This window comes from Myxocyprinus asiaticus, chromosome 50 (assembly GCF_019703515.2).
Source record: "Myxocyprinus asiaticus isolate MX2 ecotype Aquarium Trade chromosome 50, UBuf_Myxa_2, whole genome shotgun sequence".
NCBI lineage: Eukaryota > Metazoa > Chordata > Actinopteri > Cypriniformes > Catostomidae > Myxocyprinus > Myxocyprinus asiaticus.
The window spans coordinates 15,585,407-15,657,495 of record NC_059393.1 but is presented as its reverse complement, the minus strand read 5'-3'; the positions used below and the strand labels follow the sequence as shown (position 1 = coordinate 15,657,495).

Sequence of the window (72,089 nt, the reverse complement as noted above, 5' to 3'; positions counted from 1 at the left end):
CTAATTTTCTTCAAATGTGTTCTGGTGAAGAAAGAAAGTCATACACACATGGGATATCATGAGGGTGAGTAAATAATGAGATAATTTTTATTTTTGGGTGAACTATCCTTTTAACCCTGTATTTTAGTAAATGGCATAATGCAGTAAAACCCTGATTTTATCACACTAAAGTCACGTGAACTTGCAAAGGTTTTCGTCTTGTGGCTATACTTTTAAAACTATGTATTTTTTTTTTTTTTTTTAACCCCTTTTCTCCCCAATTTTGTAATGCCCAATTCCCACTATTTACTAGGTCCTCGTGGTGGCACGGTTACTCACCTCAATCCAGGTGGCGGAGGACAAGTCTCAGTTGCTTAGGAGACCTGGCTGGAGTCATTCAGCACACCCTGGATTCGAACTCATGACTCCAGGGGTGGTAGTCAGCGTCAGTACTCGCTGAGCTACCCAGGCCCTAAACGATGTATATTTTAACGTTTATGCAGTGGCCCCATTCACTTCCATTGTAAGTGCTTTTACTGTAATCGCAATTGTTTTATTTTTTTTAATTTTATTTTTTAAAGGGACGAGCCAATAAATAAATAAAATAAATAATAATAATTTGGCAAAATTTTTGTAGTATTCGATATTAAGCCACAAATGCTGTCAAATGAGCTTAATTTGTGATGAACCTGAAACATTCCTTTAACGGCACATAAAAAAAAAAGTTTTTAAAAATTATTGTGTTTGGTTCCTTGGCCAAAATACGCTGTACTGCAAACCAGACTTTATGTCGATAGTTTTTATGCCAATAGAAACCCCCTACTTTTGAAATGCTTGGGGTTTGATTTGGTATGGTGCTGTTTCTCTTGATCAGCATAAAGAAGAAATTCCATTAATATTGCAGAATGTTGCCTAGGTGTGACCTCTGAACCTCTGAGTAGGAAGGAAAGTGGGAGAGAGAGACAGAGCAAGGGATGAAGAAAAGGAATGGGTGACAGAGGAAGGACAACAGACTCGGCTTTTCCTCCATGGATGGAATGATGGCTCAGCAGGATGAGTGGGTGTCAGAGTGGGATCATCCATTTGTTCTCTTTTGTTTTTCTCTCTCCCTTTCTTACCTTCACCCTCTTTATCTCATATGCCTTTGTTCTGCTTTGTCTCTCTTACCGGAGTGTAGAAAGCCAAATAAACCGAAGTCACTGTTTACTTCTGTCTGTGAAATAGATAGCATTCCATTAACCTTGCATTAACATTGTCTTTGCTTGGATTTCTCACTGAAAATTTTTTTAAACCAACCTAAAATGGATTGCTGGTTTAGTGGGTTTAAGGCATGCCCAAAACTTTTCTTAAAATAGCCAACCAGCCTTACCAGGCTGGAAGACCAGCTAAGACCTGCAAACCAGTTTAGGCTAGTTTAAGCTTTTTTTCAGCATGGATAAACAAGATTTCTTCTTGATGTTGAACATGGATTTGTCATATGTCTGCAAATGGAAAATCCAACCCCACGCTAACAGCTCACATATATACACACTCAAAACAGTGTAGGATCAAATGGCTTCAACTGTCACTAATGTTCTTCGTAGGTGTTTCCAAATGGCAAACCTCAGCTATAATTCACCTCATACCATGGACCACAGAGCATTTATGTGGTAAAGGAGGCTGCAATATTATTATAAATGATCTGTTAGGCTGTTCGTTGTTGTTATTGGGGATTATGCAATACAGTCCAGAAAGTTTCCTCATGATTCACAATGAACTTTGCACAGCGTTCCTGACTAAAGATTAGCTAATTGCATTGTAAAACTTGCAAAGTTAAGCCGAAAATTAAGCAAAAAAGACTTCATAATCATATAAATATTAATGTTAATATACAGTATTATGGAAATTCATACTGGTCTTTTCAGTAGGGTATTAAAAATATTTTCTAATTAACCTTGAATTTTCATTACAGTCCTGTTCTGTCATTCTGATGTTTGTGCCAGTCACAGATTCATATCACTTCTGTGTAATGGGTTGAAACTCCATTTTTAGACAGTCTATCATGTGTATCCTCTTGAGTGACTCTGTGAGCATGACAGCTGACAAATAACAAATCACCTATGGGAATACCGACTGTAAGCAAAGAGATTTCCACCACAGCTTATTTAACTGTAGGCTATGTAATGTTGTTCTGCCAGAATCTTGCAAACATACAGTTGAATGTCAACAAAGCTCTTGAACTACTGCATTGAAAGCAACTCCTAGTATAGTGTACTGCTATGAAGTCTCTGGTATTCCAAAACTCAATAGCTGAGTTATGCTCTATCTATGTCACAAATCTGAGATGTCAAACAATTTTAATATAGGCTACATCATGTAAGTATATGATATATATAAATGCTTAAATATATATATTTTTCAAAATACACTTTTGCAAAATTGTAGAATTTGTCACAATGCAAAAAATACGTGATATTTTCAACATGCTTAGTTTTCATAATAAAAAAATTAATTTCTTATATGAAGAAATTATGTTTCATCCTTATATACACCCTTATAATACATCAGACTGATCAAACTGAATATTCGGCAACAGTGGGTCGAAAGCAGCCGTGGGCCATGCATTTAAAGCCTAGGCCTACAGTGCGATTCATGCCATTAAGAAAACACAGTTTCACAATGAATAAGATGCTATGCCTATCATACATTACGAGGCAGTCAACTAGTAATACCAACTGACATTTTAAAAACATATCCACGCACGAACGCCAGAACTTGAAATGACACTTAATGCTCAAGCAAGCATAATTTTAACTGCAGCATGACTGTTTTGTGAAATGAATGTCAAAAATCACAATTTTTCATATGAATCTACCAAGGAGGTCTATAATACCTGGAAAAATCTACCTAATAATATTTGCGATTTAAATGTTGCTTGCAATAAATTTCATTTCTTCAGGGTACACGGTTATGCTGCGTTCCATTCAAGTTGGATGTGGGATATTCCTACTTGATATTTCCGATCTCCAACCATAAATGTATTCCATTCCCCGATATTCGGAACTGCAACGCTCCCGTTAGCTTAGCAGGGGTTTGACTCTCATTAGAGATGTCTCCTAGCAACCCAACTGATAAACAATGCTGCAGCGCTAGCAATTGTGCTTCAGGTGTACGATTATCAAATGAGATTATAATGTTTTATACACCTGTTTCTGTAGGCGTTTGTTAAACAAGCTTTAATATCATGTAATGTGGAAATGAACTCATTTATCGATATTACTTAATAAAGTGAATGTTTATCACTTACTTTGTATATCTCCCTGAGTGTCGACTTGTTTGTGTGACATCATGCCCCTGCATCTCGGCGAAACTGGAGTTGAGAATTTCTGCAAGAGTCTACAAGTTGTAATTCTGACTTCAAGATGCATTCCATTGCACTTTTCCTAGTAGGAACTTGTAAAATCAGACTTACCGAGTTGAATGGAACGCAGCACTACTTTTCAAAAATTGATCCGACACTGAATTCTCAAGCAGCCTAATTTACATTTAGAAAACTCCTGATGTTGCTATAACAATGCAAAAAGCACTTACCAATTTACTCGAAGTGAAAATCAGTCCTCCTTTCCTGATTAATAAATTAAGCAATCACACAGTCATGCAGAACATCTTGTGTTTTTAAATCCATAAGGATCTCTTTCTGAATGGCGACAGTGATGACGATCACGAAATTCACGATCACGCGGATTGCCATTAAGATGATTGTATTTCACACGCTGAATTTGACCGTTAGAAGGTGTGTGACCGCGCCTTAATTGTCAGTGAAGTAAAAATTTTATTTTAGAGTGAAGATGTAAGCTCCAAATCACAGTCATTTATGTTGTGAACTTGATTACATCCTGGTTCCCATGGGGCCATAACTCGTGTCTTAGAAGTTGCTCACACAATGTTCTATCAGTAGCACCACAGATAAAGGTAAATGCATATGAATTGATGCAAAAATGTCTGATGGGAGATGGCGCTCAGTATTTCAGCAGCATGGGGTCGATTTCAGGGTACCGGAAGAGTCAGCAGCAACATGTCGATTTCCTGTGTGATCATGTTGAAGCTCATCATATTCTGGTAATCATCCTATTATTTATACAGTATATTGCTTTCTCTAATATCATTTCTTCTGCCTTTTACTACTCTTCAGTTTTCAGATTCCATCAAACATTTATTCCTGCAGTTCCTTATAGTATACATTTCCCCAGGATCTCCATTGTTTTGCATTCATATTAAGTAACTTGTTCTGTCTCCAGTTGTCGTATTTGTCATCAGTCACCATTGTGGTAATCTAAAATGTATAATAACAGTTTTTGCTTTCCGCTGCTTGTTCTCACACACATTGCCCCTGCATCCCCCTGAGTCTTTGCTCTGAGCACACAATGAGTGAGAAAGCATTGATTTCTTTGCTATCAGTCAGAGAAAAGCTGTTTTCTCGCTGGAAACTAAAACTGAATTATTTATTTCCTCATTCAGTTTTTATTGCACTCTCCTGGTGGAAAAATAATGCTTCCTCAATTAGATAACCTACCCCCCACTCCAACTGTCTTGCTATCATGTCTATTTTTCCTGCGATCTTCAGTTCTTAGCACGGCTGAATGTTGACAGTATGTCTGAGCGTCGCAAGGCATGGAGTGTGACAAAGAGCCACACACGGAGAAGGGAATTAGATCATGTAATCTGAACTGCTGGCACTGGTGTAACTACTGTATAACTAACCGTATTACACACCGACCATCTGTAGCGATTACGTTCTAGTGGTTGACATTGGACTAACGTCTAAAGAGAAGAGGAAAGATGCTTTTGGTAGTGTACCCAGATTCACCCAAAAATTATCTAATTATTTACTCACCCTCATGATATCCCATGTGTGTATGACTTTCTTTCTTCACCAGAACACATTTGAAGAAAATTAGAAAAATATCTTAGCTCAGTAGGTCCTTAAAATGCAAGTGGATGGTGATTCGACTTTTGAAGCTCCAAAAATCACTGACAGTCAGCATAAATGTCATGGATATGACTCCAGCAGTTAAATTAATGTCTTCTAAAGCGATACGATCACTTTTGGTGCAAAAAAGATCAATATTTTAGTACTTCTTAACTCTAAATCATTGCTTCCGATAAGCTTCACGAGAGGGTGGATATCACACGGTCTCTCGTGTGACGTATTACCGTTGCCATGATACGGACGTAATCTCACATTCTCCTCTCGGTTGAGACATCCAGTATAAGCACACAAACAAACCTTTGTAAGTAAAGAAACATTAAATACAAATCTAAACCAAAACCAACCAAGCTACTGTACACCGTTCCTCATTCTCACTTGTAAACAGCGCTGCCCTTCCAGCTGTGACTCACGTGCCTCTATTCTTGCGTGTTTCAAATGCCAGTGCGATGCAGAATGGAAGCATGATTTAGAGTTTAAATAAGTACGTAAATATTTATCTTTTTCACACCAAAAGTGATCGTATCGCTTTAGAAGACATTCATTTAACCGCTAGAGTTGTATTGATGACTTTTATGCTGACTGTCTGTGATTTTTGGAGCTTCAAAAGGGAAATCTCCATTCACTTCCATATTAAGGACCTACTGAGCTGAGATATTTGACTATTTTTCTTCAAATGTGTTTTGGTGAAGAAAGAAAGTCATACACACCTGAGATATCATGAGGGTGAGTAAATAATGAAAGAATTTTCATTTTGGGGTGAACTATCCCTTTAATGCACACTGGCTATTTCATAGGAAGCTAAAGAATTTCTCAATTGTTTGTTTTAACCATCAGCTTTGTCTCAGATTTAAAAACAGAAATAAAACAGAAGAACATAGAAATAAAAGTTGTTGAAATACAGTAAGAACACACTGTTATACAATTATAGTGGCTAGCATAGCTCAGATCATTTAATCTTGGAAGAATCTGATGAGAAATGTTCATAGTTCATATTATGATTGAGTTTTTATTGCAGACTTAAGTATCTTGGCAAATCTGAGCACAGTTTGAGATATGGTTGAGACCTCTTCTGAGATTACTGGGGTGTATATCTTAGGAGACACATTTGAGAAGTAGGCAACCTGATCAAAAATCTTAATTTAATTTCATCAATGACTGGAACAAACTAATGATAGATATTAAAGTCTTCGTGATTTTTCTTTCCTGTGGGTAGGTTTATGGCAATTAGGGATGGGAATCGAAAGAAAATTAACAAATACTGTTCAGATTCTGATTCCCTAACGGTTCCATAAATGATTCTTACTTTTCAGGAATAAATATTTGGAAATAAGAAATGCAATTTTTATTGCATTTACTGCCGTCAGCAGTCTGTTGCCAAATGATGACATCATTTTAGATTTCAACAGATCAGATATACAAAACAAAATAAATTGAATGCAATTCTTGCAAACGGTGTGTTCACATAGACTCTTTAGAGGCATAAATGCTATCTAATTATTGGTCCTTCTGTAACTATATAATAACTAAAAATTCTAAACAAACAAACAATGCTTAATCTAATTTTGTATTAATTTTATTATTACTTTTTTAATTAAAACAAAACTTAGAACGTGTAGGCCTATCTTTAACTACACATTATCATATGAACATCCAGTCAGCACTGCCTGATTTAAGTGTCAGGAGCCTTAAAAACAACAGTACGTAACACTGTAAAAGTTCTTGGTTAATTTCAAGCTCAATATGATGGAAGTCAGATTCACTAAAAAGAACCATCTCATTCGTTGATGAGTCATTGGTTCGGCAATCAGGCTACAGTGCTCGTACAGTAGATTCAAAAGAACCGGCTCATTAATGTGATTTGTTTGGGAATACACCTATACTAGTCGCACTGTGATTTTTATGCTGTAGATTCAAAAGAACTGGGTCATTAGAGTTAATTGTTTGGGAATCAAACTACACTGGTTGTGATGTGTTTCGCGCCATAGATTCAAAAGAACCAGCTCATTAAAGTAATTTGGGTAACACTTTCTATGAAGCCCATATTTATAATGCATTGTAAAGTATTAATGTCTCATAATACACCTTATAATATGTTATAACATCTCATAAATAATTGTAACTACAATTATAATACATTATAATAATTGCCTATTCATAGTTATACCTTAGTGTATAATGCATTATAACACAAGCAACATTTAATTTTATCTGCAGAAGTTATAATGTATTATATATACGTATTTGTAATATATATAATAGGGTTGCTTTAAGTAAAGCGACAAAAGCAATGCCTTTTTATAAACATCCATAAGATATTTTTTAAATGGTTATAAGACATTACAAGTCATGCTGGAGGTTATATACAGTACACATGCACAAAATACAAAATGACACACATTCAATGTACATTTTGAGATTTTACGAAAAACACTTGTAAAGCTACAAGGTTAAAATACAGTATATCAGAAACTCTAAATACAGTATATATGTTGATCACAGATGTAGCCAATCTTCTTGGGTGTAAACACACCTAAGAATTAAAAAAATAAAAGTGATTCTATACTGGACTCATTAATGTTTGTGCATCTTATTTGGAGACTTGTTTTATAAATATCTTCTATAATATAAGTTTGACTTGTAATGTATAGTATGTTATAAGTTTATGTTATGGCTGTTAATAAGACTATATTGCTTTTTTATCTTAACTGAAAGCAGGAAAAGACCACTAATAACATGATCATGTCATAAAGCCTTTTGTCTGTTTACACTATGCTGCTTTTGCATGACAGCACTTATACAATAAAATGTATTTATGAACTACTCCTGCGTTAAAATTGGATGTTGCTTGTGTTATAATGCATTATACTCTAAAGTATAACTATGAATAGGGGAAGATTTATATCTGTATCTATAATTATCTATGCAAAGTTATGAATTATTATAAGTTGTTTTATGAGACATTATTAATGTATTATGCATTTATAATGCCTTTACAATGCATTATAAATATGGACTTCATAGAAAGTGTTACCGTACTGTAATTTATTTCGGGAATACACTACACTAGTCGTGCTGTGTGTTTCTCACTGTAGATTCAAAAGAACCAGCTCATTTGAGTAGTTCTTTTGGGAATTGAACTATACTCGTCACGCTGTGTTTTTCGGGCTGTAGATTCAAAAGAACTGTCTCATTAGATTCATTTGTTCGGGGAATCAAACTGCACTGGTTGCACTGTAGGTTTTGCACTGTAGTTTTAAAAGAACCGGCTCATAAGAGTAATTTGTTTGGAAATCGGACTACCCTGGGCATGCTGTGTGTTTCACGAAGGTCAGGAAAATCATACAGTTTCTGTATTTTTTTTTAATTAAACTGGTTCTGAATAAGAACCAATTCTCTGTTCCCAACCCTAATGGCAATAAACATAAACAAAAACATTTAAACAAGGATGCCAGGTGCCTTGGGGAGGAAGGGTAGAATTAAAACAGAAAAACATCGTGGGTGGAAGGTGAAAGATACGAGAGAGAGAGAGAGAGAGAGAGAGAGAGAGAGAGAGAGAGAGAGAGAGAGAGAGAGAGCGTGTCTTCTCACCCACATTGTTTAGCCAAAGCTCTGCTGTCCCCTGTGTTCAAACCTGGCGAGCGACATTTAGGTAGCCAACTGCTGAGTGATCAGAGCCAAAGAGCCTCCTTTGACAGCTGCAGGTGCTTTGGTGATGTGGACAGTTTGGCAAAACAGCAAGAGTATGAAATGGATGAGGGAGAGAGAGAGAGAGAGAGAGAGAGAGAGAGAGAGAGAGAGAGAGAGAGAGAGCAAGAGAGAAGTAGCAACTGCTGATGGCGACTGAGAAACAGCAGCGGCTCTCCAGGCAAGAGATGAAATATTTGCAATTCTGCCTGGTCCCTGGGCTGCAGGCCTACACTCCATTTATATGGAAATTAGTTTGTCTTTGCTAAGGTGGGGATGGAGAGAGAGTCAGAGAGAGAGCGAGAGGGAGGGGAGAGGGGGAGTAAGATCTGAGTTGGTCACTCTGGTTTATTGTTTACACTTATGTAGTCTTGGACAATTCTAGAATTTCTGCTTAAAGCCGTGGTCACACTTTGCACTTTGAGTGTGCAAAATTATTTCGGACACCTTAACGGTCAGTGATCGGTGTGTTTCCACACTTGAGGACTTCTGGTTTTAATAAATAATATAGGCTATAACAAAAAAATTTTTTTTCAAATTGGTAAAATATTCGCAGCTTTGAAAAATGTATTTGTTAATTAGCCAAGGGGTCAGTGTGACGTTTCCATCTTCTATTGGTCACGTCTTCTCGTAATTCGGGTTCGCAGGTCAGAGTTTGCCAACTTGAAGTTTTGAGCAAAAGTTCTTTGCAAGAACTCCCCTCCTGTCATAGAGACTACTTTTAAGATCAATTCTAAAAGATAAAATCAAGTCCTGCCTTTTTTTCTCATTGAAAATCCTGTTTCACTCAGAAAGGTGTCACATTACAAGCGCATTTGAATGGATGACCATTTACACCATGAGCACAAAGAAGTCATGTGTGTTTTCGACAACCTCCTAATGTGGTTGAAGTGGACAAATCTCAAAACATTTTGGACCCATTTTCAATGCAGTCCCAATTCAAACAAATCGCCCAAAACATATCTTAAGACCAGGTGTAAATGGGGCCTTTCATGTCATGTTGTGTTTAAGAGGATGCCTTCAGTATTAGCACACTTCGCTTGAAACAGCATCTGCCTCTGGTGTGGACATCATCTGGAGTCTCCAGCTTTTACAGTTCTCTTGATGAACCAACCCCCAACATCCCTCACCTCCAGGCCTCAGACCATACAGCCGCACTGCTGTTTCATTAGCAGATGTTCAACAGAGCCTGCTTTCCAGATCAGTCCATTTTCAGTTTGTTCCAGAGCCCAGTCTAATCTCACTAGAGCGTTCATGGCCAGCTGCTCCTCTGCGATGCCCAGGGTAGCATTGCGAGTACCACTGCCAATGCCCACTCTCTTTTCATACGATGAAGCTTTAGCCGGGTGTACATTGTATGATTTTTTTTATTGCTTGTCAGATTGTACGGTATGACCTTAGTGAGATCTTGGGTAAAAGCGAAGGGAAACCATACAACATCAGTCTTTTATGTCAGAATATATGGTAACTATTGACAGGGTTAACTAGTGTTTTAAGTCATAATTCCACATTCCTTATGCCATCAATTGCATTTACATGAGAAATTGAAATGGTATCAGTTGCTGTGCACTCCCATTGGTTCTTCTTTATACACGTGGCCGCGTGCATCTCTCTCTCTCTCTTGAACTGGCGTCTCCGGCTCCCCTTTATCTCGCTCTCCTGCTGATCAGCTGATTCAGCACCGGCCCTCATCCTTGTCACACTCCTCCTCTGCCCTATTCAGGCTGGGGTGCCACCGGTCTGACTAACTCAAACCCCCCCCAACCCCCATATCTGGAGGGGAGATGCTGCCCTTCCGGCCGTTCTGTCAGCTGGTAGTCCACCCCACCTTATGGGAACCTGGGGGAGAGACGAGGGAAGGCATGTGGAGAGGGAAAGGGTGAGCGGAGACACAGAGAGTGAGAGAAGAGAGCGAGAAGAACTTGTTCGCCGGCTCCCGTACGCGCTGTTGCCCGGTCCTCAACTGCTCCTCCACCCTCTGGCAGACGCCAGCTCGCTCCTCCCCTGGTGGATGGCAGCAAGTCCTCCAACCCCTGGCGGACAGGACCGCTCCTCCCCTTCTTCGGCGGATGGCAGCGGTTCCTCCGGCTCTCAGCAGCCGGCAGCGACCCCTACGTCCACAGGCAGGCGGCCACGGCTGCTCCCCTGGCAGATGGCAGCAGCAAGGACTCCACGACAGCGCATCCCTCCTCCCTCCCGGGTTTTGGCACCACTGTAACAGTATAAGGATGGGCAAGGAGGAGGCAGGAACTGGCTGAACAGTCAACATAAAGTTTAATGGTAAACATAAACTTAAACCAACATAAAACATAAGGACACACACACAAAATGTGGCCGCGTGCATCTCTCTCTCGAATTGATGTCTCTGGCTGCCCTTTATCTCACTCTCTCGCTGATCAGCTCATTCAGCACCAGCCGTGCAGCCTCACGGCCCGGCCATGCCCACCTCCTTGTCACACAGTCATACTGCAACCCAAAAAATTTTACTCGCAAAGACAATGAATCTAGCCTGATGTCATGAAAATTTTGTGACTGTGACGTCATTATTGCAAAATGATATTACGTGGTTCCTTACAGGTATTGCGGCAGTTCAGAGGTGAAGTCTCTAATGAGTGGCACAAAAAGAGAGTAAAATTTGTTGCCACACACATTTTAAGGTTAATGCTCTATCGAGATTTACATTAAAATCTATATCCCTACCTTAAACCTTAAACCTAAACCTAACCAATAGGTTCTTTGCATCGCAAGTGCAACACTCTATCAGTTGAGCTACTGCACAACTTGATCATATTTGAATAAGCAAGTCATGCATGTTAATAAGCAAGTCACTATTGTAAAAGTGTTTTGATGTTATAAGATAACATTGTGTAAGGAATAGGGTGAAAAGTAAGTGTTGTAACTGATAACTGATAAAAGTAACTGATAATTTGGCTGTGAAAATGTAATAAAAGTTGTTGTTTTAGTGCTTCTGGTGTTCATTTAACCAGAAACCGATTCAATACATTCAATAAGCCACATAAAAATCAGTTTCCAAAAAACAGGTTTAGTAACGTGATTTCATGAGACCAGGTTGAATTAATCTGGCAAGCATTACATTTCTGCATTTGTCCGATGCTTTTATCCTAAGTGACTTAAAATGCAATATTGAATCGAACCCATGACCTCAGTGTTGCAAGCAACATGTTCGATCAGTTGAGCTTCAGGAACTCAGGAGCTTGTCAAACTAAGCAGTCCAAGACTACGACAACAGAAATATTTTATAATGCCACCAAAATTTTCCCAGAAGGTAAAATCCTGGCAAAAAATAAAAAAGCAAAGTGTGCATCAAGCTTTAGTCACGACACAAAGACCCACAAGACCACAGTGGTGGAGTCACGTGAGGGTTAGTATCAGTCACGCTCGAACCAAGATGCAGAACACGTCACTTAGGAGTCAAACTCATCCAAGGTCGAGTCTCAACGTTCGTGCAAACATGAATAAGGAGCCTCTCCGGGGGGCTTTGTTTGACTTCAGAGTTTAAATGTCCACAGGGTGGTCTCTCAGTTATTATCTATTCATGGAAACACGTCGGTCTTGTCTACTGCCTCATAATCTGTGCCTCAGTGCCTTGTTAAAAGGGTGGGGGTGTTTGTTTTTGCTTTTTGCTAAGAAGGCTCATTTTCGTGCGAAACAAAGCTCCTTCTTTTGCTGATCTGGTTTCCACAGCATCTTTCTCACTGCTGTGAAGATGCATTGGTGGAAGTCTGATCTCAGAATGGTTTTGAGATAATCTTCACAATGGTTCTCATTAAGGTTTGTCTGAAGAGGCTAGTCTCGGATCAGCACAGGAGAGAGGAGTTTTCTGCAGCCATGGAGACAGATGTGATTTTCTGGATTAACAATGAGTAAACACACTCATGCCATGTGTTGAACGAGAATTTGCCAAAGAGACCACACAAGAATTCAGAAAGCCTCCGACTAGCAATAACAAGCATAGATATGATAGAAATTAGGAAATAATGGTTGTATGTGTGTCTTCCTTTGTACTTATGCTCATACTTTATCTATTTATTTGGTTTCATATTCCAACCATATATTGATTGTCAAGGAAGATGATTTGTGTGGTTTTGCCAGGCCATGACATAAACAAAAGGCTACTGGCTCTTTATAATAAGGGGCAAACCCTTCAATATGTCCCTCCCCATCAACAGTAGTATTGAGTAGTATTCAGGAGCATTTGTTCAAGTGAGAATTCTGTGATTGTCCTTAAGCTTGGACCTATATTTCTCCCTGCAGAAATAAATACAATACTTGTTTATCATGTAACATTTGGGGTTAGAATATTTTCAATAGATATCAGAGTTCACTCTGTGTGCATGTTTCAATTTCAGATAGGACTCACCATATAAATGCAATCTTTATTATTGATCAGACAGTCAACATTAAACCATCACCAAAAGAGAGTGCACAATGGCATCAAATACAGTGAAATCAAGCCCTAAAGGTGCTTGACCATCTACTACCATAAATATTTAAAATCAAGCTTTACACATATAACAAATGACTAACTATTCCTGCCTTTTGCCGTCTTTGTAGCAATAACTATCGTGGTTGAGTATTTATCTCGGAGTCAGAGGCACATCTTGAATGTGTGCCTTGCCCATCAAATTGCAGCCATACTCCCTGTAAAAGCTGGATTATCATTTGTTTTCTGGTGAAATTCTCTTGCAGTGGAAGAGCCCGGCTCTGCAGTCACGGAGACCGGCTCAAGCAGCCGTGGTCACATGGCCTGCAAGGATCCAAAAAGAAGGTGGGGGAAGAAGACAAGGATAGGGCTGGGGGAGGGATGGGGAGGGGGTGGGGGTGGGATTTTCAAAATGAAAAAGAAAGGGACAGTCCTTTAGTTGGCATCTGTGTTTTGAAATATGGTAGCTGGTTTCTAGCTGATCTAAGCTGGCCATTAGTTGGTCCAGGCTGGTAGACAATACCATAAACATTGCTGGTCATACCAGCTAAAGGTGGTCAAGCTGGTTTCTGGAACATGGTAGTTGGTTTCTAGCTGGTCTAAGATTATTATATGTTCCAAGCTGGTAGACCATCCTGGACAAGCAACAAACAAACTACCAGCTGGTCATAGCAGCTAAAATTGATCAAGCTGGTTTTTGGAACATGGTATCTAATTTCCAACTTCTCAAAGCTGGTCCAGAGTGTGTAGACCATCTTGGACCAGCAACCAGCTGGTCATACCAGCTAAAGGTCGACAATCTGTTTTTTGAACATTGTAATTGGTTTATAGTTGGTCTAAGCTGCTCTTAATTGTTCATTAGATCATCTGGACCCAGAAACAGACAAGCTACCAGCTGGTCATAGCAGCTAAAATTGGACAAGCTGGTTTTTAGAACATGGTATCTAGTTTCCATCTCCTCTATGCTGGTCCAAGTTGGTAGACCATCTTGGACCAGCAACAGACCAGCTACCAGCTGGTCATAGCAGATAAAGTTAGTCAAGCTTGTTTTTGAAACATGGTTGCTGGTCAACCAGCTAATGACCAGTTTGGACCAGCTAATGACCAGCTTGGACCAGCTTAGACCAGCTAGAAACCACTTCCAGCTGGTCATAACAACTAAAGGTGGTCAAGCTGTTTTTTGGTCCATGATAGCTTGTCAACCAGCTAATGACCAGCTTGGACTAGCTAGAAATCCGCTACCATGTTCCAAAACAGCTAGCAGCTCAAGGGGTGTCAATAAAAGAAAGGGTTAGGTAAAACAAAGACAGATAGCTGAGTAGAAATGGCAGGAGTGAGAGAAAATGAAATACATTCATGTTGGCCCTCGTGGGCAGTGGGGTTTAACTTAAATTGAATGCATTGCATGCTTCGCATGCTAACCTCAAGCTTCTGCTACTGCACCTTTAAGGCCAGAACGTGTGTATTCTGTGATTTTTTTTCCTTCTCTCCCCACCTCTCCTACTTGCTCTCCCCCTCCCTTCTGCTGTCAGGGAGAGAGGTGTGTGGGCAGCATTGTGATAGGAATAGATGTTCCCCTAAGCGAGACCTGCAAAAGCCATTTGAAATGTGCTTGATGGAGAACAGTAGGTAAGAGAGTGGGCTGCTTGCTTTTTTGCTCTCTCTCTCTCCCTCTTTATCTTGCTCTCTCTCCCGCTCTGTCTGTTGTTCCCTCCTGTTCCCCCTCTCCCGCCTCTCCCCTTTCTTTCGCTGTCCTCTTTTTCACCCTTTCTCCTCCATCGAGGCATTCTACCACTTAAAATGTTCCTCTATCTCAGGTGGCAACCCCCCACCCCACTCATTTGCCCTTTCTCTGTCTATCCCTGTCTATCACACACACTCCTATTTTTCTTTCACTTTCTTTTATTTTTTATCTGGGCACGCATTCCTTTCCACCCACACTCGACATACTCTCTAAATGATTCCAAGCGTCTGGGCCCCGAGCCTTTTCGAACAGACGTGCATACACAGTCACAAAGCTTGAAAGAAAAATTGGGTTCTTGAAGCCTTTTCTAGTATTAACCCCATTTACTGCAGTCCTAGGCTTCACAATGTCCCTTCGGTAAAACTGCAGAAACTAAAGACCCAGAATACAGTAATTGAAATTATGCTTCTTAAAGTTCCCATGAACTAGCTTGATAAAAGCAGTTTTCTTTCCTGTGTTGATGTATTCATTATTGAAACCGGAAGTAGGGGTGGAACATATCAAACGGCTCATCACTTTTTTTAATAGCCAATACGCTCTAGTCACCGAACCATGATTAGCTTGTCGGTTGCATGTGGTATAAAGGGGAAGGACCTTCTCATTCTAGAGAGCAATTGATTGAGCAGAAATCTGTGTAGTGCAAGATGAGTCATCAATATTTTTGGTCCGAGTAAGAATGTACATTTTAAATGTGTATATCTGCTATACAAGTGACAATTTATAAACAAAACTGGGCAGAATCAGTATTTTTAAATAGTGTACAAATCAGTATGCATTATGCAACGATAAATGTTTCAAATGTTCTTATGCTATATTGTTGTCACATGACCTCATTACATTCATGTTTAATTCAGAAAGTTGCATCGAGTTATCATTGTGCAGTTTTAATACAGTTAGGTTTATAATACCTTAACTTTTAACAGTCCAAATAATGAGTCAAGAATACGATACATTTTTAAAAAAAATGTGTCTACTTCCAGTTCATTCGTGGAAATGGAATGTCAAGTTGAGGGCATTGCATTGTGCAATATACAGTTTTCCGCATAGTGTGCTCTATTGTATACTGCTGTATACTGCACATTTTGAGAAATGTAATAGGTCATCCAAACATTTGCATACTGCTCAGAGCATACATACTACACACTGCAGGAAAAGTATGAGTAATATAGTAACATGCAATTCCGAACAGAGCCAATGCCTTCTCTTGCTTTGACATTAAGTTTATTGCGTTTTCGCATTTCCCCAATGTTGCATCATTGTTTTTATGCGCTTTCTCACACAGTTCCTTCTTTTTATCTCATTTTATATTTTCTGCTATAATTTAGATTTTGAAGCTGCCATGAATAATGCATAACACATTGCTAAGCATACTATGCACTGAGCCTATAATTTAAACTGCAAAGATCTGTGCTACGAACTATTAAGAGGAGACTGAGTGCCACCCTATTTTATGTAAACAAAAATGCCTCTCAGACCCCTTTTCTTTTCCGTTTCTACTCATGTTTTCATTCCCCTTTGACGTGAAATAAAATGTTTGCTCCTTCTGTCTGTCACTGAGATTACATGCATGTGTGACAGAGTCCTTTCCGTTGAAAGAAACAACAAAAAAACTGGGATAAGCACCAGTGCCTGACAGGGGATTTCACTCAGGATCCCTTTGCTCCACAATGAAGCCCACAATCACAGATGGTAATCCCATCTTCTTAAGAGTCAAAGCATTCTGGGCATTGTGTACATTGTGGCGACATCAGACACACTAAAAAACATGCTATTTTAATCTGATCCATCCAACAAGAGTGTCAAGTCTTTATTTATCTAATAATGGTGTTCAGTAAAGGAGTTAAGTGATAAAAATAATATATATTCTATAATTCTTTTTTTCTGTTTTAATTCTACTCTGACAATTCCGACGGAGTTGACAAAATTGAATATTTTTCCATGTAAACCAAGTGTTTTTTTCCTCTGTTGGAGCTGCTCCTATAACTTAAACTCAAATGCCAAAATTATTCCACAATTCACAGAAATTATCATAATGGGAATGACAGAGTTGACATATTGAAGCTGTGACAACAGAGACTTAAACATTGTTTGTATAAAATATGAAAATATATCAAACTTACCTGAACACGTGTCCTACTGTTGCATCCACCATGAGCATGAAGTGGGAAAGCGGTCCTCAAAATTATAGATTACCATGAAATTGTTGGTTAATTCAGGATTATAAAAAAATCTTGAGTTGATGCAAAGTGAGGACACAACTTTAATAGGCAGTTTTTAAATTTTTTTAAAAAAATTTTTTTTTAATGAAAAATATAAATTAAAGTTTATTTTTTGTGTTGTTTGATATCTTACAGATCCATACCTTTCATTTGATATTAATAAGAATTTGTTGCATTTTTAAACACTTTGTTTGGCAGTTTAACATTGTGACCTCTTACTGAGGACAGGTTAAGTAACGTGCTTTCAAGTATAGAGCATGTATTTTAAAACATTCTAATGAAATTATTTAAAAAATATAAGTAATAAATGCCCTGAGTATACACATTTCCTTTAGATTTAACTTTTCTAGTATTTTTTATTACTATGAATTTCTTGATTTTTAAAATAAAGATTACTTTTGTATGTAAGACATTTATTGTCCCTTATCTCAAGAATCAGTTATATATATTGTATATCAAGCTATATATAGCTGTCAAAATTAGAGCGTAACACATGTAGTTAACTTAAATGTTAAACGCGTTGATTTTTCTTATTTGTGATTACCGCATTTATAAATTTTCACATTCGATTTATACATTTATTCAACTCTGTATGAGTTTAAATACTGGCTGGAATGAGGCAGAACCTTCGTGGTGTGTCCTGGGTCATTATTACACTGACATTCACACCACAAATAAACACACAATGCCGATTCCGCATTAATGATCAAGTGATGGAGAAAGGAACTGTTAAGCAGGATAAGCAATCTATTTACAGGAGTCTGCAGTTGCGTGTAAGTGTGTTTATTTCATTGTTTTACTTTGTTGAAGAGTGGTATTCATTGCTAGACTTGTGCTGTTTGTTTACTGTCTTGAACTCGCATCGCTTATACGAAGGTTGGTGTGTGTGTGTGTGTGTGTGCTATATTGTTTTTGACTTGTCCCAGGTTATTCACTGCTAGATTTAGCGTTGATTGGCCAGTGTGTGTGTAAAACTATCATGGTTTTTAGTGTTTATAAATAGTGCTTCGCTTGTTTTAGGGTATTATTTATTGCTAAAGTGCAGCATAATTTATTTGCGGTGCACGGAAGTCGCACTTGTCACCTCGCGCGACCCTTAGTTTCTGTTGACCACGTGACTAGCTTTGTTGTGCTAAGTAGCTTTAAGGCGTGTCCTGCCTTTTTCATTGAACAGCTCGTTATCATCACGTATATATTTAACTTGAATGCTGACGCGGAAGTGGCAGCGGAAGTGGTAGCCCTCGTGTAAAGCCCTCCTCGTGAAGACCTACTTGTGTAAAGACCAGCGAGTCTACCTGTGCGAGTCCACCGAGCAAGGACACCGACAAGGCGCCACTCAACATAGCACCTAAGTATCTTGTTATTGTATCTCTTATTATTTTCCTTCTACATACTAACATGTCTACTTCACGTATAACACATGCCTTCAAGCACATCCCTGTTATCTGTTACAGACCGTTTACACGATATCGATGCAAGACCAAACGCAACCCACACAACCTACGGCCACTTTGCACTTCAGCACCTGCTCCTTTCTCTTTCTCAGTGGGACTCTGGAACTGCCAATCAGCTGTGAAAAAAGCTGACTTCATTCCAGCCTTTGCCACGCAGTCCACCCTCAGCATCCTGGCACTGACAGAAACATGGATACATCCAGAGGATACAGCAACACCTGCTGCTCTCTCCAACAACTTCTCCTTCTCTCACACCCCTCGACACACCGGTAGGGGTGGGGAAACAGGTTTGCTCATTCATAACAACTGGACATTTTCAACACACTCTTCACTATGTAACAATACTAGTTTTGAATTCCATGCTATTACTACAATGCAACCCACAAAAATACATGTTGTTGTCATCTATCGCCCTCCAGGTCAGCTGACAAACTTTCTTGAGGAGTTGGATGTCCTGCTGTCCTCCTTGCCGGAGGATGCTAGGCCACTTGTGGTTCTTGGTGATTTCAACATACACCAAGACAAGCCCCAGGCCACTGAATTGAATACTCTCCTGGCCTCATTTGAGTTGGAAAAACTACACACCACAGCAACTCACAGATCGGGCAACCAGCTGGACCTCATCTTTACACGTAACTGTACCAACTCAAATATTCTTGTTACTCCTTTACATGTCTCTGATCACTACTTTGTTCAATTCAACATGACACTCCCATCTATATTAAAACAGACTCCACCATTGGTTTCCTTTTGCCGTAACCTCCATTCCCTCTCACCCTCTCGCCTTTCCACTGCTGTTTCTACATCTCTTCCTACACAAAATGTATTTACCACGCTTAATGTAAACACTGCCACAGACACACTAAGCTCTACTTTAACAACCTGTCTAGACAACATCTGTCCTATCTCCTCTAGGCCAGCACGTGCTACACCACCCAGCCCTTGGCTGTCTGACGTCCTTCGTGAACATCGGACTGTCCTCAGGGCAGCTGAGAGGAGGTGGCGGAAATCTAAAGATCCAGCAGATCTAGGTAAATATCAGTCCCTGCTTGCAACTTTTTCAGATAATGTTAAATCTGCAAAAACCTCCTATTACCAGAACAAGATCAACAGCACCACTGACATTCGCAGCTTGTTTAGAACATTCAACACACTTCTCTGCCCTCACCCTCCACCGTCTGACACATCACTGACAGCAGATGTCTTCACCACATTTTTTACTAATAAGGTTACAGCCATCAGCAATACATTCTCAGCACCACACCTTGTCAAACACCTGTCTCCTGTATGCAACTCTTCTGTCTCCATGTTCTCTCCTCTGACTGACACTGAGGTCTCTAAACTCCTCCTCTCCAACCACCTCACCACCTGTTCCCTTGACCCCATTCCTTCTCACCTTCTCCAGGCCATTTCTTCATCCATCCTACCTGCACTCACACACATAATTAACACATCTCTACTTACAGGCACTTTTCCCACTACATTTAAGCAGGCTCGAGTAACCCCGCTGCTGAAGAAACCCGCACTTAACCCCACACAAATAGAACACTACAGACCAGTCTCTCTCATCCCATTCATGGCAAAAACACTTGAAAGGGCAGTTTTCAATCAAATCTCTGCCTATCTCTCACAGAACAAGCTGCTGGATGACAATCAGTCAGGCTTTAAAAGTGGAAACTCCACCGAGACCGCCCTGCTGTCTGTCACCGAGTTACTGAGACGGGCGAAAGCTGAATCAAGATCATCAGTCCTGATTCTGCTGGACCTTTCTGCAGCCTTTGACACAGTCAACCATCAGATCTTACTCTCTATCCTCTCCTCGCTGGGCATCACAGGAACTGTGCTTGACTGGTTTAATTCCTATCTCTCAGGTAGGTCCTTCAAGGTAACCTGGAGAGTATGAGATATCCAAGCCACATCAGCTACTTACTGGGGATCAGTGGGGATCAGTGGATCAGTGCTTGGGCCACTTCTCTTCTCTATATACACAACATCACTGGGACCCATCATTCAGGCACATGGTTTCTCTTACCACTGTTACGCTGATGACACGCAACTCTACTTGTCTTTCCAGCCCAACGACACCACAGTGACTGCTCGAATTTCTGCCTGCCTGGTGGACATCTCGGCCTGGATGAAGGAGCACCACCTGCAACTCAACCCAGCCAAGACTGAACTCCTTGTCTTTCCAGCCAACCCTGATGTTGAACACAACATCACCGCGCAGCTGGGTGCAACTACAGTAATGCCTTCCAAATCGGTCAGAAATCTAGGGGTAACCATCGACAACAGACTAAATTTCACAGACCACATCTCAAAGACTGCAAGATCATGTAGATTTACACTCTACAATATCAGGAAGATAAGACCCTTCCTCTCTGAACATGCCACACAACTGCTTGTCCAGTCACTTGTCATAACTAGACTGGACCACTGTAACGCTCTCATTGCAGGCCTCCCTGCATGTGCAACTAGACCCCTCCAAATGATCCAGAATGCAGCAGCACGTCTGGTCTTTAATGTACCAAAGAGAGCACATGTTACACCACTCCTTGTCTCTCTCCACTGGCTACCGGTTGATGCACGTATCAAATTCAAGGCTCTGATGCTGGCATACAGAACAGTCACTGGGTCTGCTCCAGCATACCTAAAATCATATATGCAGAGCTACGCGCCCACTAGAAGCCTGCGGTCAGCTAAGGAACGTCGCCTTGTTGTACCAACACAAAGAGGCACCAAAACACTTTCCCGGAATTTCAGCTTCATCATACCACGTTGGTGGAACGACCTTCCCAAATCCATCCGTGATGCTGACTCACTCTCTGTCTTCAAAAAACGACTAAAAACACATCTTTTCCATGAGCACTTAACCAGTCATTAAAAAAAAAAAAAAAAAAAAAAAAAAAATTCTGTTGCACTTTATTCTGTTTTGAATACTATTATGATGCTAGTGATACTTTGTAATACAGCACTTTTCATACCACTGTCTCCTAAGATGATTCGCTTATGTTTTCCTCTCTTGTAAGTCGCTTTGGATAAAAGCGTCTGTCAAATGAATAAATGTAAATGTGAATGTTACAAAACAAACCCAAATGGTACTTGTGACAAAAATCAAGTACCTTGGAGCCTCAGCGGGATTAAATTATCACAAAAGCATGTCAAGTCTTAACCGCTGTGGTAGGCTAGCTTGTTGAAGTTCTCCCATTTCAAATAATTTAAACTTTTAACCTGTTGCCACTGATCTTTCGACGCATCTGCTAATAATTACTGAAAAATATGGATGTAGTATCATTGATGCATTGATGCTAATCATGTGCAATCCATATTTAATTGCGACATCCGGCCGGCAGATTATTATTGTGGATGATGAGGGATTAAGAGATTTAAAGTGCATTACTATGAATGCATAACCTATGGGGACTAGTTCTTACAATTAGTCAGCCTCCCACTTAGACTTTGGGAAATGTTTAATGTACTTTAGTTGGTGCTATATAATTGTTTTTCTATTTTTATGCTGAAGAAGGCTTGAGGAAGGTTAATAAAGCATTATTGTTAAAAAAATATATATTTTCTTTTCTAGGAAATAAATGCATTTTGGCAGGAAAAGAAGTAAATATACCGTAGAGTCAAATTTCAGCAATTTAAAAAAACTGCGATTGACATGATTAACTATGAAACATTATGCAATTAATCGCAATTAAATACCGACTGACCAACTGACCTACCTCTCTCTCTCTCTCTCTCTCTCTCTCTCTCTCTCTCTCTATATATATATATATATATATATATATGTATATATGTGTGTGTGTGTGTGTGTGTGTGTGTGTGTGTGAGTGTCTTCTTAAGCCATCCAATAGCTTTGTGTGCATAACAGACCAAAATTTATGTAGCGATGTCTAATTTGTGAATAAATTGTATTTTTGTGTCATTTGATCCAGTTGACAAATTCTGTCTGAATGAATTTGTTAAAAAATCAGACTGATCTGGTTCTTGAGTGAGGTTGAGGAAAGCTTGCCAGACTTTTCATTTTTGAGTGAATGACCCTTTAACAGTCATTTTGATAATTCATATCTTTGAAGAACTGTAACGAGGCAAAGTAATAAAGATCTATTTAATTTAATGTCAATTCATTTTTTATGAATGTTCTCAGGTAATGAGTATTGGTACTGCGCTGGTTTGTGACTGATAATAGCAATTGTCGGACTGTCACAGCAGAAGTGATGTGACATTATTAAGCTATTGAATTTCATGGTTGTGATTAGACATCAACAGTCAGCGTGAAACAATCACGTTTCAGTGACTCAATCAAAATGTAAGTGCTGTTCCAAAGTTTGTACGCATCAGTTGTCTGCGTCTCGCATTTTGTGGAGGACTGATTTTTGGAAAGTCAACCACAACTCCAAGCCTATAAACTCACCTCAGATCTTCATGAAAACCTTTAAATATAACTAACATAATCAAAAATCTGACAAAAAAAAAACAAACAAACAAAAAAAAGTGCAAAAGGTTGGACTTGGAGCAAGAAAATATAAAAATGAGGGTGAGTAAATGATGATATAATTTACATTTTAATACATTTTTACATTTTTTAATACAATCGTTCCCTCCCTTTCTTTTCACTTTACTCTTTTCCCACCTCAGCCGCAGTTTTTAGGTTCACGTCATGTAAGAATTTACCGCAACCCTCCCTGGAGGATAAGTCTGTTTACTATTCACACAAAAGGCATTTTTGAACCACCCTGACAACTCTCTGAACATCAGTATACGTATACAGAAAGCTGAATGCCGTCTTATCAGTATGTGATGTTTGTGTGGTAAATAAAGCAGTTCTGTGGCGGGAACCTTCTATGGCGCCCGTTACTCACTATTTTCATAAAAAAAAAAAAACAAAAAAAAAAAACGTAAACATATGTGGTCATGTGTCACTTTAAGACTTACTGATTAATCTGTTGCCAGTTTTTCTGGCATGTCTGGGACGACACGCCACAAAACGCAAGGCTTGTTGGAGAACATCACTCAGATATCAGATGTTAGTAATAATAGCTGGAAAAGATTTGGTGAAGAAAAGAAAACAAGACTGCTTCTAATGAGCTAATGACAACAAAACACTTTCTATCTGCTGCTCCTCTCAAATTTCCGAACAAAAATAAATCCTTGTTAGCAAAGTTTGTCTAGCAAAATACACAAGCACAATCCTCCAATCAGCCCGTGATGTTTTGAAAAATAAACAAAGGAGACATGTTGAACTCCTAAAAGGTGCAGAGTTTGTCACGCATAAGTCAGGGGTTGAGTTTGAAAAGGATTTGCTTTATGGTTGACTGGTCTTGTGTGGCTGACTGCCCACTGTTAAAAACACACTACATTTCACAAAGGACAGGTCTGAGAAGTGGGCAAACAGATGACTGCTCTTTCAAAAAGGTTGAAGGGGCCATTTCACTGAAGCCGTGCTCAAGGAACCAGCTTGAAGGTCAAACCGAAATGGCTACGTGCCGGCTGCTAATGCCTGTGGTGTGTGGTCAGCATTATTGCTCCCATTCAGGGCTTCGCACAAAGGGAATTGCCTAAGCTTCCTGTGCTGGGGACAGTACCCATTTTTGCACATAAGTCTTTTTTTTCTTCACAGGTTGAGAGTGCATTGTTCTTGTGGCCTTTCTCAGCCTCTGTGGGCTGATGTGTCAGCGGATGAAGCGCTCAGATTTTGGTGCACTTGGCTAGAAAGGTCAAAATCTAACAGGAAATGGCCTTCATCTACATGTGCAGTGAGCATGGCTTTGTTCTAGTGTGTACTAAATTTAGTACTAAAGACTACAGCCCTGTTGAAACCAGCACAAGTTGAGTTTTCGATGCTGGTCACCTTTCATTTGTATGAGGTGCTGGTGATTTTTGACTAGCTTAACCAGCATGATTCTTTGATTAAGCAGCTTCACCAGAAAGAGCATGCTGGTTGACTAGCATTTTTGCTGGTGAACATCATGGCTAAGCTGGTCCACTTAAGCAACAAACAACCATGAAGTGGTTAATTATTACAGTATATATTTTTGTTTTATTTCCAATTTGTCTATTTCAATTTAGTTCTGTTAGTTTTTCCTCTGTAATTTTTTATTTACATTTTTTTAATTTACTAACATTGTAAATTATTTTTAGGTAATGTATAAACTACTATTGTTTAAATATGTTTAACGGCCTTTTAGTGTTATCGCCAGCTAGTGGCATTTTCATGATTAATGAAGCGAGTTATAAATTATTCAAAAACTAAACTAAAATTAATTCATAGTCATTTTATTTTAATTTAGTTAATTTTAGAGTCCTAGAGTCAAATTTATTTGAGATTTCTTTTAAATTTCCAATTATGTTTTCAAATAAAATGTTTTTTTATTTACAAAATTATTAACAAAATGAAGGAAAATGTTTTCATTTAGTTTTCGTTAAAGTTGAAGTGTGTAATTTCTGCACCACCGAACGGAATTGCAAAAATATTTTTTTTTTTCAAACAGCCATCCGAATACGCACCCTGTTTCCCATTGATGAAACAAATAGACAGTCTCGCCCCCCAACTCACGCCAACGTTTGAGTCAGTGTTGTGTCCAGCTGGATGGGTTGCTCTAAACAAACTTTAATAGTGCAATTGAGCAGTGTTTCCCAACCACTGTGCCGCGGCACATTATTGTGCCGTGAAAGATTGTCAGGTGTGCCGTGGAAAATGATTAAATTCCACAAAATAAATAAATACATAAATAAAAAATAAAAAAGTAATTTACTGTGGCATTGCAAGAACTAATTGGCAAGAACAAATCTACAAATGAGCGCTCTTGCCACCTGTGACCTCATTATACAGCATACCTACGTGACTTGCGTTTTTTGCGTAGCCAAATTTCAAACATTACGAGTAAACACGTTACTAAGACAGAAAGAAAACATGGACAAGTTCTTGAAAAGGAAAACTATCGACAATGGTTATGTGGGATAGTGGGATAGTGGTGTGCCGTGGGATTTTTTTGTATAATAAATAAATCTCTGTAAAAGCGCCAGTTATTTGCATGCACTGTCTGCGCTGGTTTAACACCCGATTCACTATGGGAATTGTGCAGATCAGGCAACTGCGCAAATGCGCCAACAAAATCTTTGCTGAATGCAATTTGCACATGCAATTCCGATCTTGCGGGCTGATTCTGAGTGCAATATAGCAGAGAATGCAACAGACTACTGCAATCTGACACACTCTACAGGGACTCAACACCATTACTCCACTATTGAGATCCAATAGTGCAATTTCAGCGCAATTTCAGCACTGATTGCACCTGCTTAAAGCATAGATTTCAGGCGGTTAGTGAATAAGACACAGGTTTTTGTGCTGAAATTCCAAAAGTTGCGCAACTTAGTGCCCCACAAGTGTTTATAGTTTTAGAGAAAATGAACCTACGAATTATTTACTTATAGTTGTCTCTGTATATTAAGTTAGGTTAGGTAAAAGTATTTTAACAGCAAAAAAATATACAGACTTAATCGTTAACAATAAAAAACTGGCATGAACCAGCCTGAACTATGTTAATTTATGATGGTCTGAGCTTGTATTCTCATCACTGAGTATATGTACATACTACAGCATGAGTGAACATTTATCTTTACTATATCTGACCTACGGCCTATCATGTAAATTGCACAACTCACGTTGTGCCACGTCATGGCTGTCCTTTGGCTTGCAATAATGGCCATTTACATACGGTGTCCTGCTTATCTGCCAAACGCTGTTTTAGCTTCACTGCATGTCGTCACGGCGTGCCATCCTTTCATTCCCTTTTTGAACAGACACTTTTAATGCGATGGCTTTCCTCTCAGGCATGGCATGCTTGCAGCTCCCTCCTGTATCGCCACTGGCCAGATTCCCAGTCTGTGTACTCTGGCAGAGTGGCCCTGAAGCGTCAGCCGCTTCCTTGCAAAAGTAGCAGCCAAAACCGTTAGTCACCGGCCCTGCTGTGACACAGTGACGGCTGAAAGGGCCCGGGGCCAGGCCTGAAGAGGTGGCTGCTTGCATGTGTAATCGGTATGTGTATAAGTGTGGCTGATTTCTGGAGGGGAGCGTTTGGCATGGCGAACACCTATATCAACGTTTTTCAGAAGCTGCGCTTAAACGGGGCCAATGAACAATGAGGGGTTTTCAACACCTGGTTTTTCTGTAACAGGCTGGCAAGGTGAAAATGACTCACTGTGTGGTGCCCTCCATGCTGGTATAAGCTGATTTTTCTGGATATTGTCAGATTAATCACACTGTGAATTCGCCGACTGTAGGTCAAAAGTTCTGCTGCTGAAATCGGTCTGTGATAACTGAAATTCAAACTGCTGCCCCCAGTGGCCAAAGCTGGAAGTGTTGTTGAGCGTATGGGAATGCGTAAGCTCCAGTTTCCAAGTGAAATGTCCACAGAATGACAGAGTTTTTTTTGTCAATTTTCACCTTTATTTGATAGGTTAGTGGAGATAGACAGGAAATGACTGAGGAGAATAGGGAGATCAAGATCAGGAAAGCGCCTCGAGCCAAGACTCGAACTCAGGTCACCTGGGGTGCTACTGCACCAAATGTCAGAGCAGTTGCGCACAAGTCTATGGCTTTGACATGCTCACCATTTTTTGTGAACGCAATTGCTACCTGGTTTTCATGGGACAAGAACCAGTGTCTCGAAGGTTGCTTGCGCAATGCACTATCAAGTAGAGCCACAAAAAAGGTAAACATTTTGAATTGATGCAAAAATATCTGATGGGGGATGGTGCTTGAAAGTAATTTGGCAGGATGGGGTCAATCTCAGGGTACATGAACATTTGGAAGCAACATTTGCCATGCCATCTCAACCCAGTCACCCATTAGACATCGCAATGGCTTTGAAACCCAACCTCCATCTGATGGAGGCACTTTGTATCAGCACAGCCACCGCTTCCTCTGTGATGCATTATGACACGGTGAAACTGAGAAGGAAGAAAAACAAAAAATGCAGCAAAGCAACACACACGCAGTCAGACACCTTCAGACGTTTTGTGTCAACGAAGCCAAAGGAACAGAATTGAATGGAGTGACTGGACAGTTTGTTATGACACCAAACAAGGGGCCCTCTGGAAAAACAGATAAAAGCTGAAACCAGAGACATGGAAACACTCAATCGAAGAATAAATAACATCCAGCGGTTAGAATAATATCCACCTATAAATTCTCAGTGCTGTGTTGCTTGCTAATTTATGTTAGCAAAAATATGTAACAGGCATGGATTGAATTTAGTTGTTTCAAAAAAAAGTTTCAAACAAAACATAAGAAAACTTTCATCGACAAGCAAAAAACAATTTTAACAAAATTGTATGATTGTGAGTACTAACTGTTGCTTTTTGTTCTCAAAAATACTGGCAAGCATATTATGTAAATCCTTCATAATTTCTAATTTAACTTCAAGGGATAGTTCACCAAAAAATGCAAATTTTGTTATAATTTTCTCGCCCTCATTTCGCTCCACACCCATATGTCTGTCTTTCTTCTCCAGAACCCAATTGGAAACATTTTAATGATATTGAATTAAAATGATACTGAATTAAAAATTAAATGAACATTTCAGATTGGGACTTTAAAGCTTAAAAAAGGACCCAAAAGTATAATAAATTAAGTCAATGTGACTTCCTATTGTCATATTGCAAGTCTTCTGAATGCATACGATATAGGTTTTGGTAAGAAAACAACCCATAATTTAAGCCATTTGTCTGTTGCACATTCATGAACACTATGAGTGAATCTAGTTCACAGTGGCACACAAGTTCATGTAAGAATTTGAGTTGTGTAGCACTCAGGAACGGATGTCACACACACACACACACACACAAAAATTCACAAAAAAATTTAATTTCAAAACAATTCAGGTCATACAGGTTTAGAATGACAGAATTTTCATTTTTGGCTGAACTAACTTCTTAAAAACACATTGTGCTAACTGGCATCAACCACAAAACAGACGGTTTTTATTGCAATGTTCTTCAACATTGTAACACATGTTAAAGGTTCGGCTATGGAAGGAGGAGACGGGGGAGCAGTGGCAAGCTTCAGGTAGGCTTCAGTATATTTGAGTGAAGCCTTCTCAGTGCTTTTCTTATTTCAGTCAGTTCAATGTAACAAAATCTCTCAGCTAACAAACTTCTCAAAATCTTCAGCTTTACAATAAAACAATAAAACACACAATAAGGCATGCCAGTCGCTGCACTCTCGTGTTGTTCTCTCTCAGCTCTCTGGCGTGTTTTGGCTGTTTTGAGGTCTCTACCCGCTATCACTGTAACAAGAAAGAGCTGTTAGAAATCATGTCAACCAGCTTGACGAGCCATACCACTCCCTCTCTCCCACAAACAGACACACATCCACGCCTCCATCAACACAAACATATTTACAACCCTTACAAAAATGTACAGTTCAGAAAAACTTGCCACAAATTTCCCACTCATTATTTTCATATGCAAATGAGCTTGCGGTTCGCCGCAAATGTTTGCTAGAAATTTACAGCTCTTCACCAGTTGTGGTGACCTGCAGCAAACCTTTGGCAATAATAAAGAGTTTGCTGCAAAGCCTATTGTATGTGAAAATAATAAGTGGTGAATTTGCAGCAAATTTGTGGAAAGTTTGCAACAAGTTTGCCAAAACTCTCGATTTTTGTAAGGGAAACCAGACAACTAAACACTTTAAATAAACACACAGCCTCCTTAAACATACCAAGCAAAAAGCTTTAGAGCCTTCATTTTTATTGTGTATTTACGATTTCACACTGTCGTTCGATATCCAAATGTTTCACAGGTAAATTAGTGGGACAGTTTATAATACATTTCTTGAGGTTTTGTTTAAGATCAGGACCCTTGCATGTGTTGACACAGCTGCCGGAGGGGCACTGCGGAAGCAAGACACAGGAACGTTTATGTAAGGCTTGCCTGAGCTCAGGGTCAGGGGCAACCATGTGTTGTTTTCTCTACATGCTTCATGGCTTGGCTGCAATAGCCGTTCATGTTGCAGGACCAAAGTGTTTGAGTACCGTATGTGTGAGTGTGTGTAAGGTTGTGTTTGTGTTAGGGAGTGCCAAACTACATGATGGGGTAGGGCTGCGGCTGGTACCTGCTTCTTGGCTCCATTCATTCATTCATTCATTATCCAGCAGTTATATCACCCTGTAGCTCAAGACTGGTTGCCTACTGAAGCTAAGCACGGTTGAGCCTGGTCAGTACCTGGATGGGAGACCTCCTGCGGAAAAACTAAGGTTGCTGCTGGAAGAGGTATTAGGGAGTCCAGCAGGGGGTGCTCACCCTGCGGACTGTGTAGGTCCTAATGCCCCAGTATAGTGATGGGGACACTATACTGTAAAAAGGCAATGTCCTTTGGATGAGACTTTAAACTGAGGTCCTGACTCTCTGTGGTCATTAAAAATCCCAGGACACTTCTTGAGAAGAGTAGGAGTGTAACCCTGGTGTCCTGGCCAAATTCCCCCCCATTGGCCCTTATCAATCATGGCTTCCTAATAATCTCTATCACTCCACTCTCTCCTCTCCACCAATAGCTGGTGTGTGGTGAGTGTACTGGTGCACTATGGCTGCTGTTGCATCATCCAGGTGGATGCTGCACGCTGGTTGTTGAGGAGAGTCCCCTGTTCACTGTGTAAAGTGCTTTGAGTGTAGTGTCAGAAAAGCACTATACAAATGTAATGTTCATTCATTCATTGTCCAGATCCATCTCTCAGCATGGCCCTCAGTATGGTGCCTGTCTACAGTGTTACAAGCTAAAGAAGTGAAGGAGAATATTGTGCGCTCATCAGTTCTCAAGCTCAAACAATGACCTTTGTCCTTCACCAATGTCTTGTAGGTGTCTGTCTAAATTAGAATATCTGGCCTTTGACATGCAAAATAACCAATGAGTGGGTCATGTAATGAATGTTGTATGCAAAAAAAATAAATAAAAAAAATTTAAATTGAGATTTGCTTAACAGAATGTACAGCAGCTATATCTACTATTCATAAAAGGTTGATACACAGCACAAGAATCAACATTCTTATCAAATCCCCAATGGAAGATCCCAAAGGAAAGTAAAACCACAAATGTGATCTTTCTAATATCTCAATTGTTTGTCCTAGACAGCAATGAGATTAAAAATAGTCCAAATGGAGACCTTTGCCAAGTCTTGTTTCTTCGATTTCCCTTCTGAGAAATAGACCTTAGTAAACTCACATGTCTCTTCAAGAGTTCCAAAGAGATCTCAACAATGTCTTAAACAGATTCGCCAAGATACCAAAGTCTGCAATCAAAACCCTGCTGAAAAGACCAGCATTGCTGGTCACCATCTTATGTTGTGTTTTGAATGATGGTCCTCCAGAATGGGCTGCTGGTGTCTGCACCAGGCTTTTAAACTATCTTAAAGGTGCACTCAGTAACTTTTTGCTCATGTCATCTTGGACTTACAGTGATAACTAATGGTGTGTATGCAGCATCATTCAAAATCAATAGTTTTCAGTTACAGATGCCATTGTAGAAATTCACTATTCACAATCAGCCATGATTAATTTAATCCAAGAGTGAAAGTGTCCAATAAAAAGACGGCTACTGAGATTAAGTGAGTAGTATTCAGCTGGTCATGTGATTCTAAAATGGCAGCCCCCATGAGGGTGCCCCTGCTCCATGTAGAATAAAACAGCTTTTATAAGGTTACTGATATGACTAGAGTCTTCATCTCAGTGGTCATGATTTTAAACATACAGTATGTTTCAAAATTACAATTAATTTCTTTAGGAGTAAAACTTTTTTAATGGGGAAAAAATTACTGATTGCACCTTTAACCAGCTTCATCAGAAAGAACATGCTGATCAACCAGCTTCACCAGCAAGGCTTTTCTGGTAAAAAGCATGGCTAAGCTGGACCACTAGCATGACCAGCATCAAACCAACACTAACCAGCACAAACCAGCTTAGACCATCATGGGAACTGCATGCTGGTTAAGATTGTCTTTTTAACATGAAAGTCAGAGATTTCAATATGAACTTAAATATTTCTCATCAATTGATGACAGAATTGTCATTTTTGGATGAATTATCCCTTTAAAACATATTTGAAACATAAATGAGAACATAAAAGCTACTAAATATCCCTCTGGGATAGTTTTCAGTTCTGTAATTGAGCATTCCATAAGCATTATCTGAAATGCTAATCAGTAATCACATAACGTTCCCTTCACAGGTAGCGATCCATGCAGCATCATCTCAATCGTAACAGCAGGCCGTCCAGCGATCTGTTCAGACACATCAATGATCAATGTGACATGCTGTAATTATCTTTAACTTTAAGCTTCATAAATGCTTGACTGCTTATTACTCTCCTGTGCTCCACCCATGGAGTTGGATTAGCATCCAGATGTCACGTTGTGATAGGGCTCACCTACGTGAAATGGTCCATGAAGAGACAAGCTGATACATCCTCTATCTCCTGATCAACTTTGCCTCATTTGACATTTTGCTCCATTGTCTGCCTACGAAGGTAACGGTTGGAAAAATTCAGGACTCGGCAGTGCTGACATTTGGACAAATGGAGCGAGCTTTGCATTGGAGAAGTGTTACCTGTGATTTTGGACCTCTAACCAGCAACAAAAAAGCAAAGCTTTGTCAAATGATGGTCTTCTGGAAATCAGTGAAGATATATCTGCAAGAGGAACAATAGAAAATTAGAAGAAATGAGGAGGCAACATCCATTTTTGGTGTAAACTCATTGGGGAAAAAACGATAATCAATATAATCAAGTCAATATAATTTGAATGTCTCAGAGGGAGTTTGCAAAGTTTCCACCTTTGGAGCCGTTCAGAGTCAGATTCAGTGGTGGATTTTGGCATGGGTGACATGGGCAGCCATAATGGCCAAAGATGTACGTCTGGCGCATGTTTACACAGAAAAATGTGAACCGTCTGAACGGCTCCTTATGCAGCAGAATATGAAAATTATGAATTAACCATTTCTTGCCAGTATCTCATGGCTGCTTTTGAGAATGTAACAGTCTACTAGTGCTCAGAATTGGCCCAGATCTTCAATTACTGTTTGGGAGAAATATTAATCCATATTCAAGCATGGAAGGCATGCTGTTGTAATAACAATAAATATTGCTAGCATTTTGTGTACCTTTTTAACCACAGAAAGGTTAATAGAATAGTTCACCCAAAAACTAAATTCTGTCATTATTTACCCACCCTCATCTTCTAAACCTGTATTTGGAAGTTGCTGCCCAACTAAATTCTTATAAAAAGTAACAGGCCATTTGAGTCCATGTATTATCTATGATTTTATTCCACTATAGTATGACTTAAGTTTCCTCTACTGTGGCACTCAAATCCCCACTGTCATTTTAATGCAATATGAACTTTCTTTGAACCTCTACCCTCTTAAGAAAAAAGCAATGTCATGTTATCTGTGTGATCTTAATGTTCACACTTTGTGCATGTGTGAGTACAAGATACTCCCAGTGTTTTCACCTTCAGTACTGTACGACCTTGCTTGGAGATACTGGTGTGTCATGTGAGCACTGGTCGACTGTGACTGGTAGATACTGTGTGTCAGACGTGTATGAAATATTAAACCTAATATGCATTGAAATCAATAACTGATGTACGTTGTTAGCTACAGTATAAACTCACCTCCGACTTTTGAAGTCAACATGAAATGGTGTTTGTAACCGATTTTACTTTTGTAATGTGATTGCAAAGAGAAAAAAATATAGGGCAGGACTTCTGCTTTATCACTGGAAACTGATTAGATCATGAATAAATAGGCTTGGTGACATCACATGTAAGTCATTTCAGAAGCAGAACAAGTTATATTTTAATTATAGATTACAAAGACAAAACATTTTTTTTTCCAGAAAAGTGTGCACAGATGAATCGTTCACAATAACACCAGCAAAGTGCATTAAGAAAGTGCAGTTTTCTTTTCTGTGTTGATGTATTTCCTATCAAAACAAGAAGTTGGGGTGGGACATATCGAAGAGCCTGTCCCTTTTTTAATCTAGCTTTACTATATGCTGATAACTACCAAACATCTGATATTTATGATAAAAATATCTGACAACGCATTAAAAAAACTGAAAAACTGGCTTAAAAAAACTGAAGAAGCACATCAAGCTTGCTTGAAAAAATCTTATTGTCACCAGGGCGGGGTCTTGTGTCCTCGTCAAGTGATGAATGAGCTTCTTCTCTTACTGAAGAACTGACAAGACGTCAAGCTGATCTGAACTTTTTCATCTGATTATAACGTTTTTCATCTGATTGTAATCCATAGTGATTCTGTCACCAAGCATTTTTTCTGCATTTTTATCTTTCACTAAATTACTAATTAAATCAGAAAGAGGAGACACAATAGTCTTTACTGAACGAAATTTCTTTACTCACCGAAAGCTGCATGCAGACATACGCAGCAAGCCTTGAGAGGATAAATACATAGTCACACACTTTCATAAGGTGAAGTTACTCTGTGAATCACATCCTAAGTCAATCTACTACAATTGTTTATGCTCATGTGGGACTCCTGTTGTTATTTTGTGGAGAGTTGCGGTGAGTCGGTACAGTATGTTTCCTTTACAAATATTGAGATTTCACTGCAAATTTGCCGCAAACTTTCCGCAAATTCACCACAGATAATTTTGACATGCAAATGAGCTTTGCGTCAAATTTGCGTCAAATTGTCCATTGTTGCTAAACGTTTGCCGGAGTTTCACCACTACCGGTGAAGAGCTGCAAACTTCTGGCAAACATTTGTGGTGAATCACAAGCTCATTTGCATGTGAAAATAAAGAGATGCAAATTTGTGGCAGGTCTGCAGTTAGTTTAGACTTTTGGTAAGAGTTGTCACCCATCCACCATTCTTAATCGGCAAGTGTGTCATATCTCCAACTGAAGAGAGTGAGATTTCAACAAAACAGTCCATTTCTGTGACACCCTCAGCCAAAATCATGTTGTTTGGAGTCTGCCAATGTGGCACCAGCTTAAGCCGGTATGAACGGCGGTAAAGGTGTTTACAATGAAAGTTTTTTTTTTTTTTTTTTTTGCTTAATTCACTTATTCTAATAAAGGAAAACAGTTTAATGCTTTTATATGAACTTAACACATTGTTGGTTAATTCAGCATAATTGGAGTAAAATTCTGCATGTAAGCAGCGCTCAGTGTTTTGCTAATTGCTTGTCCGTTGCAGCCAGGTAGTATTAGGGGGAGGGACATTTTCATACTAGAGAGCATTTGATTAGACAAAAATCTGCATAGTGCATGATGAGTCATCAATATTTCTAATTCTGTTTAAATGTGTATAGCTGTTTAAATAATTTTGTCAACTCGTACACTGTGAATAGATGGCCTCAAAGCTACCACACATGGACTAAAAGTCACAAAAACACCAATTGTGATTTCATTTTTACTTTAAATGTCTTTAACACTGGATTACTGTGTCTCTACTGTGTTCTTGTTCAGACTGAGATGTTATTTTATGTACATACTGTGTTGCATTCATGTAATTGTCATCTGTAGAAGGATTTTAGGGATTTTTCAACGTTTCCCTCGAGCCGTCTTAGTGTAGCATTCCTTTGTTGTCGCTTTTTGAAAGGGGATATAAATGGCTGCATTTCAGGATTAGAGACAGGGATTTGTTTTGAACAGTGTGAGATAGATGGCAGTGCTGTGTTCTGTATGCCACAGCTCCTCGGCTGTGCACTCGCCGTGAGGTGATGCTTCCCTTTATGACGCGCTCCCTGAGATTACAGTCACTGAGGTAAATGGAGGAAAGAACACCAGGCAATGTCAACAACAGAGTGTGTAGGCGTGGACACACACACACACACACACACACACACACACACACACACACTTATATATATTGTATGCACACACACACACAAATGGAACTGGGAACACCACAAAGGGAAGCATACCAATAAATCAATCTTTGATAACTTTCCCTTCCATTCTCCCTCCAAAAATGACTCACCATGCTAGATGTGTAAATGTCAAGGGAATTAGCTGCCACTGAATTTATTTACCGGCACTCACGAACGAAGCGGTGACAGTGATGGGGAGAGGACAGGCACACACAGGTTAAAGAAGTGCACTTTACCTTACCTTCACAGAAAATAAAACCTCTCCACTCCTTTTCCTGCGAGGGGAGGTAGAACAAACATGTTTCTCATGCCTCTCTTTGCAAACCCATACCTGAAAGTTCATCTTTAACCATCTCAATAGCTGTCCTTCCTGCACGTTCGCTGTTATTATCGCACACAGCTGCATTAGAAAATGTCACGCTGACAAATGCAAAACATTTACTCTACTGTACATTCAGATTGAAGAGTGTCTTTCGATTAAATCTATATGGGTTACATACTCAAAAAATATTCCTGGCAAAAGTAAGATTTAAGCAAATTATTAATTAGTACAATTTGATTTGTTTAAATATGCTTAACGTTGCTTAGTGTAAGAGTAGTTCAGTTAATCCCAAAGCAGATTTAGCTGCTTTGCCATTTACCAAAATTTATTGTGTTAAAACTAAGGATTTTTTTTATATATGTTCATACTCCTAATTCACAAATTGTCTAGTTCATATTGTCCTGGAGTGCAATAAAGTAAATTTATTTTCCATGCTGTCCATTGCGGATGGGATCGAGCACAGGTCTGGGCTTGAGCTCTGAGACCCTGCCACCCACCCCACCCCTCAATTGACTATCTGACTAAAGCAAGAAATAAAAAAGACAATTTTGAAATAATTGGTATAGGCAATATGAAATATAAAGGTAGAGATGGGGAGGTGGAGGGATGCCGGAAGAATTGTCGCCATTTATTTGAATTGATAATATTGTATGTACACTATTTAAAATGACCCAATTCAGTTTAATGGAAATTTGTCATACAATTGAAATGTGTAAATCTTAAAAAAAAAAAAGACAGATGTCTCTCTCTGTCTGTCTGTCTCTCTCTGTATCTCTGTCTCTGTCTGTCTCTCTGTCTGTCTCTCTCTCTCTGTCTGTCTGTCTCTCTGTGTGTGTGTGTGTGTGTGTGTGTGTGTGTGTGTGTGTGTGTGTGTGTGTGTGTGGATAGTGGATTATACAGTCAACATTGAAATCTGGGGTTCGAAATCCAATGTAAACCTAGAAGTAAACAAAGTTTTAGGATTTAGAAAAATTAAAAAAAAAAAGAAACCCCTTACAAAAATCTAATATAATAATAATTCTTCCAAACTATCTGCAAACTTGCCACAAATTTGCTGCAAATTTGCCACTCTTTATTTTCACATACAAATGAGCTTGTGATTCGCCGCAAATATTTGCCAGAAGTTTGCAGCTCTTCACCGCTAGTGGTGAACCTGCAGAAAACCTTTGGCCACAATGGATAATTTGCCGCAAGTTTGCCGCAAATTTGCAGTGAACTCCTGATTTTTGTAAGGGACATTATGCAGGGCTCAACAATAAAAAAAAGTAATTCTTGTAATGTCGACACAGAAATCAGCAGAATGCAAAACAACTATGCATCACAATATACATCACAACAATTCAGATATTTAAGCCTGCATGGCAATGAAGGATGTAGTGACAAGTGACTGTCCCGTCAGCTGGCCCCAAACTCTCTCACACTGGACCCGGGCCTCACTGTTCAGCCCTTTTATGACATATTTTATATTATTTCTATGTCACTCATTTATTTGACTTAACTGACACTGACGATGTGAACGGTCACACTTTATATTAAGTGGCCTTAACTACTATGTACTAACATTAAATACATAGAAGTCTGTGTATTTACTGTGTAACTACATGTTGTTCTGCAAAATACCCACATTTGCTGCTACTGAGGTTGAGTACCTTGCGTGTAGGTTTAGGAGTAAGGGTAGGGTTAGGGTTAGGATTAGGGGTTAGAGTTAGGTTTTGGGGTAAGGGTTGGGTTAGGGGTAAAGTTAACAGTGTAACTACAAATGTAATTAAATGCAAGTAATTTAAATGTAATTACAATGCAACAGCATGTATGTACATAATAAGCACATTGTATCAAATGATTAAGTACATAGTAGTTAAGACCACCTAATATAAAGTGGGTCCATGTGAACTCCTATTGATTCAACTACTTCCTCAAATTGTTACACCGATTCTATAATTTGTTATGAAAAAAAAACATACTAAATTAGAAAAATGCAAAACAAATATTTTTGAACTCTCGACTTTCGAACCCCAATGTATATGCTGAAGTGTTTAAAATTCACTCTCTTCAACATGTTTTTTGTGACCAAAACAAGCCTGATAGGATTTTTTTATTATTTGAGCCCAGTTGTGTGGAAGCATGTGATGTGGAGGTGGAGGGGGTGTTTAGGGAAAGCAGTCAGGGGGGTTGAGGAGAGTGTGAGTTCACATCATACTCTGCTTTTTACAGTCTGATATTCAATTGCTTTGTCCTAATGTAGCTTTGTGAAAATTGACTCAGACTGAGGGCTGTGTAGGCAACTTCCTGGCCTGAACTCCACTCAATACGCCCACACAGCCAGCCGGCCCTTTTTAGATACTCAACATTAAGTCTGGCCAAGACTCATCGCCAAGTGTGGACTGGAGGAGATGAAGGTAGGCTGGAAGTGTTGTGAATAACTTTCATGGCCCAGACTGAGTGTTTGCAGGCCTTCCAGCATAGTGCAAAAAGCAACAAAGAGCTGAAGTACAAGTAGATCAAATTTCATTGACTTGCAGATTTCAAATGGCCCAACATAAACACAATTTCTACAGTGCAAAGCATATACAAAAAGTCATGTTGTTAAAGGTGGTGTGTGTCATTTTTTGATATCTATACTTTGTCCTGTCCTAACTATAAGGGGTCGTTTATACAGAATTTATTTTGTCTTTTTAATACTTTTTTTTTTTAATGCCAAATTGCACTAAATGGATTTTTTTCAGTGTCCCGCACTTGAGCGCCACGTTTTTAAGACAGCGTGTCAGGTTAAAAGAACTTTTAAAAACACGCCTCGAGACACCAGCATTCTGTTCCATTTGTTGCTGCATGTCTTCCTTTGTTTTAGAGCGTTAGGTCTGAATGGCCCCTAAGTAAATCGTTTGTAGGTTTCAACATTGGTCTGTTCGATTGAGCCTAAGAGGGAAGTAATATCAGATATCGTTCTGTGCTTACCGAAATTTTAAACTTTGCCCCTAGTGGCCAAAGTGGTAAGTGTTGTTGGGCGAGCTCCACCTTCTGGGTTAAATGTCCACAGAGGGGCGCCAAAAGTGAGTTGTGAAGCGAGTTGTTTTCAGCTGTACAGGATGTAATACAGTGAAGAGAAAGGCATTTTTTTATAAACTGAACCCCCCCCAACCCAAAACCACAGGGGAAGGTAAACTTGGTGCAGATCCAAGCATGTCTGATACGAGATGCCGCTTGTCGGTGAGTCAGCAAATGTGTCCGATCCTAGGTTCCCGGAGCTCTTGAAACAACATGCCAACTTCCTTTGTGATCATGTTGGGAATATATAGAGAAAGCTATCCTGTTTTTAAATCTCATTATTTTTGCAATTCTGTTTGGTAAATTACACGCTATACATCTAACCTACTGTCAGTATCAACATAATGATTCTGAAACAAGAATTTATACATAATGACATTGTGTTAATTATCCCTAGGCTAGTCAGATAAAATAAAAAATGCAATACAGCTTGTACATAGTGTCTTTTTAGAAAAGAACTTTGCTCCCTATTGAAAAAAAAACAAAAATAAAAAACAGCTTAAACGAACCAAAGATGGTTTGCTGGTCTTAGATTGCCTAAGCTGGTCTAGCTGGTCAGCCAGCCTGGCTAAGCTGGTCTTCAGCTTGAAAAGGGCCAAGAACCACTCTAAAACCAGCTAACTGACTACATGCTGGGAGACCAGCTAAGACCAGCAAACCAGTTTGGGCTGTTTTGTGTTAGTGCAAACTGTTTTTTTCAGCAGGGTTAATATTCAAGTTTGTCATCACATTGAACAGGACAATGTGTACAGGAGTAGAGAGTCTGTGATTACTTAATCCACAGTTCCTCCGCTGATTCTTTAAGAAGAATTGTTTAATAAGCTGTATTTTTTAAACTTTTGTATGCTTAAAACTTTTTTTTAAGTGTGCTAATAAGTTATGGCATCAAGGGCAGGTACTGTTTAATTTTGGCGAGTAAGAAGGAAATGTCACAATGTTCCCAGAATATAATTTTGGGTCATTAATGGGAAAAGCTACATGTTGTGTATTCTGATTGCTAGTTGCATAAGTGCACCTAACCGCAGCACTGACTGTTTCTGCACCTCTATATTTATCTGGTAAGACAGTCAGCCTGGCAGAGAGATATAGGAGGAGTCGGGGAGAACTCAGCTCGACACCGCTGATAAAATGCTCTGCTTCCTCAAAGACAAGAGAAGGAAGGACGATGCCCACTTCTGTCAAAAGGAGCATCAAGGTCTTCTAATCAAGAGGGACTTCTGACAGTCCTCATTTAGAGGGCTCAAATGAAAAGAATCATTGAATTGAGGTGTTGTGATAATGAAACAGATGTACTTGGACATGCTCATGAATAGAGGAGCGCACACATTCACAATATTAGTTCATAAACTGACATTGCGAGATTAATTTAAAGGGAAACATGAAATAGGTTGAGAACTATATAGAATGAATTCTGCTCAGAATTTTAGGGGAAAAAAGGTATTTCCATGGGAAAGGTTGCATACTCAAATGTGGAAATAATATGAGACAAGAGAACTCTCAAATGTATATATTGTGCGCTGCATTTTGATCATTATTCTGTTCACATGAAATTACTAGACTAAGCCATGAATTAAAATTGCATGCAGTAATTATGTGAATGATGTGTAGTATCTCAATGGACCCGTTTTGGTACAGGTTTAATATTCATGTTTGTGCGGCTGTAGTTTTTAGTCTGGCTATGAAAGCTGGAGAAGACAAAGACAGGATTTGAGCCAAGCCATTTGGAAATTACCCCTCTACCTTCATCCCCTGGCCTAAAATCCCATCCAGAATGTAGCCAACCCCCACACAGATCTGTGACTGCAGATGCTCGGGTGAATAAAGGCAGCATCAGAACAAAAGGGCCGAAAAAAACATACAACCCCAATTCCAAAAAAATTTGGGACAGTATGAAAAATGCTAATAAAAACAAAAAGGAGGTATTTGTAAATTATATTCACCCTTTGCTATATTGAAAGCACTACAACTACACATAATATGATGTTTTAGCTTGTGGATTTTATTTATTTACTTTTTGAAAATGTACAGTAATTTCAAATCAGATGATTGCAACACGCTCCAAAAAAGTTAAAACAGGGGCAGTTTAAGACTAATAACAATTTGACGAGTTGAACTAACAAGGTGATGTGAAACAGGAGATGTTAAACTGGTGAGGCAATCGTGTCATAGTATATAAGGAACCTCCAAAAACAGCCTAGTTCTTCAAGAGCAAGGATCATTCAAGACTTGTCAATTTGCCAACTGATGCTTCAGCAAATAATCCAGCACTTTGAGAACAATTTTCCCCAAAAACAAATTGGAAGGATTTTGGGCATTTCAGCCTCTAGAGTGCTCAATATAGTTAAAAGATTCAAGGAATCTGGTCAAATCTCGGTGCGTAAGTGGCAAGACGAAAACCACTTCTGAAATCGCGTGATCACCAATAATACTGTACCACTGTAATAGATATCATGAAAATGGGCTTGGGATAACTTTTGTAAACCTTTGTTAGTCAACACCATTCACCCTATACAAAGCAGAAACCTTACATCAACACTGTCCAGAAGCGCTGCAGACTTCTCTGGGCTCGGTCTCATCTTAGAAGGAAAGCAGAACAGTGGAACTGTGTTTTTTGGTTCGATGAGTCCACATTTCAAAAAGCTTTTGAAAAACACAGCCGTCGTGTTCTCCGGGCCAATGAGGGAAAGGACCATCCAAGCTGTTATCAGCGTCAGGTCCAAAAGTCAGTGTCTGTATGGGCCAGGGGTGTGTCAGTGCCCATGGCATGGGTAACTCACACATCTGTGAGAACACCATGAATGGAGCAACATATACTGCCAGACAGCACCATCTTTTCCAGGGACGTCCCTGTATTTTCCAGCAGGACAACTTCAAACCACATACTGCCCAGATTACAAGTGCATGGCTGTGTGAGCAGAGAGTGTGGGTGCTAGATGGACCTGCCTGCAGTCCTGATCTACCTCCAATTGAGAACGCATTATTTTTTTAAATTAATTTTTTTATTTCGTTCTCCCAATTTGGAATGCCCAATTCCCACTACTTTGTAGGTCTTCATGGTGGTGCGGTTACTCACCTCAATCTGGGTGGTGGAGGACAAGTCTCAGTTGCCTCCGCTTCTGAGACCGTCAATCTGCACATCTTATCACGTGGCTCATTGTGCATGACACCGCGGAGACTCACAGCACGGGAGGCTCATGCTACTCTCTGCAATCCATGCACAAATTACCACATGCCCCACTGAGAGCGAGAACCACTAATCGCGACCATGAGGAGGTTACCCCATGTGACTCTACCCTCCCTAGCGACTGGACCAATTTGTTTGCTCAGGAGACCTGGCCGGAGTCACACAGCATACCCTGGATTGTGTGTCGCATTAATAAGCACAACATCCGGCAACGAAGACCCTGTACATTTGTGCAGCTAATAGATGAATGGGGAAAAAATCCACTTTCTAAACTTAACAAACTTGTGTTTTCAGTGCCCAAATGCTAAATAAGTGTTATTAGAAGAAATGGTGATGTTTCACAGTGGTAAACACTCGACTGTCCCAACTTTTCTGGAGTGTGTTGCAATCATCTGATTTGAAATGACTGTACACTTAAAAAAAAAAAAAAAAAAAATATCACAAGGTAAACATCATATAATGTTTAGTTGTAGAGCTTTCTATATAGTAAAGGGTGATTATAATTTACAAATCACTCATTTTTGTATTTATTAGCATTTATCATACTGTCCCAACTTTTTGGAATTGGAGTTGTACTACAGTTATATACATGTATATATTTTATACATATTTATGGTACAATATGGTGCAAATAGGCCTATACATGGTGTACAGTGTATATGAGGGTACAAATGTTTAGTCATCATACTCATGTTAGTGCGGCTACTGTTTTTGAGATTGATCTCTATTAAAACGGTAAGTGTACTGTAGCCTATATACAGACAGAGCGGGTGAGAAAGAGAGAGAGGGAAGGAGGGAGGGATGGATGGATAGCAATACAGTCCTAGCCATTTTTATAAAAAGGAACGCAATGTTCCAGTAGCGGAGCTTGAAGTAAATTGGCAGAAATAAAGCATGAATATGTGCGATTGCACACACGTTTTCAGAGAGGGATCCCCTTTCTTCTAGCTTGCCCCGACTGCTTCTCCACCGTTGCTAGGCGACGGCACTCACGGCCCTCCGCTCGCTCGAGGTGCTTGACACCGGCGCGAGCGGGCCGTCTGGCTCCTCAGCTGTTGTTTCAAATGTAAAGCAAATGAAAACAGACACAGGCATTCTCAATTAACATTCTCGACTGAAGACATCTTGTGTTCCTCTTTTTCCCCCGTTCTTTTTTGAAATGGCATTAGTCATGAAAGCGGTGTTGTTTTTTCTATAAGGTGATGAAAGCGCGGCTTGCTTCGGTGACTTCAAGAGGCTTATTATGGGGTTTCTTTGACAATGTAATTAGATCTGTCATGCTTTGATGTGTCATTCTCTCATTCTCGTTTCACCTACGTCATTATAAACATCTTTTGCAATATTCATGCAGCTTTGTCTACAAATACCCATCTTCTGTCTACATATAATGTAGGCATTTAGGCATACACTGATTTAATGCCCAAAATCTTCATTATACAAGACTTGATTAAAGCTAAATCATTATCCAAACAAATACAATAGAAAACACTGACTGGTTCTCGATTGGTTTTGGTTCAGGACCCAGATTTTTCATCAGACACATGGCCAGGTCTTGCGTTGGGGGGGACTCTAGGGGCATTGCACCCCCCAGAAAGTTCTGATGCCCCCACTGATGGTGAAATGATCAACATTGCCCCAACAAACATACAAGTGCCCCACCAAAGATTGCATCTAGTACCAGCCCTAATTGGACATCAAATGGCGACCCTACTATTATATACTCTTTTAGCTTGCATACTTTTGTTCTTAGTTTTCAAGAATGAGCCAAATCTACCTAATTTGGCAAGCTTTTACCAAGTGACATGAATTTGCACTAAAACACCATTATGTTTAATTGGATATCAACAACAAAAGATGTTTAGTTGCATTTTTTTGTTTGCATTTAGCATTGGTTTTACATTGCTCACTGCAGCTCTTATCAGAAAAATAACCCCTGCCAATTGAGAACCACTGGACATATCTTTTCAATCATCCATGCAATTTTCAATCACAAATGTCATGGGCTACTCTTAATAGGGTGTAATGTGGTCACAAGCAACAATGGAAATGCAAAAAAAAAAATAAAAAATGCATAAATGCAGACAGGTGTGGAAGCCAGAATGCAGTCTCTTATGCATTTAATCAATAGACGTATTCAGTATGTTTGCATGCACTTAAAAAGTTAGATAACAGTCAGACTAAAACAATAATTTGCCTTTTTAAAATGTCATGTCAACCCTTTATTCTCACTGATATCACACAGGTCCAGTTTTTGCAAAGTCAGATTAACAGTTCTAGATAATGCGATTGTAGCTCAACTTCGTTCAACATTTATATACCTTAATCGGACCACAGTTGGCCTCACTATTGTTCGGATACGTGCTCCGAAAGACAGAAGTGACTCACGACGTGTATTTAAACCTGCATGTTTCTCCTCCTTCCTTCAAATATTAAATTAAGCTTTGGGTCATGTGTACTTGGACAGACAGATGAAGACTGTCACTTGACTATGCAAAAACAAGTTGCATTGTTTCTAATGCCAACAAAAAAACACAAACCATAACTAACATACACAGAGGCACAAACCAAAGCCCTGTTCAAACAATTCTACTACTCTGGAAAGACCAAATTTTATGAGGTTAGGGTCAAAGCCTCAAGAAGACATGCCACTTCCCCTTTGCACATACAGACCCAGGAAGGGGTCAGGAGCAGAGCTGGTTTTAATCATCAGGGACATCAGGGAGTTGACTTCCTCTGATGTTTGAACGTAAAGGTGATTTAAGCAAAACAACTAAAAAGGGAAGTTGCATATTCCTTCCTCTGTGCTAACAGATCTTCAGAGAATCCAATCTCCCATTTAGGCCTCCTACTACTTTGCTAATTTCTTACATACGTCCACTGGCAGTAATCATTATATAAAAGTGCCATTACTTATTGTTGTATAATATTGATGAAGTTGAAATCGATCATTGGTATTTAGATGTGGTTAAACTGTGTAACAAATTTCTCTCATTTAATCATTAAGAGGTGAAATGTGTAATTTCTTTGCCGCTAATGGCACCAAAGGCAATTGCAAAAATAACTGAAATGGAAAGCTCAGAATATTCTAATTTTTTTTGGTTGAGAAATCATATACTGATCCACCTCAAACAATTTAGTGATAGTCCATACATTTCAGAATGCAGCACGCAGAGCAAATATTATCATGTGTAGTCTTTCAGGCTGTTGGATTGTTTCCAGTTGGAGAAGTTAATAGTGGACAGGATATGCAATATCTCTGAAGAAATGGAAAACAGGCCAGCTTGAGCAAAACCAGGGACTCTAGCAAACTAGGCTGAAGGAGAGTAGCTTGTAAACGTGAGGGATGGATTAAGTTAAGGGCCAGAATGGGACTGAGGGTCAGAGGTTTGTACAAGAGATTGTGTGGAGTATGGAGTGTGAAGATTGATTGGCGTATTTAGCCTCAGTCATTTATCAGTCGAGTCCTTTATATTTATCAGATGCAGATGGAGGGCACTGGCAAAGGGATTATGAAGACTGGAGGTAAAAGCCTGTCACGGTTTGCATTTGAGAAGTACAGATTTGGCTAACCTCATCCCCTGCGGTGCGGCCAAGTTCCTATCTTGCCCTCGCAGAAGCCGAAATAACAACCCTCCTCCACGTCTGCACCCTCCTGCCTGCGAGGGGCCATGGCACCTCCTCAACATTCACTCCTTCATTCTCCTCCCCTACCTCACCTTCCTCCCTCACATCTCATCACATTCTCTTTTAATCATCCGGTCATCTTTGAGTTCCATTTTGGATACGTGGGAATGTCAAAAGTACTGGTGCTTAGGGTACCAAGTCAATACTAAATTGAAAATTTTTAATTATACTATTCTTTCTACAGAACTAATAGTACCAACCCAGGCCACATCTACACTGCTTTGTTTTTGTTTAATAAACCACATAGATTTTTCTGTTATTTTTGGGCGGATAATTTAGTAACTTTAACAAGCCCTCTACAATCAAACATGAATACACTAATAGGCCTAAAAGTACTGTAAAAAGTAAAAGAAAAACAAAAAAAAAAACAATGCAGCTAATTTAAATTAAGAATCAGTATTATTCCAGTATTAATCATACAATGAAGATTATGCCAATTTATACTATATTTATATTTTATTTTACAGTCAATTACTTTTTTATTTTTATTTTGAATGCTTACTTGAATACTTGATACTGCTGTTAGATACCTAAAAAACACAATTTTCTTAGACCACGTCCACACTAATACATTGTTGTTTGAAAACACATTGACCCTGTTTACACCTGGTATTAAGATGCATTTCAGGTGATACGATCACATGTGGTTAGCGCAAAATACAGGTCTGTGGCGGGGAAGGCGGAGCAGAGCGATGACAGCGCAGAGCGAGGCCGAGATGTACACCTGAGGTGAATGATCTCGCCCAGCTGTTAGTGATTACGGCAATGGCAGGCGAGGGATAAAACCATGACCAGAGCTGCAGTCGAGAGAGTGAGACACCGGGAGAGAGAGAAATGATGACACTGTGTATGTGTGTCAGTGTTTTATGCCTGTGCTTTGTTTAATAAATGTCGAATGTTGGATGTGAACCCGGCTCCCGCTTCCTTCTTACCCAGACAAGTAGAGATCCGTTACAAGGTCTAAACGGGGTCTAAAAAGTTTTGTGATCGGAAACGCATATGACTACATCACATTTTAGATGTAAACAGTAATCCGTCCTGAATGCATCCTGGCAGCAGCAAAGCACCACCCCTCACCTGTTAATCAACCGCTGCTAAAACAAGAGTTTAAACTTTGCCAGTTATGAGCGGCTTTACAAGAAAAAAAATGCCCGATCAGAAAATTTTAAAAAGCGGATAGATACACAAGCATGAGAACTCCACGGATCTTCTTCAGTATGTCCTGAAGAACTGAATTCAACATGCAAGGACACAGATGAGAGGCACGAATATCTGCAGCTCAGGTTAATACAGGTAATTCACAAAAATAACAGACAATTCTGCTCAAAATATTGCGTTTGTGCTTAGATTAAATTTCAGATGCGTCTGGGAGAAATAGTACGCCATTTTTTTCATGCTGTCTTTGTCTTTTTTACTTTGTTGCGCTTTAATGTCATGCAGTAATAGTGACACAGTGATTGATGTATGTTTTTATAAAACAGAGTCCCTCCCCTCCAAATCTGATCACAAGTGGTCACAGGAGATGCATTTAACCAACCAGGTGTAAACAGTGATGTGTCTCATTTGACCACGTGTTTGGATCACCCGAGACGCATCTTAATATCAGGTGTGAATGAGGTCATTGATTTCACTGCGTATATGCCTCTCATCAACTCTCATTCCTTGACAAAAAATAAAGAATTTTTGGAAGAACTGTTTATTATTCAAATTCTGTATTTGTAGCCTTGGCTTTATTTAAACTGCCAAACCACAAAAAGACAAACTTGCTACTGAAAAATTGCCTATACACAGTGTACACTAGCCTGGGCGAAGGTAATGACAAATTTAATAGAAAACCATGTGAGTGGTGCACAAGAACTTTGAGCAGCCCGCAAAGTAGCTTGGCGGTGTGTGTACATTAACCGAAAATAATGGTTTAGAATTTTAGTACACTGTATGTCTTCCGACCTTCTGCATTCGGTTCTCCCCCCCCCCCCCCCCAAACAAGAGGGGAAAAAACCAGCGAACAAACAATTAGTATTTGGACTCACTGGCCTATGATTTTAAAAGCACATCTCCAACATATCCAAACAATGTTTGTTTGCCTCTACTCCTAAGAAGTGGCTCAGCATGGTCTCTTTCCTTCGGTTTTGAGAGACGCAGAGAGAGAGAGAGAGAGAGAAAATGGCTTTGGAATATCTAAGTTCCTCTCCTCAGAACCACGAGTGGCCTCGGGGCACAGCGAAAGGATGGGAACATTCCCTTAGAGGCCTGTGAGGTGGGCAGCAGACACAGCAAATAAACAACCCACACTTCTCATGTGTACAAGGCTCGGAAAGGCCCTAAAGGTTGGTCGCCCATCTCTTCTAGTCTCTCTCTCCAAAAAGTCTAAAAAAAAACAGCAGTGCCACCTCCTCATAAAAGTCTCCCAAGACCGAGATCAAAGGGTGCCAGCATGCGATCTTTGTCATTCTCTCCCTCTGTAGTTTCTTGTTTTGAGGGGATTTTTTCAACAATAAGAAGAGCACAACAATAATGAACAATGTTGGATCTGTCGCATGTGCTTGTCCTGAGGGTGCTTCAACTTCAAGACAGGAAATTACATTAGGAGTGAGGAACAAACTGAACAGATAAACATTGTTCAAAGAGTAACATAATGCCACAAAAGTGCATTCCTGCAACTTTTAAGACAGCTACTTTGAAAAGGGTTTGTAAAATGTGCGTGCAAGCGCTAGTTTTTGCTCTCTCATAATAGTGCACACCCGCAATCGATGCAACCTTTCTGCAAGAACTTCAGACACAGTGGGGTTGACCCAGTTCTTCACATTTATGCCAGTTGGCCCATAAAGATGTCTATATAGCTGAATGTGTCAGCACTCTACATTATGAATAAAACGTTTAATTTTGATGTTCTAGTCTTTGCAGTGTAATATTGATTTGCCACAAACGTGCATGGTATGTGACTGAACACTCAAAATCTTCACTGTGTTGAAACATTTAATTCATGCTGTGCCCAGAGCAAAATGTTATCGCTCAGAGGTTGCTCTTTCAGAGCTCAGGAGTCTTGGAGTTCTCAGTCATTTCATTAAAGTATCAACTTTGTTTTAGATGTTTATCTTATAATGAAATACAATAAGAGTATAGAGCTGTAAAATTAATGTGGATAGTATAGTGTAGACAATTTGATCAATTTGAGAAATGTTTGAGCTCAGTTTGAAATGTCTAAATTTAAACTACCAACTTAAGTATCTTGGCAAATCTGAACACAGTTTGTGATATTGTTGAGATCACTTTTGAAGCTTTCTGAAAACTTCTGAAACATTTTGGTGAAACCCTAAACCAAGTCAGTATAGCATAACAGTATTTTTGCTTTGTGAACCACCATAAAAATGCAGCTTCAGACACCTGTGTTCTGTTTAATCAGTTTCACTGCATCTAGCATTTCTTAGTGCATGAATGCGCTTGGTCTAAGCGGCCCTTTAGGATTCCAGAACTTGAATTAGCTATCATGGCTATAAGTGCTATTACGACAAATGTAGGCGATTCACTGACTGAAAGAAAACCACACACAGGCCCAATCAGCACTAGCCATATACAATATTTTATCTGACACAGAAACTAGTGCATTTACATCTACAGGTCTTTATTAGCAAACAACGCTACGCTAATGAGCCATTAACAGTGACAAGACAGTGACATGTATGAAAAAAACATGCGGCCTGGGTAATTTTCACAGCAAGAACTATGCACAGAGTTCCCTGAGTGCCCTCATCGTTTCTTAGCATGCCAGTAATAACCTTTAGGTGCTTACTTGTCATTTAGCAAATGCTTTATATCCTAAGCGACTCATATTATGCTAATTGCATGGGCAGCCCCTTTGATCAATTTGAGTAAAAAGTCTTGCTCAAAGGCACACAAAGATGATAGAGTACTTCCTTGAGCTAAAAATATAAAGTTGATTTTGTTAACAGAACATTTAATACATTAAATGTATTTATAGATGCCTGATCAGGAAGCTAATTATATGCTGTGCTCTCTCTATCTAAATGGAGTTCTGCTCCAAAGCCTTATAGTTTAAACCTGTGGTTCGCAACTGGTGGGTTGCATCCCCAAAATGGGTACTAACAATGCTATATTAAATGATGTCTTTCCAATCAAACTCTACAATAATTTTCTACAATATTTTAGTGCAATTTATGGCTTTGGTAGAAGCTAGTCGAATCAGGTAGATCATGGACAGGTTGCTTGATATGCCTACACAAAAACTATGAACAAAACTCTGCATTGTTAAAAAAAGACCCAGACTAATATTTATTCACTTGCAACAAGGACAAATATGGTTTGTATGGACCATGGTTTCTTTTGTGCTGTGAATTATAGGCTACATAAAAATATATATCAGCAAGGAAGTTTGTCAACTCCGTTGGGTCATCACTTCATGATCAATGTAAAATCTGGATTCTGAAGCCAAACCAGTTGATAACTATTGGCTTAAACAAGTGGCGTTACTTGGATCTTACGGGCCCCAGTTCAAAGCACCTGTCGAGACCCTTTTTCGCCCTTCGGGGGGGGGGGGGGGGGGCCTTTGAGTTTCTCATTGCCCTTTTAAGAATGCAGATGTTTTTAAAGTTCCCTTTTGGCCATCCGTTTCAAGCCCCCTCTCAACCCGGGCCCTAGGGTGGCCCCTGCCCTACCTGTAGTTATGCCTCTGGCTCAAACCAAATTAAGGAGTATTTTCCTCTTGGGTTTCAGTCCAGCAACAGAACAGGGACTTTAAGAAGCCACAGATAGGGTCATGGTCCAGAGAAACACTTTTAACTGACTGACATATTGTTACCCATGAGCAGGGTCGTAGCAAGGAATTCTGGGCCCCATGACTGTATATTGGTCTGGGGCCCTTTCATATTAAAAAATACAGTTTACAATTTGTTGTGGGCCCCCCTGTGCCTGTGGGCCCCTAGAATCGTTACCACATTTCACCCCAATAGCAACAGCCCTGCCCATGAGACTGCAAGCACCCACAAAGCCTCAGTGATCACTGCACCACCCCAAATCTCAGCTGACTGACTTGGGACAATGTAAGTATATAACAGTTTTTAAAGATTTTGGAGAACTAGTTTTTGTTTACACTTGGTTTTCACATCCCTATTACGTGATCCGACCACAAGTGGTCAGCCGAGACAGATTGCGCATATACACTGGCAGCCAAAAGTTTGGAATAATATTCAGATTTTGCTCTTATGGCAAGAAATTGGTACTTTTATTCACCAAAGTGGAATTCAAGTGATCACAATGTATAGTCAGGAAATTAATCACTTGAAAAATTACAATTACAATTTGAAAAAAAAAAAAAAAATCTTAAAACTACTTCAAAGAGTTCTCATCAAAAAATCCTCCACATGCAGCAATGACAGCCTTGCAGTTCCTTGGCATTCTAGCTGTCAGTTTGTCCAGATACTCAGGTGACATTTCACTCCACGCTTCCTGTAGCACTTGCCATAGATGTGGCTGTCCTGTCGGAAATTTCTCATGCACCTTACAGTCTAGCTGATCCCACAAATGCTCAATGGGGTTAAGATCCATAACATTCTTTTCCAATTATCTGTTGTCCAATGTTTGTGTTTCTTTGCCCACTCTAACCTTTTATTTTTGTTTTTCTGTTTCAAAAGTGTCTTTTTCTTTGTAATTCTTCCCATAAGGCCTGCACCCCTGAGTCTTCTCTTTACTGTTGTACATGAAACTGGTGTTGAGCAGGTAGAATTCAATGAAGCTGTCAGCTGAGGACATGTGAGGCATCTATTTCTCAAACTAGAGACTCTTCTAGAAGACTCAGCTAGAGACTGATGTACTTATCCTCTTGTTTAGTTGTACATCTGGCCTTCCACATCTCTTTCTGTCCTTGTTAGAGCCAGCTGTCCTTTGTCTTTGAAGACTTTAGTGTACACCTTTGTATGGAATCTTCAGTATTTTGTCAATTTCAAGCATTGTATAGCCTTCATTCCTCAAAACAATGATTGACTGATGAGTTTCTAGAGAAAGCTGTTTCTTTTTTGCCATTTTTGTCCTAATATTGACCTTAAGACATGCCAGTCTATTGCATACTGTGGCAACTCAAAAACAAACACAAAGACAATGTTAAGCTTCATTTAACAAACCAAATAGCTTTCAGCTGTGTTTCATATAATGGCAAGTGATTTTCTAGTACCAAATGATCAATTTAACATGATTACTCAAGGATAAGGTGTTGGAGTGATGGCTGCTGGAAATGGGGCCTGTCTAGATTTGATCAAAAATTTAGTGATGGTGCTGTTTTTTTACATCAGTAATGTCCTGACTATACTTTGTGATCCGTTGAGTGCCACTTTGGTGAATTAAAGTACCAATTTCCTTCCAAAACAGCAAAATCTGTACATTATTCAAAACTTTTGGCCACCAGTGTATGTATATATCTTTTCCAAATGTTTTGATTGGATGCTTGTTTTCTTTTAATGCCGGCAAAGATCATGGTCTGTTTTAAACATATTCTCAAATAAGCCACCCAGAAACTCTGCCTAGCAACTACTCCCCGCAACCCATGCTAATGACAAATGACTAGGGTCAAACATTCGTGCTTGCACCACCCGTTGCATGTCACAGTGATCAGCACTTCTGACGGGCAGGCGAGATTATGAACGAACTATCGAGAGAGCCTGTCAATATGTCTCACCCCCACACACTGACACAGCAGAAACCTTCTAGTACTTCAAACAACTGATTTAATCAAATCGAGGGCATCACTCATGTTGCAGGAGCTGGAAAGGTGACCACCATTCTTAAGATGTTCTCCAATGTAAATACGGACAGATTTTGGTATCCTGCTTCTTCAAAGTCTTGAAACCATGCATGAAATGGTCAAATGTGAAAAGGGTCAATTTTGCAGAAGAATTTTGTTTTTAAAGGGATAGTTCGACTTTAACCCCTCCCCTCCAACCAACTGTAATAGAGACCACTTTTCTCAATCCAAAAAAGTTATCAAAATAAAGTCCTGCCTACTTTTATTTCTCGTTGGATATTGTGTTAAACACTGGAAATATGTCACATTAAAGTAGTAAAATGTGTTGTGAATCCCATTTCAAGGTTGCAAAACATGGGCAAATGACAGAATAAACGTAAATTTGAATAACTGGAAATAATGAAATGATCTGTTTACGTTTGTTAAGGAATCTCTTTTAACTTGAATTTTGTCCACACCCTGTTCTTACTTACAGTTCTTTGAAATAAGGGGAACGTACCTTCAGGGAAACATGCTACTAAAAACATTCACGTGCATCATGAACCAAAGCCAAAAAGAACACCCTGAAACATGATGATGCACGTAAATATTTGCACATTCTTTTAAACAATCCAGATCGTAAAAATGTGAGGTTATGATAGCTGTTTGTTAGTCATTGTGAGTAACAAGTATAAGCTGACAAATTGCTATCTTTTTCGATAATTTTTTTTTTTTTTAATTATTTGTCCTCTCGAAAATTTAATCCTCACCAATATACAGTGGCCACAAAAAAGTATTTGGAAACTTAAGCCAAGTGGCATTTATTTTACAAAAATATGGCACAAACACATTTTTCAAGCAAAATGTTTCACAAAGAGAAGCTTGGTAGGTTTATATTAAGAAAACTATTTGGACACTTTCTGGATTGCAATAGCAAATATGGACCCGAAAAGTGCAGTTAATTCCGAGAAAAGGCATCATTTCTGTGCAGATGCCACTTCATTTTACATTTTGTTATCTATTGCAGTGAAATTCATACACTGGAATATTCCGGGTTCTATACAAGTAAAGATCAATCGACAGCATTTGTGGCATATTGTTGATTACCGGCAAAAATGTATTTCGACTCGTCCCTCCTTTTCTTTATAAGAAGGCAAAAATTTGGGTTATAGTGTGGCAGTTACAATGGCAGTGAATCGGGGTGAAATACTCTCTGTTTCAAAAGTATCGCCAGAAGACGTAAAAGATACTGTATGCGTGTTAACATGATTTTAGTGTGATAAAATATAGCTTAAATAATACATGATTTTTAACAGAAGAATTCATGTAAGTGCTTTTATAAAATTATAAGCTCCACATTTCTGCCTTTTAACCCTCAAAAAATGGCCCCATTCACTTCCATTGTAAGTGCCTCACTGTAAACTCGATTTTTTTTTTTTTTTTTTTTTTTTTTGTAGAAAAGGAGGAACGCGTCTAAATTATTTTTTGTGGTAATCAACATTATGCCACAAATTCTGTTGGTTGAACTTAACTTGTATTGAACCCGGAATATTCCTTAAAGTGTAACTTAAAGGAGTAGTTCACCCAAAAATGAAACTTCTCTGATCATTTTCTCACCCTCATGCCATCCCAGATGTGTAAGACTTTCTTTCATCTGCTAAACTCAAATGAAGGTTTTTAGAAGAATATCTCAGCTCTTTTGGTTTCAAACAATTCAATTGAATGGGTACCAACATTTTGAAGCTAGTATTTAGTATTAAAGTAATCCATAGACTCCAGTGGTTAAATCAATGTCCTTTTTTCTAAAAACTTCTTCTCCCTGCTCAGTCTCCACTTTAACTTTAACGTTCATGTTGTTCTTCTTGTGTTTTTGGTGATCCACATTCTTCATGCATACTGCCCCCTATTGGGCAGGGAGAAGAATTTCTAGGAAAAAAGGGATTAAATATTGATCTGTTTCTCACCCACACCTATCATATCACTTCTGAAGATATGTATTAAAACACTGGAGTCATATGGATTACTTTTATGATGCCTTTATGTGCTTATTGGGGCATCAACATTCTGCAACCATTCATTTGCATTGTATGGACCTACAGAGCTGAAATATTTGTCTAAAATTCTTAATTTTTGTTCTGCAGAAGATAAAAAGTCATTCACATCTGGAATGGCATGAGCGTGAGTAAATGATGAGAGAATTTTCATTTTTAAGTGAACTATTTTTTAAGTGTCCAAATTAAAGTGTCCTTATACCTTTTCGGGCCACTGTATTTCTTAAAATAATGTATATTTGTCTAGCTATTAACATGAGTAACATTAGAGTAACATGGAAAACCGGTCACACAAGGCTCCATTATGTGGCATCAAATGAAATAAAGTTCATGAAGAAAACTCACAGCCTTCAGCAAAGTACACAGAGCAAGTGACAGACGAAATAATGAGGACAGAGCATTCCCTTAGATGCACAACACACATGCATAAAACAGAAACAAAAGACACACTGTGCCCCAACGCTTGCCTAATCAATTCAGTGGTGCATGCCTTCTCTGAACAGTGGTGCAGATTCAGAGGAGTGGTTTCTCTTATTTGTGCTGGCGTGTTTGGATGAGCCCAGACCCTCGTTAATATACATAATTTACCATTAACTTGATCCTGATGTAATCTTAATTGTGCTTTTACAGTACCTTCTAAGAGTCATTCATCAGCATCACAACAACACACCCATTCACAGGTGCGCACACACACACATGCTTACACAAGCACAGGCTTAATGACATTTCCTAGAAATCAAAGCAAATGTGCTGTTTTGATTTTGAATTTTTTCTAGCCTTGTTGGTATTGATGTGTAACTCACCATGCCCTCGAGAAGCTGAAAATATCAGAGTTCACGTGCTGTTTTAAATCTTTATCCATGTTTATTTGCCAATTGATTTTAAAACTAGCGCTACAGTTTTATTCTCCAAGCTAAACTTGGATTGGTTCCAATTCATGCTGGTCTAGGCTGGTTTATGCTAGCTAGTGATGGTTTGTGATGTACCAGCCAATTTCTGGTGGACCAGCTTTTTTGTGAAGCTAGTTGATCAAGGAAGTCTGGCTAGTTAAGCTAGTCAAGATACCTAGCTTGCTGGTGACCAGCAATTCTGGTATTTTCAGCATGGCTAGTATGCTAATTTGAGCAGAAGGGTGTGTTCCAATGGAGCCATAAGTTGTTTAATTCAGAGTACACACTGTCTATCTGTTTAAAATAGAAGCAACTTTTGAACTTAACACAAAAGGCCAAACAGGAACCACAGCAATGCAACTTATATTTAGCATAAAGCCATGACATTTAGAAGAGGTCATTCAAAACCGCTAACTGCTTGCATGTTTCTTCTACTGTATATTACAGGTAGACTACAGGTACAGGTATGATGCTATAACATAAGGTGACCAAACGTCCACATTTTCTGGGGACAGTCCCGGTTTTTGACGGTCTGTCCCTGACTGGAGCTGTCCCCGGAATTTCAGGCCCTGATATTGTCCATAGTGTAAGTGTTTCATATGATTTCAGTTGTAATTCTGAGGGAAATAGTAAAAATGACCTCATTTCTTTTCAAATTCCTCTGCCAGTTTGCCAGCAAGCAAGTTAGCATCCTACCGTCTTACTTTTAGGAAAGTGCTAGGTAAAGGTGAAGGAAAAGAGGAGAAGAGAAGGAATTTTAGAAGAGAGTAAGAAGAATGTTGTAAAGAGTGATCAAGGACAGATGTCCCTGTGCTGTGGAGTCAGCTGCAATAGTTCCTATATTCAATTATTGTTTATATATGTTTGTTAAGTTCACTGTTTTATGCCACAGTGTCATCTACTGTATACAGTGCAGAAAAGAATGATCAACTTTACCTTCATATCGGAATTTCATTGAGACATATTCAACAGAGTATGATATACCATAGTTCACATTACTACATTCACCATGGTCAAAATACATAACATCTGAATTATCCCCCTTTTATAAATCATGGATAAGTAACATGTGAAATTTCAATGACATATTTACCACTGAACTATAAATGTCCCCGTTTTTCATTTCAGATATCTGGTCACCTTACTATAACATACTGTACGTACACCCCTTTCAATAAAATTTGCTTCGTTTACTACTAATTATTTTTTAATTGCTTGCATGTACAAAAGTCTCTGCTCAGATGCCAGAATTTTAATATGCAGTTGCTAGGGTGTCCAGAAAGGTTGCTGGGGTGTTCATTTTTTGAAGTGTTCTAAGGGGCCGTTCACACAGATTATGTTCTGGTGTCTTTCCTAGCATTTTAAGGCATTATTTACTGCAAAGCTACTTTGAAACTGTGTATTGTGAGCACTATACAAATAAAACGACTTGAGTTGTTTTTCTATGTAAACATTTGACCATTGTGACTTGTCTTACAATATAGTTTCAAGTTAAAAGTAGTTCAACTTTTTAAAACGTGCCTCAAAACCCCTGCATTCTGTTCCATCCCATTGTGCTGCATCTAGATTTTTTTTTTTATTTCAAGCAGGCTTGCTGTGTGAATGCCCCTAATACTGGTAGAAGACTTACTAACCACCAGCTCTATTGAAAGAAGACTTTGTAGGGGAGACCTATGTGGGCTTTTGTTGCCCTTGAAATAGCCCTTGAAAGAATACTTTGTACAAGGCCTGAAAGAGCCAGTTGTTTCTTTGCGTTTGGAACCCTCCACCCCCTCCCAATAAAAAAGGGGGGATGGGGCAGTGTTGTAAACTGTTCATGTATTAATTTACACTATCTGGTTGCCTGGTATCTTGTTTTACAAAAAGACAGCAAAAGACAGATTGGTCATCAGGACCTGCTGTCCTGGGCACAGCCGCCCTGCTCTCCGGGAGGCCGGCGGACTTGCAGACACTCCGGGAGCAGATGGACAGACTCCAGGATCAATCCAGCAAATCGATAGCCAGCGTCTGACTTAGGGGTGGTTGGGTGGAAAGGTGAGTCAGAGCAAGTGATGCAGAAATGAGGGGATATTAAGAGAGGCACTGATGTCACAACCTGTGCGTTTCAATAGGGGGCATGAGATGTCAACAGAGGTCGGTGGGCAAGATATATAGTTTCCAAAAACTAGCAGCTTTTTTGTTTTCAAGGGTTTAATATGTCCTTTTTTGAGATCATCTTGTTAATTTCTTTTGCCTGTGAGATTTTAGTTGTGGGGGATTGTGTTTTCTATATTTTATTGATAGACACAGATTCGAACCCTGGTCTCCCATGAGCCCCACAGTTCAACATCTCAGATCACTTGCACTGAAAACAAGGCTACTGCTCCATATCTCTATCTGGGGCATTTGTGAACAAAAAAGTCTTTACTATTCCCTGATAGCACACGTACATCACCCAGACATCTATTTGATATGTGTGTTTACATCTGAAAGACTTATTTTTTAGGTTGTTTGCTCATTTGCAATACATCTATAAGACGTATGTCAATAAGTATGTCTCGGATGTCAATAAGACATTCATCAGATGTCTTTGAGACGTTTATGATTCAGAATGTTTATAAATCAGATCTTTTTAAGATGTTTAGCAGATGTTATTTAGATTGTGGTGCCATCCAGATGAAAAGATCTAAAACAGACATCTCGGAGATGTGCGTGTGCTATCTGGGTTTATTTGAGCCTTTACTAGGTTAGACCATTTCTCACATATACTCAGTATTTTGTGAAATTAGTGGCTGACTACTCATTTAAAACTAGATGAATATGGAAAAAAATGCCTTGCATCCTTTTACATTGTTTTTTCTCTGTCGTCTGAAGATGTCTGGTATGGGATGTAACTGTATTTTAGTTGCAAAACACTCGAGGGGGATGGCAAAATGTCCTGATTTGAAAGCATTGTGTCCCGTATTGAAGTGGCAAAATGCCCATCGGATGGCACAATTCTCAACATCCCCCCTCTCCCCATAGACAGAGAGCAAAATGATTGAGGGGGAGATCTGTCACAAATTGAAGTGCTCAAAATTGTCCTGTATTTGTTTGCCGAAAAGTTGGCAACCCCATTGTCAAGAGATCTCATCAAGTTACATGTTTAATTCAGTGTGAAGCCTAGAAATCATCCAATAACTGAAATATAAGATTAAAATATATTTTATAATTTAATATGTAATATGCAAATATTGACACAAATATTGAGTCAAATGTGTTAACATTTGGCAGTTTGATTAAATAATGAGTGAATAAAGAGATGTTAAAAATCCCAGAAGATATTACTTCATATATTTTCATACAGAAAATTTGCAAACTGTGCATAGTATGCATACTACATACTGTAGCAAATAATAAGAGTAGTATGGTACTATGCTATTCCAAACATAGCTATGGTTCATGACTGTGACATAATAAAGCCTATTGGCTATTTAGAAAGAGGGACAAGCCCTTCAGTATATCCTGCCCAAACTTTCTCTTTCAATAGGTAATACAGTATGCAATCACCAGACAGAAAACTGCACTTCTCAAGGCATTTTATGGTAAATTTAAACTGCTGCATTTTAATATGACACACTCAGGCTGAGAGCTCACAAGTTAGCAGGAAAACACGTTATGATTCACTTTTTGTGCGTGACATGTTGTTACAACAAGTTACAAACTTAGCAACTGGCCACTGGCGTGGCTGAGAGATATCATTTGTGAAGCTGAAGTCAGAGGGAGTGCACTAATGCGCAGAACTTCCTGTAAGGGTAATGAGTACCCACAGTGCCCTGCTGGGAGAGGAAATAGAGTGTAAATAGAGGGATTCCCACCTCGGCAGCACAGCCGTTGTCATTGAGATAAGAATGGAAATTTCACAATGGCTTCCGTCAGGGGATTCTGGCCTCCTGTTCTCCACCAGACACTTGCCTGCCTGTTCAAATATCTTTTGGGTTTGCCTGCCTGCCTAGTGGGGAATTCTGCTGTGCATGCATGAGCTGTTGAGAGTCCCGACGCACAGGAAATTCTTGTGTTTATTTTCATAGTTTCATAGTCTATGAAAAGAAGTACTGTGCTTGTTTTAGTGGAGATCTATTCACCAATCCAAAAATGCATTTGAATAGATCACTGTAGATACTAAAGGAGAAATGTGTTATGTTTTCAATGTTAAAATACATTCTCCTATCCCTGCTTAATATGCAAATACAATTATAAGTAAGCCATTGGTAGTTTGATTCCCCGAAAAAAGTAAACACTGTGGAGTTTGGGTCAGGATTATATGTTTTGACCAGTGTAGAAGGGGAAGTGTGGGGTAAATCTGTTTTAAAGTTATTTTTTGCTATTCCATTTAGTGATAGTAGTGGTGCAGAAATTACACACTTCACCTTTAACAAAAGTGCTATTCTACATAAAGCAGTACTAAATTAAATTGCAAAGATTTGTAAAGCTCCATTTTTAGCCCTCAGCAAATTATTCTTTGCAGCTTATTAGAATGGCAGCCTATTATGATTTAAGGGCCTTTTCAAACATGTCTAAAGAGTCCACTGCTACAACACCAGAAAGATCCAGTCCTAAGTCCTTTGTGAATTGATTAAACTCTTTTGAATATTTAATGTTAATGTAATTGCTTGGTGTAACAAACCAGACCCAAATCTCAATTTACTCTGTCAAGCCGTCATTGATTTAATTTCGGGATTTATAGAAACATTCCTCCTTCCTGGAGGCAAGAACAAATGGTGGCGGTGGTAAGTGCCAGCCAAACGCACTGTGAGATTTTCTTTCCCGTTTTTACATTTCAAAGCTTCTAACTATCTCATTTGAATTATTTACTGGGCCACGTGATGGAGAGCCCAGCAGAAAGGTATTGATTGGACTGATTTAGGACCTGCTGCTTGGCTGAATGCAATTCTCTGCCGCGCTGATGCAAGTGTGGGAGGTCTGGCCATCTCGGACTCCATCATAAAAAGGCCTCAATCAATCAGTATGTAATAAGGTAGGGGTGTGAAAACCTGCTCTAGTTATTTAGGTAAATGCAGCTGGCTAAATGGATATGGCGGTACAGTCATTTGCCTTTCCATAAATGCTCATTCGAAACACAGAAAGGATTGTAGTCTCTTAGTCTCTGTTCGAAAACCTACCCCAGTTAGAACACATAAATCCCTGAGATGTTTAAGAGCATTTCATCTGGAAAGCAATGCATTCTAATGAATATCTGCCAAACATCTTAAAAAGATCAGTGTAACAGGGTTCAATGGAAAGGAGGGGGCAGGAACCGGACGAAGCATCAAAGTAATGTTTAATGAGACATTAAAAAATAAAGACAAAACATAAACTCAAACGCATACAGGGAAGCTGCCTGTAGCTCTCTCTCTCCCAAACTGCCGCATCTCATTGCACTTATCCCTCTCCTTGGTTGATTAGCCCGATTGGGGGCCAGGCGTGCCTAGTCATGGCCCAGACCCGCCCTCCTCCTTGTCACAATCAGATTTACTAATTTTAAATCATAAACGTCTCAAAGACATCTTTTTAATGTTTTTTGATATCCGCTAGGAAACATCTTATAGACATATTGCAGATAAGCAAACAACCTAAAAATAGTCTTTCAGATGTAAACACACACATCATATAGATGTCTAGGTGATGTACTTGTGCTATCAGGGTAGCAAGCTGCCTTGCTGTCTTCTGCCTACATAGGCATTGGGCTTCTTAGGCAGCATACTAACTAAAACGGGACCTCATAAGCAGTGTTGGTGGTAATGTGTTAAAAGTAACACGTGTTACATAATCAGATTACTTTTTCGAATAACGAGTAAAGTAATGCAATATTGTTTTATTTTAGACCGTAATATCGGAGTTACTTTTTTAAATAAAGTAATGCATTGCTTTTGTACATCTCTACTTTCCCTGTATTGCGAGAAATCAGGAATAAATGTGTGCAAACTTCTGGGAGGACATGTAGTGCATTATGGGCATTGTAGTTCTATAGAGTGTAAGACCAGAGACTATTTAGCAGAGGTGAGTCACTTCTATTTAAATGAATGGGATAAATTGGAATGCCCAACCAACAAGCATACGCGTTAGCTATACAAGCCGGGAAAATTGTGTGTTTTAGCATAATATGTGGTCAACATTCGGTTGAGTCAAACGGGATTGATTCATGTGTTAATACACACTGCATTAAAAAATCAGTAAATGCATTTAGGCAGAGGGATTATAAGACTAGTCTTCCACTGGCCACAACATGATACATAGGGTGAAATACTCGCTCAATTCACTGACTTATGCAGCCAAACTGCTCCGTGTTACAGCTCCCTGTAACTGGGAGAATGGAATGAGAAAAGCTGACTCTGGATCAGTGGCTCTGAACAACATACTACATCGACTGTGTACCCAAATACAATGTCTTAGTTTCTAAAAAGATTCTAAATTTTTGTTTTATAATAAACAAGTAGTTTGATTCATGAAACAACCCGTTTTTATGACATTTTGGTCGCATTAAAACTATTCCACTCAAGTTGAATCAACATGCGCCTTTGAAGTTGTATGCGATCAATCAGTGGCATCTGTACGCACCATGGATCAACTCAAAACAAGCATGCACTGAGATGACTTAAGTGAAAAATATTATTTTATTATCAGACACATTCCTTGATCGTGTTAGGCTGGCATTCTCCACTGAATTTTATCCGGACTTTTGAAAAACATCTTAAGTTGACTCTGGCATTGTCGATGGGCACAGCACATGATGACATATATGATGCAGGTTCAAGTGTTGGACTTTGCTGCTTTAGGTAAGACAGTGGTTATTCTTCATTATTCATATTGGCTGCCATGTTGATGGAAAAACAAATCATGCATATTCATGTTATTGATTCTTTATTATAAATATGACGTGTAGACCTACTTTCTAAATATCTGTTTGTTTGCTATGTTGTTTTGACATGAGTGTTATACAGTAGCTAGCACGACCTGTAATGTCTCTTGTATGCAATGCATGGCTTATTTGTATGGAATGCATAGCATAGCAGAAGAGAAAGTGTCTGTGAGAAAAAAGTAAAGTAATGCTTTACTTTCCATAAAAATTAACTTTTTAATTAATTAAGTTACTTTTTTAAGGAGCAACACAATATTTTAACAAGTTACCCAACACTGCTCATAAGTATCCAATTTGAGGAGTGCTACATAGCGCTAAATAGACCATATTCATCTAATGCCATCTTTTATTTTTAATGGGAATGACAGCGTGGCAGTGAGGGATAGACATACCATCTCTTCGATGGCACGAATGGTATAAAGCCGTATAAAGCTAATGTTGTCTGGAGTTCTTTGTATACTGAATGTTCTTGGACAGATATTTTATCAATGTTTTGTCTGCAGAGCGATCCAAAAACACTTTAAACTGCAGAACAGCCCATTGAAGAGACTGTAAGTCTATCCCTCACAGCCTCATTGTCATTCCCATTAAAAAAAGATGGCGCGAGTGTGAATAAGTTCTATGTGCGTCATACAAAGTGCTCTCCAGGTGAAGTGCACAGGAGACTCGAGCTACAATTGATTTCAGTAGAGTTTGACATTAGCAGTTTGCTAAGCTAATTAAACAATACTGTAATAAGCATAAAAATACATAGCACACACAAATATTGCACAAAACAGTCAATTTTTAATTACTTTGATCTCTTTTATCTTAACTTTAGAATGGCCATTGCTAAACTACAAAGGCAGCTTGCTTTTAATGTTGCATGATAGAGTTTGATGTTAGCATATTGCTAAGCTAACAACATAATACTCTAACATAAAAAAAACAAACGCACACACAAATGGGGTAAAATAGTAAAAAAAAAGTTTAATTAGTTTTGACCTAGTTTTTATCAATAATTATTGGTGTTAAATGAATTGTAGATATAGCTACACTGAAGTGTATTTTATTCGGCCTTAGAATTAAAAGACGATATATTAGAAGGTAGCATAATTATGTTGCATACCCTCTGGAACAGCCTTTGCGTTGGGAGCTATGAAGCCTTAAAATGCTGCCTATGTAGGCAGCTCACAAGTTTTTGGAACTGAGCCTGAGACACTACATTTTTCTGACACTTCAATGTAAGCTTTAGTGAAATATGGCTGACATTTCTATAAGGGCACTTTGAGAAAACAATTCCATAGTTACTGAATCAGAGTTCACACTGAGGGGACGCAAGTGATGATTAAGAGAGTAGCCAGTATGGGTCAAAGGATCATCATCTGTCCCTCTCTGTTCTCAGGCTCAATGTGCACAGATCAATACATAATATCTTACAAATTGAATTTGACCTGGATCGACCCAAAGAGGCGGGAGACTTGCTCTGCGATTTGTAGACAGCTTCAGTGTAATTCCCAATGCTCAGCATAGATTGAGTGCATATGGTTGGGTGTATGTGTGCATGTGTGTGTGTGTGTGATGTGTTATTTTGGTGTGTAAATAGGCTTGTGGCATATGGACAATTTGAGAAATGGAGAGAGAGAGAATTATAATACAGCATTAATACACTTACATTCAGTGTTGGGAAACGTTACACACGTTACAGTAACATAACAGGTAACTTATTTACTTACTTTAACAGGTGTGTTACTTGACTTTTTAATGCTGAGAGTCATAATAAGAGTATTTACACAGGAATCACAATCGCTAGTATCAATGTATCACACACTTGAATGTTCTGTTTTCAAAAAAGTTGTCTTAATAATTTTTAATACACTTGTTTCCATAATAACTGTACATTTTATGGAGGTCGCACATGTGGAAATTATTTTCATTTACCAGCAGTATTTAAAATTTTTTTTTAAAGAAAAAGCTTTTAAAATAGAAATAAGAAATCTTCCTATTTGTAATGTGGGATAAGTATATTTACACAGGAATCACAATCACAAGAAACAATGTATCATGAACTCGAACATATTTGTCAAAAATAATAATAATAATAATTTGTCGTAATTTTCCTTTTTTTTTCTTTTTTTTTGTGCACAACAAATGCAATACGCAAATGTAACTTAACGGTGTTAATTTAATACATTACATAAACAAAAGTAATCTGATTACGTTATGCATGTTATAATGTAACTCGTTTCCCCCAACGCTGCTCCTATTCACAAATACACTTGATGATTCCCGTATGAATGACCTCAAGAGGTTAAATACAAAGTTCCTGTTTCTAACTTCCTTTTTCATCACTCAAAACATGCCTGTTTTACATTAGTTCCAGTCTGACACAGATCTTGGAGATAGAAAATGTAAGAGAGGGATTATTTGTGTAAATGTCTGTGTTGTTTCTCAATCCAAATCCATGTAGTTGGTTAAAGCAACCAACGTCACGAAACTGAATGAGGGTGAAGACGTTGAAGCAAGTCAACTGAATAAACGTATATTCCGTGCCTTTGAATGCATACATATATATGTGTCTATAGTCTAGTGTGCGTATCTGTGTGTTTGTAAATGTGAAACTGGCTGGCTTCCAACGAAGCGCCTGTAGGGCTTTTTTTGTGTGAAATGACAGGGCTGCTTTTTCTCTGAAGCTGTGCTCTGCAGTGTTTACAAGAAACAGTTTCTAATCATGTGTAGAACATGATTTGAAGAGAAAGAGAGAGAGAGAGAGAGAGAGAGAGAGAGAGAGAGAGAGAGAGAGACATGCACAGTTATCAGTGCAATCTCCATTAGTGTTGTCAAAAGTACGGTACTTTGGTACCAAGTCGGTACTAAAATAAAAAAAGATGTAACGATACTAGTGTTTTGGTAGTACCGAGCACCGACTTAATTCGGTACCCGCACACTGTCTTATTGACACACAACTGCTTTCAAATGCTCACACGCTTATTTGAGTGTGCACTCTGTTACTCCTTTTACACTGAAATGCACAACTTATCAAATTAAAATCGTTATATGTCCTAGTGTAATTATTAAACTGCGACATGCTGCAATCTTAGTCTGTATGAGCTGCATGAGCTTTAAATGAGTGTGTGAAGCAGACCGCTCATACACTGGAAACTCCACAGACTATGAGAATCATTCACGTTGTATGAGAGATGACAGAGCAGAGCACTAATCAACTCTGCATTATTTTTATATAATTTATATAATTAAGTCACAGCATCTGTGCTTCAACGATCACACAGGGCCATGTAGCGAACTGTTTATCCAGAGAATTTAAACTTCCATCAAAAATACATGTCAAAATAAAAGCATAATTCATAATAAAAGATAAACGCCTGAAATTGAAGAAATTGCAACAGAAATATATTATAGTTGTATAGTAAAATGTAATCCTCACTGCAGAAATAATAATAATAATTATTATTATTATAATAAATAATGATTAATGAATAATGATTTTATTTTTTATTTTTTTATTAGACACAATTTTGATAATTAAATTCAATTAAACTTTAAAACATGGAATTCTGGAAATATAATTAAAAAAAAAAAATTTAAAAAAGGAAAAAAAAGGATTTGGGGAAATAAATTAAACAGATTTCAGTAGGGCCCTGCTTAAAAACAAACAAGTGTTAAGTGTGTTCAATAGGACATTATCATATTAGCACATTTTTTCTGCGGTATCGAAATTGGTATTGAGAACCATGAAATTTCACTGGTATCAGTACTGACTACTGAAGTTTTGGTACAGTGACTACACTAATCTCCAGTATGGCTCTGTTTGGGTTCACAGAAACTGTATCGAGTCATTTCGTAAATAGCCATGTCTGAGTGAGATGCATTTCTCAGGGTTAAAGCGGGACAATGTTAATTGTCGGCGATGCTTGCAATCTGCTGTCAAGACCAGCCTAGACCAGCATGAATTTTCTATGATGTTTCAAGCTGGTTTGGAACTGGTGGACTATTCTAGCTGGCTTGTTCTGCATTAGAAGAAATGGGATTTCATATTGCCGGTTGCATTCGGGTTGTTTCTGCATATGTGTGCCAAGGTTAAAGGCACATTCATTTGAGTCTATCCAGTTGACATCTTGCAATCGATTGAACAGAGAGGCTCTTGGCCAAGCAACATACCTACTCCCATGAGTCTTGGAGCACGGAGTCACACCAGTCGCCGATGTTTGAAAGATCTCTTCTGCCCTGGCCCACTTAACAAAATCCCTATTGATTGAACCTCCCCCCTTTGTAAAGAAAGGCGAAGGCAGCACTCCAGGAGTCTTGACTGATCCTTCTATAAACAATTAAATTCAACTGAGAAGTGTTTATTTTGAAGCCTGGTGAATGTTCCTGATGCCAAAGGCCTTTCTTCTAGTCCACGGGGACTGAATACTGTATGATGGATATTCAGTCTCTGGAGAAGGCATGCCTGAAAGTGTTAGAGATGCGCATCAGTACCGGAGGAGACAGCAAGAATTATTACATAACTGCATTTCCAAAACATTGATTAAAACATTTTACTTTTAATTTTGAGATTGGTGATGGCTATTTTTGGGTGGCAATTTGCGGTGTGATTGGTTATAGTTGGGATAGTGCCACAAAAACGGGGTATGCAACATATGCACTGCATAGTGGTGCCATACAAAGTGGGACAATGAATCAGTCCCAAAAGATGGGATGACAAAACGTTAAAAGGTGCGCAAATGTTGATATTGCATACAACCCATGGAATGGACAGCTGTGCGCCTAGCAGCACCTACGCCAACACTGAAACTGAGAAAAATGTAGATACATGAATGTAGATAGTGGTAATGCACTGATTAGATATGTGCATTAATCTGAGCAAAGTTGAGTCAAACCCTTCTGTCACAGGACACCTCATGTTCTTAACGGCCTGTCTACACTAGACGCAACCGATGTCATATCGTGTGGCGCTGCAATGGCTTGAGGCTGGGACATGTAGAAGCAAATGTTTTAAAACGATGACGTGCACAGTCAATCAGCTGTGAGCTCGAGAAGACATCAGCAACAGCAGTTTTTTTTTTTCAGAGTGTCTTCAAATGGTCGGAGCTCAGTCACATCCAGTGAAGACATCCTCATTAATTATAATGCAACCTGGTCTCAGAATCAAGCTTTTTTGCTAAATTATTTTTATGTTGCTTGTTGTTCATTACATATCGCCGCAGTTTCCTGGTGAAATAAACATTAGAGATGCAAGAACAACAGTGGCTTTTATTAACTTTCACACAAATCACGAGTATAACCAACTAAATTTATAAGGTTGCTCATGTGTAATTAAATTGTGCAGTAGCTCAACTGATACGGCGTTGCACTAGGAATGCAAAGGACAAGAGCATAGGAGTTGACGCAAGAGCTGAAAGTGTCATAGAAGCACCACAAAATAACGTGGTTGCATTTTTTAGTTCACATTTGCTTTTTATGACACTATCAGTCAGGTTTAGGTTTAAGGTTTAGGGTAAGGATGTAGGTTTTATTCATTTAAAAGTTGAGAGAGCATTAAACCTCAAAAAACTCATATGTATGCGAGAACATTTAATTAGCTTTTTTAGCATGACATAGTGAACATTTCATCTCGTAATTGCCACGATACATGAAATTAAACACGTATAATGATTTGTTATCAAACTGTTGGCACAGTCATGTAATTTGAATAAGATCAGGCAGTTATAATAAGAGGAATTTGCTTTTGACGCATCACTACGCCGCACTCGTGTCCATTGTAAACAGGGTGTAAGAGACCCAGTTTCTAAAATTTCTACAATTTGCATTCGACAATGTCTGGAAAAGGTTTAACCTACATACAGGATGCAGTTCTTGCATTCATAAACATCTAGACGGTATGCATCAGAATGAAATGGTAAAGAACAAAATGCAGGGGTCTTGAGATATGTAAGCATAGCTTCACATCCAATCAGACATTACATCCAATTGCAATACAGCCTCCAATTTATAAGCCTGTCAGCTGCCTCTCATTGTTCGCATACTTCCGTGTTTTCACCCCCCATCCCACCCCATCTCCATCAGTTTAGGTCCTGTCCTGGGCGGGGGTAAGCTCCACTCCCCTGCCGTCATCACCTCCGGCAGGATCTGATGGTTCAGACAACATCAGAGCACTGAACCATAGCACAAGGCTCACACCAAATTATATAAGTATCTTTTCTTTCGTAATATTCCAATATTCTTGAGCCTTTCTGTTAGAAATATTTTTCTTACAATCACGACAATAAAACAGTGAGATGTAATGCAATGACCAAAGATATCCTTTTCACCTTTGTGTACATAGACCAACAATTAACTGTTATCCCACTCACCTCAACCCCAAATCGAGTATTCGAGCAGTCAAAATAACCAAAATGCATATCCTTAGAAAGAGTAGGTAATCAAAGTAATAGATATAACAACAAAAGCGGCTGTTTGAAGTAAACTCTTACTGTACTGATTATGTGTTATTTTGGCAGAGATAGCCTCTGTATGATGCAACTTTCAAGGGTTCCTCTAAATGAAGAGGAGATCTTGCAATGGTGGAGACACTGTATACACATAAACATCTATAAAATGCCCCCAGAGAGAACATATACCTGTATTGCACAAAATAGCCTTGAGTTACCCTTTAAAAGTGTACACACACCCCATGTTTTCGTATGGCTGACATTTTGAAGGTGTCCAAGTATTTTGACAGATGACAGAGCTGTCCCAGCGATTATCAGCCAGAAAAGGCACACCCGGGTGGGGGTGGATAACGAGGATGGGGGGTTGTAAAGCTGACACATAAACATCAGCTGAATTCCAGACAGTCATACTCGCTGATACAGACAGTGAGTTAGAGGGGGCCCCATGGTGTGGATGATACTGTTTTGGTCGCATTCTCTCTCTCTCTCTCTCTCTCTCTCTCTCTCTCTCTCTCTCTCCTCTCTCTCTCTCTCTCTCTCTCTCTCTCGGCTTCTCTTTCAGTTAGTAACATAAGTGAACACACTACAAAACAAATCACACTTCATTGCAATACCCAGAAGAGTGTGCCCAGATGACACTTCTTTGATTGCAACTTGATAGGAAACCACTGACTCATATAATTCATTCAGAGGGTCATCTACAAGAAGCTAGAGTGAAAATTTCCAGAGGAATTACGATCATGATTGCAGCATTCCATGTACTGCAAAAAATTTCCTTAATCAGTATTTCTAAAAACATGCATCAGTGTCGGCACACTGTTGTTGCTCCCAAAAATTAACGTGGCATTTCGAGCTACATGCTCTTAATGTTTTTTTTTTTTTTTTTTAAGATTTTAATCCGTATTTGTCATATATAGTCTTTATTTAGTTTATGTCCTGTAAAAATATCTTAACTTGCTTAAAACAAGATTCATTTACTTAAGAAGCAAAATTGTGCAAGATATTTTATATTATATATAATTATTTAAGATATTATATTCACAGAATCTTGAGTTATGCAACTGAGGTAGAACAATGGGGAAAAAAATAATAATACAAATAATAATAGTAAATGTTATTGTTGTTGTTATTATTATTAATAACCAAATTAATAAATAACAATTAAGAATATTTTAATTTCCAATTATTATTTGTATGAAATTTTCATAAAAATAATTTTATTATTATTATAAATATTATATATAATTATAGTAATTTATATGTACTGTATATAATGTGATTAGATTATTAAATAACAATTAGATATATTATACAAGTATAATAATTTATACAAACACACACACACATGTATATGTATATAAATATAATAAATGAATAAATAATAGTTAAGAAAATAACTGGTATGTAAATGTACAGTAATTAGACATGTTCTCTGAAAACAAGCCTACTTAGACAATATTGCCTCTCAAGTTAATTTATATTTTTAAAGATATTTAAAAATATCAAAAGGTCAAAAATACTGATTAATTTGTATTATTTATTTATTTTTAATTTATATATATATTTATTGTTTCTTTTTTTTTTCTTTTTTTTTTGCAGTGTGCATACATTTTCAGATTGTCTTGCAGAATAAACTGAGAAGAGAGAGCAGCAAAGGTCAGATGACAGTTGGAGGTGAAATGTCACTGGGCTGTACTGAAGAACAGGCTTTGCTCTTGTCCTGCTTATTGATCTAGGCTGCAAAGAGCCTTCAGGGTCTTAATGGCACTAGCACTATAAAATTAACAAGCAATCACACAAAATTCCTGGTAAAGAAGACATGTATAACTGCCTTTGTTTATGGCCCAGTTATCGCATTATAATAGACTGCTTTTTAAAATAAACTTTTCTTCATCTATACATTTCTTCACTGAGCACTGTGCTGCACTCTCTGATTGCACTGCATATTTTTATTTCTGTATTCTTTATTCATTTTTAATCATTTTTACTTTTTTACATTTATTTTATTTTTTATTCTTATTTCTTGTTCTTAACAGGTTTAAGTTTTATTTTCATGTATCTTCTATTTTCTTTATCCTTTTTATGTAAAGCAGTTTGAATTGCCACTGTGTATGAAATGTGCTATATAAATAAACTTGCCTTTTGCTGTACAGTGATGTGAAATGTAAGCGCAGCGTAGTTCTAGCAGGAAGACTAGCAGCTGTACATCATCGCACCATTAGCTAGGTAACTCCTAGCCAATCACATGTAAGCCAATGCTTTATTAGTCTGCTCACAATTTATCACATTGCTGTTTCAGTGTGCTAACACGGCAACCTCCACCACCCCACCACTACCAGTTGAGTCCCGTCCTGCACGTCTCCTATCTCCGGCAGGATATGACGGTTCCAGTACAACTTCTTCGGACTGCCAGACGGGGCTTACGCCAAAGAGAGACATTACATTTCTGTTTTATATTCATCAAATAAATGTCATCTTAAATTTCACTCAGGTCTGCGAGTCTTCCTGATAGAAATGATATTACAAAGACGGCTTTGTACGTTTATTAAACATCTCCTTTTGTGTTCCACAGAAGAAAGAAAGTCACACGGTGTTGAAACAACATGAGATTGAGTAAAAGATGACAGAACTAATTTTTGGATGAACTGACCCTTTAAAAGACTGCCTTGCCAAAAAAAAAAAAAAAAAAAAGAAGGTTCTCTGAGAAGAAGACAGTGCCTTTCCAAACATTGGGCCATGGCTCTCGTGTAGCATACTGTATCTGAGCGAGCACTCTAAAGTTCATTCCCTCCTTTGTTTATTTTCTGTCTTCGGCAGCTGTTCTCACTCGCTCTCTCTGTGCGTGAAATGACGTCAAAAGACAACGATTCGCAAGAGCACCATCAGGGCTCCTTCTTTCAGTCTGTTACCATAGCAGCCGTTCCTAGTTCCTGCCAGAGTGAGGTTTCCTGTGTTCATTCATTTATTTTCTCTCTCTATTTCTGTCTCTCGCTCCTTTATTTTTTTATTTTATTTTTTATTTTTTTTTTTGAGGCCTTAGCCGAATTTAAAGCACTCTGTTTACAGAACCATAAAATGATCTCTGCACACACTGAGTTGAAGGATTTTGGCTGAATGGAATCTAGTGCTGTTTCAAATTTGGCCACAAAATCTTTAATGTAATTTGCGTGAATGACAATTACAAATAGATTTGTACATTTTCTGAAGAGTGGTGCATGCATATGCAAAAGTTGCCACCATGATACCAGGGTATTTTCTATGCAGATGCTAAGGTGTTCTGAGTGATTGCTAGGGCAATGCTAAAGTGGCTGCTAGGGTAATCTGGGTGGTTGCCCACAAATAGATTGTTTAATTTTTGGAAGAAAATTTGAGTTAAGTTATGCCAAGTATAATGTCAGGGCTTTGCTATATGGTTGCTAAGGTGTTGAGTGGTTGCTAAGTGGCTATTTACTGGCCAAAGTTTAAAAAAACAAAAAACAAAACAAAAAACACCA

General features: G+C 38.8%; 1 protein-coding gene and 1 long non-coding RNA gene across 5 annotated transcripts; one reads left to right on the top strand and one right to left on the bottom strand.

The window, feature by feature from the left end:
• The first annotated feature begins 14,604 nt into the window (after positions 1-14,604).
• On the top strand, positions 14,605-20,698 carry LOC127439200 (uncharacterized). 4 transcript variants are annotated; one of them, XM_051695348.1, is made up of 5 exons: positions 14,605-14,705; positions 18,494-18,780; positions 18,913-19,125; positions 19,409-19,524; positions 20,127-20,431. In XM_051695348.1, exons 1-4 carry the CDS (start codon positions 14,683-14,685, stop codon positions 19,522-19,524), a joined length of 639 nt encoding a protein of 212 aa, XP_051551308.1. In that variant the 5' UTR covers positions 14,605-14,682; the 3' UTR covers positions 20,127-20,431. The 4 variants fall into 4 exon arrangements, 2 of the variants coding, with proteins under 2 accessions (XP_051551308.1, XP_051551306.1); XR_007896865.1 differs by lacking the exon at positions 14,605-14,705 and adding an exon at positions 20,568-20,698 and having other exon boundaries at positions 17,590-18,780; positions 20,127-20,364; XR_007896864.1 differs by lacking the exon at positions 14,605-14,705 and adding an exon at positions 17,590-17,812 and having other exon boundaries at positions 18,214-18,780.
• Positions 20,699-31,916: 11,218 nt separating this feature from the next.
• On the bottom strand, positions 31,917-66,429 carry LOC127439206 (uncharacterized). The gene is made up of 3 exons (XR_007896868.1): positions 66,323-66,429; positions 32,096-32,177; positions 31,917-32,007 (listed from the first exon to the last, which is right to left on the bottom strand). It is a non-coding gene; the product is annotated as an uncharacterized LOC127439206 (long non-coding RNA).
• Positions 66,430-72,089: the final 5,660 nt, after the last annotated feature.

Coding starts and splice junctions, on each gene's coding strand:
- LOC127439200 (XM_051695346.1), top strand. CDS start 18,438: ATGTCTACTTCACGTATAACACATGCCTTCAAGCACATCCCTGTTATC. Junction 18,781..18,912: donor CGGTAGGGGTGGGGAAACAG/GTTTGCTCATTC, acceptor ATCGCCCTCCAG/GTCAGCTGACAAACTTTCTT. Junction 19,126..19,408: donor GCTGGACCTCATCTTTACAC/GTAACTGTACCA, acceptor TATCTCCTCTAG/GCCAGCACGTGCTACACCAC.